The sequence below is a fragment of the Lathyrus oleraceus genome, chromosome 3 (assembly GCF_024323335.1).
Source record: "Lathyrus oleraceus cultivar Zhongwan6 chromosome 3, CAAS_Psat_ZW6_1.0, whole genome shotgun sequence".
Classification (NCBI taxonomy): Eukaryota; Viridiplantae; Streptophyta; class Magnoliopsida; order Fabales; family Fabaceae; genus Lathyrus; species Lathyrus oleraceus.
In genome coordinates, this window is record NC_066581.1 from 240,590,146 (window position 1) to 240,662,234 (window position 72,089).

Consider the following 72,089-nt stretch of genomic DNA (forward strand, 5'->3'; position numbering starts at 1 on the left):
TGAAAACAAGTGTTAAATGTTTGCACAAAAGTTTTGGCTTGGGTTAGACTGGAGGGAAGAAGAAGAATGGCTAAAGTCCTAAACATACAAGAGATGAGGGATAAGAAACAAGACCACAAATCGAGTTCCTCTCTTGAGATCATATTGATGATCCAAGTAGCTCCCATCCTTTGGAATATGCAAGCAAAAATAGGTGTAAGCTCAAGCAATCAACATAACCAAACAAGCTTCTTAGAAGATTCCCAATGCCTCTTGTATCTTTCACTTTGGATGAACATGGCAATGATTCTTCAAGTTGAGTTCTCATAGGATCCCCTAGCACACAAGCACACACACATCAAAGAGTCTTATGAAGTAAATCAAGAATGGACAAGAGTGAGTTTAGAGGTTTGATCCTTCTAGTCCATCTTCAACATTAAGGTCCTTTTACTCCAATTTTGCATAAGGAATGTCCTATAAACTAAGTCCATTTGTCCATTTCTTTGCATTTGGTCCATAACAATCACACCAAAACACAAGCATAATGATATATACACAATTATTGCTCAAGTGAGCAAAAGGCAAATTGCATTAACATAAACATGTGCTCAAATGAGCAAAGGAAAAAGCAAATGAATAATATGTACAAGAATAGTAAATTGCATAAATGTAAAGTGCAAGAAGTAAATGTTAATGGTTAATGGTTAATGTTAGTAGTTAGTGTGCCATAAGGCAAATTTAGCGCTATGTTAAGCAATCGTAATTGGACTTATGTAGAAGTCACAACTATCTGAGGCCGGTCAATAATAATGTAGGCAACAACACAAGTTAGAGGTCTTGATTAGTGAACCAAACTCCAACAACTTGCCATGCCAAAAAGAAGATGAGAAATGATCTTGTATTGATTTAGGTCCTTTGTATGATTTAGGAAGCAATCTATCCTTAATGCAAAGCCATTCACTTGATCCATGATCAAGATGAATTAGATTTGAATCAAGGAAGATTAAACCTCCATGTATCAATGCTAACCACCAATCTTTAACTCATTGATCAAAAAGAAAAAAGAAGAAGGAGAAGAAGAATAAGAAGAATTAAAGTGCAATAAATGAAATAGTATGTATTAATCAACAAGCAATGACCAAATATAGAGAAGATCAAGGTCAAATAATAGAAAACAGAAGCATAATGAGAATTAGAAGTCAACATTTTTAAAAGGCAGAAACTATTTTGATTCAATTAAAAATACATAAAAATAACCTAATTGAATTAAAAAATCTCAAATAAATCTCAAATCAATTAATAAATTGATGAGAATATTTTTCATAGATCTATCATCATTCAAAGAGGTTGGAAAAATATTTTTGTATTTTTTGAATATAAAAAACTATTTAAAATGAATTAAAAATAACCAGAAAAGAGAAAATTCATGAAAAATATCAAATGATAAAATAAAAAATATTAAAAATCATTTTTAAAAAGTAGAAATTAAAAGGAGAAGAATGAAATTGGTCCCATATTTTTTGGGCCAATAATGAGTGAGATATGAATTTTTGAAATGAAATGGAATTAATGAAATAAAAAGAAAATTAAAATTAGAATTTAAAATAGCAAAAAAGGAGAAGCGTTGGATGAAGCTCATTAAATGAGCTGGCAGATCACACGGATCACACATGCGCGCCTACCAAACGCTTCGGTCAATGCAATCACACCCAGCCATTAATTAGGTCATAACATTGAAGGGCCTAGATCAAATCTGGAAATGGAAATACACGATTATGATTCAATATGGAGACCAGACAGTGGCCAGCGCCACCGTCTTCTCCGGCCAGCTCCGGCGAAGTCCAAAAATTACAGAGAAATAAATGTGCACGAAAAGCCACGATCCAGGTATCAAACGAAAGGTGGGGTGATGTATATCACCCATGTACCAACCAAATCCACTCTAGATTCCTATTGAGAGAGAAATCAGAGGTTGAATTTCATGGAGTTCAACTGAAACTTATTGGATTTTGAAAAATCAAAGCATGAAATGATTGCCTCTATGAAGAGGACTTCAGACAACACAACAACAAGAAACAATCAATATATGAGTTGATTCGAAGAAATTAAAATCAGAAGTAAACCTCTGATTTGCAGAGCTTGGATTCACAATTCCTTGGTGCTAAAGCTTGCAGCACACTCTATGAATCAAGGTGATGAGGTTTAGGAACTTTTAGATCTAAGAAAACAGTCGAGGCAACTGAATTCTAGATCTGAAAATTGAGAGAAAAAGAGAGAGTTCCTTTGGTGTGAGGGTGAGGTTTCAATTGCACAGCATTTGGGGCGCCTTCAGGTTAGTGAAATGAAGCTCATATGCAATGTATTTATAGGCAAGGCGTGGCTGAAGTGCATGAAAAATTCCTTGCATGAATGGAAAGGGCCTCCATGCATGGGCCTGTACAGGCGCATGGAGGGCCCAATTCCACTTGGATTTGGTAGATGATGCATGATAGAAGCAATTTGGACGTGCAGATTGTGTATTAATGGATCATGCAATGCAAATTTAAATGATTTTCCAAAATGTGCCATAATGTTCAAGCCTTCAAAAATACCATGTCCAAAATAGAAACACTACCTCATGAGTAATGGTTGGAAAGCTTTTTGCATAAGGATCATTTGTTATGTTGGTCAAAACTCCATTTGAGCCTTAGAAATTGATGAAAAGTGGTCATGAAGTGTGAGGTGCAAAACATGTACATGTAAGATTTTCAAAATTGGCCAAAGTTCAAGCCCTTCGTTCTCAATGATGAAGGCTCCAAATGAAAAAAATCTTCAACATTAAAGTTGTATATCGTCTCAAGATAATCAATTTGGACTTAAATTTTGCATCATTTGGATTTTTGATTAAGAAGTCATGGGCACTTGAAGTTGAACTTTTTCACATTTCAATGCATTTGGTTCAAAGTGACCTATAATGTTTTGCATTATCACATGTATTTCTTTTTAGATTTTGCAATTTTTATCAACATAACATTTGAATTAGACATCTTAAGCTTTCCAATGCATTAAGTATAACCTCAAAATCATGAAAAATGAAAGAGGTATGTCCTTGGGAAGTTGACCAAAAATTAGGGTTTCAATCAAAATGACCTATAATATCTTGGAATGGATGATGACCTTCCAAGCTTCAAATAAAATTTTGATGAACATGAAAGTTGTTCATATGGTTCTTAAGAACATTTTTGATCTTGGGGTCATCTCCATTTGACCAACACATAAAAAGTTAGGTCTCAGTGCATTTCAAAATAGGTAAATGAATTGACTGATCAACTTCTCAAGTCTAAACTCATATCTTGATGAATGGATGATTAAGGACATTCAAATAAGTTCAGATATGAATGAAATTATGAATTAAATAACTTTCCTTGATTGTATTTGACCATGGGTTGAGGTGGCTTCATGAGTAAGGCACAGTTGAAGAACAGATGGATTAGGGTTTCCTTGGGGAACAAGCCTCAAACCCTTTGATTTGCTTTGATGAGATACTTGGGAGGCATATTTGATGAATGAGAGATTTGGGAACCATTTCCATGCTTGCTTTCATCTTCTCTTGGCCATATCAATGCACATAGGATCTCCTAGAAGCTTTTAGACCTTGTGACTGCTCAAGCTACAAATAAGAGATGTTAGTGACATATTTTTGTGCTTTTGGTTAGTAAATAAAATGAGAAAATCAATAATATATAATTTAAGTATGCTTGGTGATCTCAAACCAATCACAAGAGACCCCACCCCAAAGGTAAGGAGCCAAGATGCTTATGATCCTTGAGGCAATGTAAATGCAATGTTATGATGCCATGAGGGATCCTAGGGTCAAAATTAGGGTCTTACAGATACCCCTATTTGAGGTCATTCTAGCCGGAGAAGTGATGGTTAAAATCTTCATCTCGACGGGGTAGAATGGGCTTAAATAATAACAAAGAGACGAATTTTGGTCCCTAAGAGACCTCATGATGCAAATGTATGCATGCAAAAGGTAATACTCTGTGGAGATATGTGTCCACAAAGGGGAAAAGAAATCAGAAGAGACTGAAAAATCCATATGAGTAATACGCTCAATGGGACAGAGACTCTGGGGATTCTAATGGGGATAAGAAAGGGAATAAATTGCGTGAGCAGGTCACAACTTGAAACTTGGTGAGAGACACGAGCAGAATTCCATGAAAATAAACCAATGGAAAGACTCGAGCTGACTCAAGGATGCATGTATTGGGGAATATGCCAATACAACAAAACTATCCATAAAGGATACCTCGAATGAAATCCGGACTCAGATGGGGGATATCCACTAAGGGACTCACTGGGAAATGTCCAAAATAGGACTCATCTGAGGAAACAACAAAATGAGGTATTACCGGTTACTGGGTAATAAGCTCAGGGAGACATGTGATCTAAACACCGGTATAAGGGTGAGAGAACAACACAGTCGAGGAGAATGAATATCTAAGACCGGTATGAGGGTGAGAGATATCAAACATCCAAAATCATCTGAGGAAGACCTAGAAGGTATATTTCAACTCAGGAAAATCTGACTCCACAGGGGACAAAAAGTCATAATAGGGAGCAATAGGGAAGGAACACCAGGGATACCGGTTACTGGGCATATAATAGGTGACCAACCAAGGCGTGAATCGGGGAATATTTCCAAGACACTTATCATCCAAAAGGGGGCTAAAAAAACAAACTCTGTTTCAGGATGGACATTCGACTCCACAAAAAGGGAATACGAATCTTACTCGACTGGGGAAGAGCAAAAAACTTCGACCAAAGAGCGCATGAGATATATTATCTATTACCGTCATAATGTAGATAACATACTCACATGGAAGATTATCCACAATCGGTCATTGGGTTAATGAAGGATAAATCAACTGAAAAGAAAGGACATCAGGATACCGGTTACTGGGTATAAAAATGATGACCGAATCAAAGGGAGAAACAAATCATTACCGTCAAACGGTAAATGAAAGATGACCCGATGGGGATACATTGACAAAAGCAATGATCCGGGAGATATATCACCGGTTACTGGGAGATATACTCAAAAGGTGAAGGGCTATCAATACCGAATATTGGATAAAGATAACTGCCAAAGAGGGAATTACATCTACCGGATACTGGGTAGAAAACCACGGAAGAGTAACCATCATCGGTTAGGATGAACAAAAACAAGGTTAACTCTGCAAGGGGATAGAAATAGGGTTTACAACTACCGATATGAAGGTAGAAAACCAAAGACTTCGTCGAGAAAAAGATCGGATGATTACTGGTTACTGAGCAATCATTCATCTAGACTACGGGGAAGCACAGGAAAATCACAAACAACCAATCTAGGAACAAACTAGAGAGACACAATGAAACAAGACTCATCCCTATGAGGATATAACTCAGGGGGAATTCCATCCCAATATATATGTTGGGAGGAAACAGGAGTAACAATCCTCCACGAGGACATAACTCAGTGGGGAGTACGGAAGAAAGGATAAACGCTTTCTGCTTATGGAGCTGACTCTACATGGGGAAATCAGTCGCCAACATCTGCTTGGTGAAATATGTATCACCGAATAGTAGGGGACAACAAAACAAAGGTATTTATGGAAAATAATGCGACATGAATATTTGAATGTTGCAATTATATGCATATATGCATGGTTTATGTATGATGAACGCTGACAAAACAGACATATCTAACACAAACAGGTCCAACAAACATCCGGTACTACATATCAAGAGAGAAAGCCAGGCCCACTGGAGAACATCCAATCTGATGGGGGCTAGAGATACCAGGAAACAAAGATCTCTGCAGGGGAATGAGCGTCAGTCATCCCGGTCGGGGACAAGATCAACCTACAGATGAAATCTGCCGCGGAAGCAACTCTACTGGGGAAATTATCAAAGGGGATAATGGAACTCTGTGTGGAACAAACACCAATCAGAAGTCTCTAGGGTCACTACTATATATCGTACTACTGACGAAATCACATCTGCTGAGGAGGAAGGATCATAACTCCGTTGAAGGAAAGAAATACTTCTTCATCCACCACTCTGCTCGGGAGGAAAAACCACAAAGGTTCTGAAGGAAGAAGAGGATACAATCATGTTGGTAATAGGACCAAATGTCTCACCCTGTTGGGAATCATACTATCTTTGGGAGAGCACTGAAGACATCCCAAGTATCCTTTCATCATTGTGAATGTTCACTTTGTTTAAAACTCATTATGAAAAATTTATTCATTTAAAACAATGATATTTCTCAATTAAAACATGTAAAACATTTGTTGAATAGAAACAAATAAGAGTGCAAAATAATTGGATAAAGACTCAAATTTATTCGATGGGATGGTAGTATGCAAATGGCGAGACTCCATAGATCTTTACAAATTTGAAATTGGTGATATATATTGGAAAAGGGCTACATTGAACATAATGACTATTTCTCCACCAACTCTGAATCCGATGTATTTGAAGCTTCAGTTGACGATGACTGAGCGAGAATCTCTGACAGATGACAATTTTTAGAACAAAGTCTTGTCAGGATGCAGTTACTTGCCGAATCCCTAATTTTTGCCTAGATTTCTCCAGGGTGAGGTACTCAATCTAGCGGGATACATATTCATTTTTTATATGTCTCTAACTTTTGCCTGGATCGCCCTTTCGGGTTTTCAATCCACCGAGACGCTCATTTTTGCCTAAGCCGCCCTTTCGGGTTTTCAACTTAGCGAGCTATTCTGTTTTTATTTTTAGGCGAAGTATTTCTTGACTGCATCTGAATTCACAGGACGAGTGAAATCCTCCCCATCCATAGTTGTAAGTATCAAAGCACCACCTGAAAAGGCTCTCTTGACAACATATTGACCTTCATAGTTTGGAGTCCACTTGCCCCTGGAATCGGGCACGAAAGATAAAACTTTCTTGAGCACAAGGTCACCTTCTCGAAACACACGAGATTTGACCTTCTTATCAAAGGCTTTCTTCATTATCTGCTGATATAACTGACCATGGCACATGGCAGTTAATCTCTTCTCTTCTATCAAATTCAGCTGGTCATAACGACTCTGAACCCATTCAACATCAGCCAACTTGGCTTCCATCAAGACTCTCATTGATGGGATCTCCACCTCTACTGGGAGCACAACCTCCATGCCGTAAACAAGAGAGAAAGGGGTTGCCCCTGTTGAAGTGCGGACAAATGTACGATAACCATGCAAGGCGAATGGCAGCATCTCATGCCAATCTTTGTACGTGACGACCATCTTCTGGATAGTCTTCTTGATATTCTTATTAGCAGCTTCAACAACCCCATTCATCTTGGGTCTATAAGGAGAAGAATTATGATGTGCTATCTTGAACTCGTTACACAGCTCTTTCATCATCTTGTTGTTCAAGTTAGATTCATTGTCAGTAATGATCTTATCCGGCACACGATAACGACATATGAGTTGATTCTTGATAAACTTCACAACCACCTGCCTGGTCACATTTGCATACGACGCCGCTTCGACCCACTTGGTGAAGTAATCAATTGCGACGAGAATAAATTTGTGACCATTAGACGCTTTTGGTTCTATCATGCCAATCTTGTCAATTCCCCACATGGAGAAAGGCCATGGTGATGAAATCACATTCAGAAGTGTCGGGGGAATATGAATTTTATCCGCATAAATCTGACACTTATGGCATTTCTTCACATATTTGCAGCAGTCAGACTCCATTGTCAGCCAATAATAGCCTGCTCTCAACATCTTTCTAGCCATGGCATGTCCATTGGAATGAGTACCAAATGAACCCTCATGGACCTCAGTCATTAACAGGTCTACTTCGTGTCTATCCACGCATCTGAGCAGAACCATGTCAAAATTCCTCTTATAAAGCACATCACCATTGAGGTATAAATTTCCAGATAATTTCCTCAAAGTCTTTCTATCTTTCACAGATGCCCCAGGCGGGTAAATCTGGTTCTGAAGAAAATGCTTGATATCATAATACCACGACTTATCATCTTGCACCTCTTCTACTACAAATACGTGAGCTGGTCTGTCCAAGCGCATCACGGTGATATTGGGAACTTTATTCCAAAGTCTAACCACAATCATGGAAGCCAGTGTAGCAAGAGCATCTACCATCCGACTCTCATCTCGAGGAATATGATGGAAGTCAACCTCAGTAAAGAATGTTGAAATCCTCCTCGCATAATCTCTATATGGGATGAGGCCAGGCTGATTCGTCTCCCATTCACCCTTTATCTGATTAATAACAAGGGCCGAATCACCATAAACATCAAGATGCTTGATCCTAAGATCAATACACTCTTCCAATCCCATAATACAGGCCTCATACTCAGCCATATTATTCGTGCATTTTAAAGTTAGCCTTGTTGTAAAAGGAAAATGTGTGCCCTGAGGAGTAATAATCACTGCCCTAATACCATTTCTATATTGATTTACAGCGCCATCAAACACCATGCTCCAACGGGAACCCGGTTTTGGCCCTTCATCGAGCGTAGGCTCATCACAATCTTTCATTTTCAAATACAGAATCTCCTCATCTGGGAAGTCATACTGAACTGTCTGATAATCCTCAATCGGTTGGTGTGCCAGGTGGTCAACCAAGATACTACCTTTTATGGCCTTCTGAGCTCGATACTCAATATCATACTCAGACAACAACATCTGCCAACGGGAAATCCTCCCAGTTAAATCAGGCTTCTCGAAGATATACTTGATTGGATCCATTTTGGATATCAACCAATTCGTATGATTCAACATATACTGGCGTAAGCGCTTAGCAACCCAAGCCAAAGAACAACATGTTTTCTCAAGCATCGAGTATCGAGACTCACAATTAGTGAACTTCTTACTCAGGTAGTAGATAGCATATTCTTTCTTCCCTGATTCGTCTTGCTGACCAAGGACACAACCCATTGAGTCTTCAAGAACTGCCAGATACATAATCAACAGTCTCCCTTCCATAGGTGGGGACAAAATCGGAGGCTCAGACAAATACTCTTTAATACTATCAAAGGCTTTCTGGCAATCCTCGGTCCAATCATGAGACTGATCTTTCCGAAGGAGCTTGAATATCGGCACACATGTGGCAGTCATGTGGGATATGAATCTGTAAGTATAATTCAAGCGGCCAAGAAAACCTCAGACTTGCTTCTCAGTTTTTGGCGCAGGCATCTCTTGTATTGCTTTGACCTTTGCAGGATCAACCTCAATACCTCTCTCACTGACAATAAAGCCCAACAACCTGCCGAAACGGACTCCAAATGTACACTTGTTCGGATTCAGACGAAGCTTATACTTCCTCAAATGCTGAAAAAGCTTCAACAAGTGCTCTACATGTTCAACTCCCGTTCTTGACTTCACAATCATATCATACACATATACCTCGATCTCCTTGTGCATCATATCATGAAACAAGGTAGTCATAGCTCGTTAATATGTGGCTCCGGCATTCTTCAAACCGAAGGGCATCACTCGATAACAGAATGTTCCCCAAGGTGTGATGAATGTTGTCTTCTCCATATCCTCGGGTGCCATTTTAATCTGATTATATTCGGAAAATCCGTCCATAAACGAGAAGACATTGAAATTTAGTTGTATTATCTACCAACATATCAATATGTGGTAGAAGAAAATCATCTTTCGCACTAGCTTTATTCAAGTCTCTATAGTCCACACACATTCGGACTTTTCCATCTTTCTTAGGCACAGGCACAATATTGGCCACCAATTGGGGATATGTAGAAGTCACCAAAAACCCCGCATCAACTTGCTTCTAATCTTCTTCTTTGATCTTCACTGCCATATCAGGATGAGTTCTTTTGAGCTTCTGCTTCACAGGTACGCACTCAGGTTTCAAAGGCAGGAAATGTTGCACGATATATGTATCTAGTCCAGGCATATCTTCATACGACCAGGCAAAAACGTCGACGTATTCTCGTAGCAACTCAATCAACCCCTTCTTAACAGATTCTTCCAGGAGTGCCCCAATCTTTACTTCTCGCGCACAATCTTCAGACCCCAAGTTGACTGTTTCTAGATTCTCAAGATGCGGCTGAATGATCTTTTCTTCATGCTCAAGTAGACAGGTAATCTCATCAGGAATCTCTTCAACATCATCTTCTTACGCCTCAAATACAGGGAATTCAAAGTTGGGAGATGGTGTTGGATCATTATGTTCAATGGGTTTGATCAACCTGCAAAATGATTTTGGATATAAAAGAGATTTTAGAATTCAAACAAGGTAAATCATTATGCAAATGAAAAGATTGATTTTATTCTATTTTTAGGGTTTTATGTGATCACCAATTTCATGCAAAAAGCAAAAAGGGAAAATAATTGGAAAAACAAACATTTAACATGCATTTATTGAATGGAAATATCATTGTATTTATGAGCCAACAATGTCATCACTCCTCCTTTTGGCATGGGAGAAGGGTTTTTTAAACACAATGAACATTACTTTGACTTATGGATAACTGTTGGAACATCAACAGCGACCCAATTATTGCAGACCCCTCCAGTGATGACGAAATTTCCAGAATCCTCTGCATCCTCTTCCAAAATAGCAGCAGCCTCTTCATCTTGACCAGTGTGGATGAATCCACCACTCTTGAACAACCCTTGCTTGTTGAAGACGCCAGAAGAATACCCTATGCCAGCCCGGGATTTGTTGTCTTCCAGCTTAATCATTTGCCAAAATCCAGCAGTTGTACCATGCTCAATGGCCAACTTAGCATCTTTATAGGACGCAAATGAAAAAGTTCCCTTCTTACTAGGCTCAGCAATATATAAATCTTGGAACGGCGTTCCAAATTCATCCTCAGCATCTATATAAGAGAAGGAAGACAAATGGCTAACCAGGAGAGCTTTTTCTCCCCCTATCACCACCAACTTCTGGTTTTTGTCAAACTTCAGCTTCTGGTGTAGGGTGGATGTCACGACGCCTGCCTCGTGAATCCATGGTCTACCCAAGAGACAGCTATACGATGGGTGAATGTCCATGACCTGGAAGGTGATATGGAAATCACTTGGTCCAATTTTTACTGGGAGTTCGACCTCTCCAATCACAGTTTTACGAGACCCATCGAAAGCTTTCACTACCACTTCACTCTGCCTCATGGGAGACCCCTGATATGACAATTTTGCAAGAGTGGATTTTGGCAACACATTTAATGATGACCCAGTGTCCACCAGCACATTGGACATGGCATCATCTTTGCAGCTCATACATATGTGTAATGCCAAGTTGTGGTCTCTTCCCTCCTCAGGGAGATCAGCATCACAAAAACTCAAATTGTTACAAGCGGTGATGTTTGCAACAATACTGTCAAATTGTTCTATTATGACGTTATGATCTACATACGCCACATCCAACACCTTCTGCAAAGCTTCTCGGTGTGGTTCTGAATTCATCAGCAAGGATAGTACAGAGATCTTGGATGGCGTCTGCAGAAGCTGATCTACTACATTGTACTCACTTCTCTTGATGAGCCTCAGCATCTCATCACAGTCTTCTTTCGCATTGCCACTTGGGCCAGCAGAAACAGGAGCTTTCAACGTAGAGGCAGGTTTGGCAACAAGTGCCGGATTCAGAGCATTCACAACCATCCCAACCAGGCGTTCAGGGTAATCAGCAACATCGGCCCTTCGAACATCAGCTTGAGGTTTCGGAGGAGCCGAGAAGACACGACCGCTACGGGTCAGGCTGCTGATGTCGGCAATATTAACAACAGATAAAGAGGGTAGGGGCACCTCTTTCCCATCCTCTAATGCTACAACATTGTAGCGATAGGGAACCGCTTTCTCAAAAGAGTATGGCACAGGGCCACCTGGTTTAATGATCAGAGAAGGAGAAGCCTTTTGCTTGCTACCATCATACTTGATAATAACAGCCTCGGGGATCCAAAATACCGGAGAAATTACGTTGACTTCATCAACATCTTCGTCAACATTTCTATTTTGAAGTATCACAATAACTCCTTCATCCAGCATTTCTTGAACATCTTTGTGCACCTGACGACATCCTCTTTGATTGACAATGCAAACTCGGCATCTATCGTGGTCGTGCTTGTAATGACTATAACCACACAGTAGTCTATGCAGCTCGACCAGAGATTGTCGAATATGACTGACATATTTGACTTTGTATTTACCAAGACAACCCTGGACCATGTTGACAGACTTCCCATGCTCGGGCAATGGGTTCTTCTTTACATTAGGACCTACGTCCTCGAAACACAGAATACCACATCTCACAAGGTCTTGAACCTTGGTCTTTAGTGGATAGCAGTTTTCCACGTCATGTCCGGGAGCACCGGAATGATAAACACAATGTAATTCAGGCTTATACCACCACTGAGGGTTGGTAGGTATAGTCGGTGGATCTCGCGGAGTAATCAACTTCCTCTCTATCAAAGAGGGATATAATTCTGCATATGTCATAGGAATAGGATCGAAAGTGACCCTCTTCCTCTTGTAGCTTGTACTGGATGGATTACTGTTTCGAGGCTGGTAGGTCTGCTGTTGAGGACGATACTGTTGTTGTTGATATTGCGGATGTGATGGTTGTTGATTATTATTGTGATGCTGATATTGCTGACTATCTCTGAAAACAGGTGCTATGTGAGCCACCTGATGCTGATTACCGGCAGGACGTACAGTCTTCCTCCTTACGGAGGGTCTTCTTGGTTTAATATGGGAGGTCATAGCATGTGCCTCGCCATATTTCTTCTTTCCAAACGTCCCATACCGTTTGGCAGAAGAGCCTTCTTCTCTGGTCAGGCACCCTTCCCTGACTCCCTCTTCCAGACGCATCCCCATATTCACCATCTCGGTGAAGTCAGAAGGAGCGTTGGCAATCATCCGCTCGTAATAAAAAGAACTCAAGGTCTTCAGAAAGATCTTGGTCATCTCTTTCTCCTCCAGCAGGGGCACAATCTGTGTTGCTACCTCTCGCCACCTCTGGGCGTATTCTTTGAAAGTTTCCTTGTCCTTCTAGGACATGGCTCTCAATTGATCCCTATTGGGAGCCATATCCACGTTATATTTGTATTGCTTGACGAAGGCCTCACCAAGGTCATTGAAGGATCGGATGTTCGCACTGTCCAAGCCCATGTACCAATATAGGGCAGCACCGGATAAACTGTCCTGGAAGTAGTGGATGAGAAGCTGGTCGTTGTCGGTCTGAGTCGACATTTTCCTAGCATACATGACCAAGTGGCTGAGAGGGCAAGTATTTCCCTTGTACTTTTCAAAGTCAGGAACCTTGAAATTTACAGGGATCTTCACATTTGGGACCAAGCAGAGTTCAGCAGCAGACTTGCCGAAAAGGTCTTTTCCTCGAAGAGTTTTCAATTCCTTGTGGAGCTCAAGAAACTGATCATTCATAACATCCGTCTTTTCATAGACATCTGGGCCCTCAGACGGCTCAGAATGATAGATGGTGTCATCTACTCTAGGCATAGTATGCACGATAGGAGGAGGAACGACTAGGACCGGGCTAGATGCCGGCAGAGAAGCAAAGGTGGGTGCAAGACCCTCAGGCATGAAGTTGGGAGGCATCCCCCACGGAAACCCGGCTGACATAGCTATTGGTGCGAAGTGGGCGCTGGCCGCAGACACAGTTGAAGAGACAATCTCAGAGATGACTGTCCTCTAGGGAGGAGTTGAAGGTGTCGGAGATGACTGGCTTTGGGCAGCCATGAATGACTCCATCAGGGCAGTCAATCTGGCTACTTCCTCCTTAAACTCACGGTTCTCTTGTTCCAAATGATCCATTAGTCTTGATGCGTTTGCTCGGGTGTAGTACCGGTGAGTCAGCCTGTCTTCAAAATAAATGAAGAACACAGAGTTAGACCATAGAACAAGAAGCCTGGAGCAAAACCTGCTTATGCATATGATGCATGCAATGCTTGTGCATATGATTTGTTTTTTATTTATCAGAGGAACTTTAAAGTTCTATTTGCAAATATTGGAACATTTATCACATATGGAAATATTATATCAATAACATTTGAAATATTTTTACACCAAAGAAGTACAGTCTTGGTAACCAAATACAATACAAGAGAAAAGGGAAATGAACATCCTATGGAATCCTAGAAGCAATCATCTAAAGCTTTGGAGACTGGAAGATAAGATGCACGAAGCCTCTTCACCTCCCTCTCATAGGCTGCCTCCATGTCTGCCTTCTTCTTGGCGAGTCGATTGTACTTCCTCTTCCAAAATTTGGAAGACCGAGGAAGTAGAGAAGTCCATGCGTCATCAGGATCATCAATAACCTGGTGCTCAAGGAACTCTATCAAAGCATCCTTCTCTCTGATCTGCTGAAGCAACTCCTCCCGTTCACGAATCCAAGCACGCGAACGATCTTCGTCTCTCGTCTCCTCTACTCCTTGGTCAGGGAGGGTTGAAGGCCCAGTCACAACCAAAGGTGTAGGTCTTGGATACTCATAAGGCATGAGGTACTCGGAAGCTCTCCTCCTCACCTAAGAAGTATAAGGCTCCAAAGCGATACAGTTCTTCGGACCTAGCTCCTTCCTTCCTTTCCTATGGATCTTGCGCCAAGCGCGGACCATCCTGCCCTTCAAGCCTTGGGGATCTTTACCCTCCTGAAAGAACACACCCTCTAACAAAATGTTATTGGGTTTATCCTTTAGGGGGAACCCAAGCTGACGACGTGCCAAAATAGGGTTGTAGTTAATCCCACCACATGTACCAAGAAGAGGCACATTGGAGAAATTACCACAAGAGTCGATAATCTGCACACCATCATATACACGGTTGTACCAAGAGATATCATCATTGGTGAGAGACCTGAGTCTCGTAGACCAACGTAGACATCCTTTGTTCTCCTTGAAGGCGACCGTCTGTGGCAAGTGCGAAATAAACCACTTGTACAACAAAGGCAAACAGCACATAATGGTACCACCACCCTTTGCATTCCTCATATGCAAAGAAAAGTAAGTGTCACCCAACAAAGTCGGAACGGGATTAAGAGTAGAGAAAATCCTAATAGCGTTCACATCCACAAACTTGTCGATGTTGGGGAATGACACTAGCCCATAAAAGAGAAGTACAAATATGGCCTCAAAGGCATCCTCACTCATGACCTTCCCATAAATTAGGTCACACGGATCACACATGCGCGCCTACCAAACGCTTCGATCAATGCAATCACACCCATCCATTAATTAGGTCATAACATTGAAGGGCCTAGATCAAATCTGGAAATGGAAATACACGATCATGATTCAATCTGGAGACCAGATGGTGGCCAGCGCCATCGTCTTCTCCGGCCAGCTCCGACGAAGTCCAAAATTTACAGAGAAATGAATGTGCACGAAAAGCCACGATCCAGGTACCAAACAAAAGGTGGGGTGATGTACATCACCCTTGTACCAACCAAATCCACTCTAGATTCCTATTGAGAGAGAAATCAGAGGTTGAATTTCATGGAGTTCAATTGAAACTTGTTGGATTTTGAAAAATCAAAGCATGAAATGATTGCCTCTATGAAGAGGACTTCAGACAACACAACAACAACAAGAAACAAGCAATATATGAGTTGATTCGAAGAAATTAAAATCAGAAGTAAACCTCTGATTTGTAGAGCTTGGATTCACAATTCTTTGGTGCTAAAGCTTGCAGTACACTCTATGAATCAAGGTGATGAGGTTTAGGAACTTTTAGATCTAAGAAAACAGTCGAGGCAACTGAATTCTAGATCTGAAAATTGAGAGAAAAAGAGAGAGTTCCTTTGGTGTGAGGGTGAGGTTTCAATTGCACAGCATTTGGGGCGCCTTCAGGTTAGTGAAATGAAGCTCATATGCAATGTATTTATAGGCAAGGCGTGGCTGAAGTGCATGAAAAATTCCTTGCATGAATGGAAAGGGCCTCCATGCATGGGCCTGTACAGGCGCATGGAGGGCTCAATTCCACTTGGATTTGGTAGCTGATGCATGATAGAAGCAATTTGGACGTGCAGATTGTGTATTAATGGATCATGCAATGCAAATTTAAATGATTTTCCAAAATGTGCCATAATGTTCAAGCCTTCGAAAATACCATGTCCAAAATAGAAACACTACCTCATGAGTAATGGTTGGAAAGCTTTTTGCATAATGATCATTTGTTATGTTGGTAAAAACTCCATTTGAGCCTTGGAAATTGATGAAAAGTGGTCATGAAGTGTGAGGTGCAAAACATGTACATGTGAGATTTTCAAAATTGGCCAAAGTTCAAGCCCTTTTGTCTCAATGATTCAGGCTCCAAATGACAAAATCTTCAACATCAAAGTTGTATATCTTCTTAAGAAAATAAATTTGGACTTAAATTTTGCATCATTTGGATTTTTGATGAAGAAGTTATGGGCACTTGAAGTTGAACTGTTTCACATTTCAATGCATTTGGTCCAAAGTGACCTATAATGTTTTGCATTATCACATGTATTTCTTTTTAGATTTTGCAATTTTTCTCAACATAACATTTGAATTAGACATATTAAGCTTTCCAATGCATTAAGTATCACCTCAAAATCATGAAAAATGAAGGAGGTATGTCCTTGGGAAGTTGACCCAAAATTAGGGTTTCAGTCAAAATGACCTATAATGTCTTGGAATGGATGATGACCTTCCAAGCTTCAAATAAAATTTTGATGAACATGAAAGTTGTTCATATGGTTCTTAAGAACATATTTTATCTTGGGGTCATCTCTATTTGACCAACACATAAAAAGTTAGGTCTCAGTGCACTTCAAAATAGTTAGATGAATTGACTGATCAACTTCTCAAGTCTAAAACTCATATCTTGATGAATGTATGATTAAGGACATTCAAATAAGTTCAAATATGCATGAAATGATGAATTAAATAACTTCCCTTGATTGTATTTGACCATGGGTTGAGGTTGCTTCATGAGCAAGGCACAGTTGAAGAATAGATGGATTATGGTTTCCTTGGGGAACAAGCCTCAAACCCTTTAATTTACTTTGATGAGATACTTGGGAGGCATATTTGATGGATGAGAGATTTGGGAATCATTTCCATGCTTGCTTTCATCTTCTCTTGGCCATATCAATGCACATAGGATCTCCTAGAAGCTTTTAGACCTTGTGACTGCTCAAGCTACAAATAAGAGATGTTAGTGACATATATATGTGCTTTTGGTTAGTAAATAAAATGAGAAAAGCAATAATATATAATTTAAGTATGCTTGGTGATCTCAAACCAATCACAAGAGACCCCACCCCAAAGGTAAGAAGCCAAGATGCTTATGATCCTTGAGGCAATATAAATGCAATGTTATGATGCCATGAGGGATCTTAGGGTCAAAATTAGGGTCTTACAACCGCACATATCACTCCCAAGGACTTTGATACTTCTACCTAATTGATTTTCTACTTTTGCTTTATAAATTTTAAAGGCACTAAAGGCATCATCGTTATGATTTAAAATATATACATGTGTGAAACTAGAGCAATCATAGATAAAGGTAATGAAATACATATTTCACCCACGGGTTAGCATGCCATTAAATTCACACAAATCACAATCACAAGATAAAGCAAGTTGGTCTCTCTTTCTATCCTTTTGAAAGGTTTCTTAACCATCTTTAATTTAACACATATTTTACATTTTGAAATCATTAACATCACATGAGATCAAACCAAATTTAATTAGTCTCTTCATAGTACTAAAACCAAAAAGTGTTAATCTAGTATGCCATAAAGAAACATATTCAAGCATATAAGCATAATTATAATTTTTTTTGTATAAAATTGTCAGGAGTACAAAGTTTGATCATTCCCTCAGAGGATTTTTCTTTTCCTACAAATACATCATTATGGGTCAATATTAGTTTTTCTGATTCATATACAGATTTAATGCCCGATTTTCCCAAAAGGCCATCACTAACAAGGTTCACATTGATGTGGGCGACAAGAAATTCATTGACAAGAGTAAATTTATTTTCAAAAGTGAAGTTGAGTTTGACGGATCCCATTCCAACGACCCTAGACCTCCCTTCATTTTCCATTTGTACTTTTTCTTCATCACTTACTTCTGAATAGGTTTTGAATATTGCTTTGTCATAAGAGACAAGGACAATAACACATGTATCATACCACCATCCTTATACATTGCCTTTGATTGTCTTAATTTTGCTCATCATAACGATTATGTCACCATTAGTATGAACAACATTGGTCTCGTTTTTGGTTTTATTGTGCTTGCAATCTCATGAATTATGGCCCATTTTTCCGTACACATAGCACCCGCCTTTGGTTCCTTTTGGTCCGCTAGAATCCTTAAACATATTATGTTCCTTCTTGGTCCAAGTTGGTTCTCCATGCCATCATATTTCTTATTTCCTTTTACAACTTTTAATTTGTTTACGAGTACCTATAACTCGTGTACTTGTGAAAGAATGGGTTTTGAATCCAACATTTTAAAGTTAAAATATTTTGAAATTAATTTTTTTTTCATACCTTCCTCTTCAACCTTGAATTTGAATTTGAGTGATTTACATATTTTTTTTTCCAGATTGGGTATTAGTGTAGAGATCATAGAGACGATTAGACAATATATACTGAATATGTCCACGACATTGAAACTCATCTTCCTTTTGTTTCTTATGTTCCTTCTTGATTCATCAGAGCCTTCTTCTTTTGGTTTTGGAATTGGTGTCAAATAAGGATCTAATACATAATGAATCTTCAAGATAATCAGAAGAAATATCATCTTGTCTTGCTAGCAGGTGAATTTTGGTCCATCGAAATGATCCAACTTGACAAGGTCATGGTTCATTGCTTTTATGCTTGAAATAGAAGCCTCGATAGCCATAATTTGAGATACTAGAAGATTGTAGGATAATGCTTCTAACTTGAATGGATCCAAGCTTGAATCATGAACGAATAATTATACTTATAGTTTTTGAAGCACTCTTAAATGTCTTAGAGTCAACGCACAAGAATACCTAGGATAATTCAGCCTACTTCGAGTTTTCACAAGATCGATGAAAACTCAAATGTAAGAACGACGAAATATGAAGTTTTATTGAAGATGGCGTTCTTTTGTATAATGTGATTTTTGGAATCCGGAATGATCAATTTATAGGTCTAGTTAGTGTTGTTTCACAAGGTTGCGACCCTTGAAGAAACACACCCTTTCAATAATACTTTTACTAAATGTTGTAATGTTTTGCCCACAATAATATTTTTCAAGTGTTGTCTATTTTAATTATGCAACACTTCATGAAGTGTTGCCTATTTCCAAATTCATTACTCAAACATAAGCAACGACCATAAAAAATAGGAGAAACGACTATTGTAACACCCTAAACCCCAAATCTTAATTTAAAAGAATAAAATCATCATTTTAGGATGCTACTCAAATATAGGATGCGTACTTTCCAATTAACTTCAAAACTCGTAGTGGAACTCAAAATAAATAACGTAACTTCAACTGTCTCTTCAGATGAGGTACTTAATGAAATTAACAACATTCAAACATTAACTCAATAAAATTAAATGTCTCGTTCTCCAATGTTACATATCAGAGCATTAAACTAACTAAATAACAATAAACGATAAAATAAACTAAGAAAGCTCCAAGGCCATCTTCTAACTCACAACATCACTTACTCCTCCCGAGTATTTGTACAAAAATATACATAGCATCTTTAAACAAACAAGAAAGAGGTGAGAATATGCTCAAATATATTAACGGTGTAAAGGAATGAAAGAGTAGCTTAAATCATACCTTCAACAACACCCATTCAATCTATACAACAACACAACAATTCAATTCACATAGTCTTTATGTGACTTAAAACTTGACTCTATGCATGTGATGCCAATTTCTACATCAAAGGTTTGTTACTGATCTCGTCCACTCAATAATGATTCCTCATTCAAACCGGGTCCCCACTTCTGAACCCCGAATGATCACTGATTCCCACTTCTGAAATCGTGACTCGCTTATTTCAACACACTGACACAAAATGATGCATGACATACAAAATAAGTAAAAATAACAGTTATGGTTCCACTTCTAACCATAAACAACATGCAATACAACATTCATAGTAGTCCCCACTTATGAACTACACACCTCAAAATAGATGGTGAAATGGTTTTGTATGATTTGAGTTCGTGGATATTGAAGTGGTTGGTGTTAAACAAATAATATTTTAGTCATGTGTTAATTTATAAGGAAAGTTTTATTGCAATTTGAGGAACACATTATTATTTTGAATTTTTTCTAAGAAATTTGTAAGAATGATAGGATTTTAATATTTTTATTTTAGTTTGTGATGATGGAGGGAATTTTAGTGTACAACAAGATCATATGTTATGTTGAAATGATTATCAAGACACCATTGAAGTAGTGTTTCATTAAACTCAGCCATTAATATGTTTAAACAGCACAGAAAAATGGTTATATATATATATATATATATATATATATATATATATATATATGAACAAGAATTCAATCATGTTACATGCTATCATACAAATGGTAAATCACGCGGAAGAATATATACAATTAATGCACATAATAATGACATTTTTGACAAGCATCTTCTTCTGCACAAGGATTTATATTTTATACAACTGGTGGAACTGCAACATCATCTCAGACATTAACAGCATGTTTGGATGCTTTCTTGCGTCCCAAGACTAAAACGACTTGCGTCCCAAGACTAAACCGACTACGAACTTTCTATACAGATTAAGCAACATAGTTTCTCCGAGTTTGATAGGTTTGGTCCACTTGACTTGCTGGCACATAAATTGCATCTTTTAGAGAGCTATGAGTTCGGCCGTAAAACACATAGATTACAAGTCCTGTTACCAACCATATAGAAACGCGCAACCATGTTTCCAATCTGAAAAACAAACACATAAAGAATTAGAGAAACCATTCAATAATAGGAAAAGTGTAGCTTGCTTAACCATATGCACATTTATTTGACGAAGTGGTAATAACCACTAGAAACTCACGTATAGTCATGAAACTCACACATAGTCATGAGTACCAGGGTTTAAACCCTGGTGATAGTGTCCAATCTAGTAATATCAGTTTCTGCCAATTGAATAGGATTTGCGGACAACCATATGCATATTTAACATGTGAAAGTTAAGTATTTATGGTTACCCGAGATTAATTAGCAGATAGGAATTGATGAGAATGCAAGCTATAGGCAGCAATGGCACAAATGGGCATATGAAACCTGAAAAATGATTAATCATAGTTATTATCAACAGATTAATGTGTGCAGTCCAGCCTAATTTATGATGGTAAGTAAGGCATACCTCCAGAGTGACCAAAGTTGTGCCTCGCTTCATCTTGATCTATTAAGGATAGGAAGACAAATCCAAACACAAGAAGAATGCCTCCAGCTCCACACAATGCGAAGCGAACATAACTGCAATAGCATAAAACAATGCCGAAAAGACTTCAAACACTAGGACCGATCCTTAATTAAATGGCATGATGACATACACTAATGAAGTGCATAAGTTATCACTTATGAGACTAACCTAAGAAAAGTTAAACATGAAGCTGCAAATGTGAGGACGAACGCCCCCAAGCATATGAGTGCTATGGTCCGTCGAACAAGTCTTCTTCTATTACCCTCATTTATATCTGCGCACCCAAAACAACAAAACAAAAAATATAAGGAAAAAAATAACAGATGCCTATGGGATAGACATTGATAAAGGAGAAGGAAAGTCATAACTCACAGTTGCCTATTATGACAAGGTGATTAGAAATAAGAGGATGATCAATGGGAAAATCTTGCGTAACATCTGAAGGTTTTGTGTCTTCAGAAGTACCGACACTTTCGTCTTCATTTACGACTTCGACCACTTCGATTGAATCCTGGAGAGAAGGAGGCACTGGGACTTTATTTGGAGGAATATATCTTAGGATCAGCACAGATATCGCCACCATGGTGAATGCTAAAAGAGTTCCCACACTAACCTGCAGTAGAAAAGGAAAATAAAAATCGGTACTATACTAATATAAACTATAGATACATTTTTGTCGAATAGTTATGGTTCCATTATCTATCGATCGATCTATATATATAGTGGACTTACCATCCCTGCAAGTTCAGAGACTTCCATAAAAAATGCTAAGACTGCAGCAGCAAGGCCGGTAATTATTGTGCCCTTCACAGGAACTTGAGTATGCTTATTTATGTCACCAAAAAATGGTGGCAGTAGTCCATCTCTTGCCATTGCCATCAAAATCCGTGGCTGCGGAACATCGACCAATATTTAGTTTTTTTGTTTGGCAAATTGAAATAAGGAAGAATTTTTTTGGCCATATCAGAGATATCCGATAGTTTACCTGTGGAAGTATCCCACCCATCAATGCTGAGATGAGAGCTGTGCAAGCTCCGGCATTTATAATGTAACTGCAATCAAAGATAGTAAACTTATCTTAGGAAACTATCTCTATCGAGCCACAAAAAAACAATAAATTTAGCGAAAACTATAAACTTACCCGGTCCATTGCATCCCATGGACAGCAAATGCAGATGATATCGGTGTATCAGGATCAATTGCATAATAAGGTACTAAACCAACGACAACAATGGCGACCAGCATATATATTCCACAACATAGAAACAATGAAGCACCGATGCCTAGTGGCAAATCTCGCTGAGGATTTCTCACCTGTTGATTAAGTGAAACATTATCAGCCAGTTTAAACCATTGGATGCGAAAGAGCCACGCACATAAATTACGGTAAGAAGGAAACAGAACTGCATTCATGGAAGTTATCGGTGTGTGGCAACGTGACAATGCACTATACCTCTTCGGCAGTACTGGCAACTGCATCAAAACCTACGTATGCAAAGAAGACTGTTGCGGAACCCGCAAGCATCCCATCAACCCCAAATGGAAAATATCTATTAAACCAAAAGAGAGAAGTTTCAATAACAGGAGACAAAAACCAAACGTATACGAGGAAATGAAAAACAAAAAGTTTAACTTACCCTGTAGGAAGTTCATATCCAGCCCATCCAGACTTGAATCCTATGTAACCACCAGCTATAACCACAAAAAGCAATGCACATACATTCACCGACGTTACTATGCCTTGTACCACTGTGCTCTGCATGTATAAGGGATTCGTGTAATAAGTTTCACCGATCAAGAAGAGAAAATTCTAGCTCATGTGGTTAAGAAATAAATGGAAAAAGAATCAAATAAGAGATGAATAAAAAATATTATAATTGTAACTACCTCCTTGATCCCCAAACATAGTAGTCCTGTAACAAGCAATACCAAAATTGCTGCACACGGGTCCACAATAATATCGATCCCAGGAATATGCTGGCGCGACAAAAAGAACGGTAGATTGTCCAGACCACCAAAAATTGGAGCCTAAAAGAACGTATCTATATCAGATGTCAATATTCGCTATTTGAGACCTTAAGGGGAGCACACTCTCAGGTCCCAAGCCTTCACCAACAGGCGATTCTCAATGGGTTGTCTATGTTGGACTTTTGATAGAATAAACTAATAGAAATAGTCTAATATAAACATACTCCAAAATAAGCAAAAATTAACGGAAAAGTTAAAAGAACAGCGTACAAGATTAGGGGTTACGCCACGAGCAACAGTTGCGGCACCAATTGTATATTCCAGTATCAAGGCCCAGCCAATCAACCAAGCAACACTGAAAACAAAGTAATCAATTTCTTTAATAAGATCATGTTAAATAAATTCACACAGACCTCAAAATCAATTTCACATAATCTAATCCAAACACACACCAAATGAAAAGGACTAAGAAAAACAAACCCTTCTCCAAGACATATGTATGAATAGTGATACGCGCTTCCGGCAGAAGGACATCGACAAGCCAACTCGGCATAGCAAAAAGCAGAAAGACCAGCTGCAAACCCAGCAATCAGAAAAGAAATAGCCAAAGCTGGTCCAGAATGCTCTCTAGCTACTGTTCCAACCAAAACATACACTCCAGCACCAATTGTTGAACCAACACCTAGTTATTTTATTATCATAAAAAAAAAAACATCAAATTCAATTTCCAAAGCACAGTTAGTATAATAAACGAAATCATGTGCATGCAAATTAACAAGGAAAAGGCGGGAAAAGCTTGAAGTCAGACAAGACCACATCGTATGATCAGAACAGAAACAGAAAACACCAGTTTCGTGTTAACAATATGAAAACATAAACCAGACAATTTTCCTACGTGCCAAAACTGACTATCAAGAAACCCAGATGAAAAAAAAAGATAAAAATTAAAACTGTTTTAGTTGAATTGAATGAATTACCAATCGCAACAAGATGAGAAATAGTTAACTCCTTTGCAAGCAGAGGTTTAGTGTTTTTACTTGCAGAATCAACCTGCTTCTTTCTAGTGAAAAATCTCCATGAACCCTTTTGTGATGGTGAATCAACCGAAACACCCATCAAATAAAAGGGAAATTGAAGCAATGATTGTTCCACAAAATTAGATTTTTGAGCACTATTGAAACCAATCAATGAAGTGGGAGAAAAAGTGATGTAAAGGTGATGAATTTATAAGGTGGAATTCAAATAGAACTTGTTTAAAATTGTGGGCAGGTTCAGAAACAACGAAGAATTAATTAATCCTATTTATTGATGGTAGAGTTGTTGTTGTTGTTGTTATGGACATGGAAAGTGATTAAAAAATGATTTTTATAAGAAACGAAAAAGGAAATAGTGAAATTTTCTAATTGGGTATGTGAAATTTTATAATATTTAATGATGAGAATGAGAAATGATTGGGAAAATATGAAGAAGATGATGAAATGATTCTTAAAAAGAGTACCTTTTACGTTATCTTCTTGTGCTACGTTCGCTGATGCAGACAACAGATTATAGTATACACGAAACTATTGCGAATATAATTGGGACATTTTTATTTATTTATAGAATAATGCTACAATTGTAATTTTTCTATATTATTAACCTATAAAGAGTTTATACATTTTGTAACACCCTTCTCCAATGTTATGGGATATGCATCCTTACCTTTGTTTAATTAGACTCATGTTGGAATTGAATTTTGAAGGATTTTTAAGGGAAAAGTTTCGAAAGGATACATTTTAAAACATTTTTAAAATATCACGATATAATCCTCCAAAATCTTTCCATCAAAATTCTCCAAAAATCAATTCACAAACGAATTTTTAAATTACCTGTTTTTTTTATACAGAGACGAGGTAATAATATTAACTATGATGCCAACATTTAAATAGTGCTCGAAGATATAGTTTTGTGGAATTTAGTTTCAACTTAGTTTCACACTTTTATTTTTCTAATCAATTTTGTAATAAGTTCAGTTTTATATTTTGTTGTTATTTTTGTAGATATTAGTGAATAGTTTTTATTCTATTCTTTTTTCTTCTTGCTTCTGTCTAGATGAAATTTTATAATATAAAATAATAAAATTTTATCTCATTCTTTTATGTAGGTTTAATATTTTTTGTTCCCTCATCTTTATCTCGATGTTTATTTTGGTCTTTCAATTTTAAAAAAGATTCGTTTCATCCCTTATTTCTCCAAACGCGCCACGTTAGTCCCTTCTGTTGGACTCGTTAGTCAAAGTCAAAAAAGGGGACACGTGACATATACCTGTCGCTGATGTAAATTAAACATTATAACAAAATAGTGAAATGCAAAGGTAATGTCTCATTTCAGTTGTAAAACGCAAACTCTAACAGAGAATAGAAGTGGAAAAAGGAATGAAGGCGATCAAAGGCAAAGTGGAGAAGCAAACCAGAGAAAGCAAAATCGAAGGTGAAATCTCAGGCGAAGTCAAAGGAAAGAAGTTTGCATGTCATTGTTGACAACAGTTAGTAATTAGGTTTAGGATTTTGTCTCGTAACTGTTAGCTGGGTTTATAGGGTTTGAAATGTTATTTGTATTTGATGTTAGATTTTTATGCATGCAATTGTTAAATGTTTATGTATTCAAATGTAAGGGTTTATTATTTGGTATTTTATAAGTTAACATGATATATTAAAATTAGCCCTCATTATAATTTGTATTTTCTCAAAAATATGTAGAAATTGATGAATATTTATATATGGTAATTCATCATGCTGGTGAATTTATTGATAAAGATTTAACTGAGTGCAAAGGAGAAAAAATTCAGGATTTAAAAATAGAAGTTGACAAGTGGAGTTATTTTTGAGTTAGTAGCTGTACACAAGGAATTAGGTTATATTGAAATAGATACAATATATTTCAAAGACCCTACAACATGATGCATGTTTTGGTTGATGACAAAGGTGCATTAGATATTTATGATTTTTGTATGGTGTATTTAAGTGTTGATATCTATATCCAACTCCCATTCTCTCAGCCTGAATATTATGAGGGTCACATTGATGATGAAGACGATGTTAATGATGAAGATATTGTAAATCTTGAAGAAGAAGATATGATAGCTAAACTTTATGAAGAAGTGATTATTGAGGATTCTGAGTTGAAGGATGCAGAAGTGAATGTTTATATTGGCGAGGATCCACATGTGAATGTGAATGCAGGTGATGTTAATGTTGGTGAGGGTCAACAAGTGAATATGAATGCAGGTGATGTTGAGGTTCAATATGGGAATGTGAATGCAGGTGATGTTAATGTTAGTGAGGTGCATAGTGAAAATGCAAGTTATGATTCTAGTGAGGATGAGAGCTTCAATTATGATAGTGCTTTAGAAGTAGCATTTGACGATGAATCTGATGAGAATGATGATTTTGTGGAAGAGGAAGTTGGAATCTCATTGACTATGACCATGATTAAGATGGAACAAGAAAAAAAAAGTGGGAAGAATACAAATGAGCATCTAAAGCGAGTGAAAATGAGAGTGAATAGTTGGAAAATATATGTGATAGTGATGTTAGTAGTGGAGCAACCTAGAAGAAGTACCCAATGTTCAAGTTGCAAAAGGCATGGAAAATTTCAAATGAGAGATAGGAACTTTTTGTAGCACCAAAGGTGACTTTAAGGAAGCGATAACAACATATGATATCCAATCTGGTAGGAAACTTAAGTTTACTAAAAATGATAACGAAAGGGTTAGGGTTAGATGTAAGAAAGGTTGTGAGACAGAAGCATATTGTGGCAAGTTTCCAAAGGAGGAATCTTGGCAGACTAGAGAAGTAATTGACATTCATAGTTGTAGTAGAGAGTATAATGTCAAGATGATGACAACAAAGTGGTTGAGTAAGAGGATTCAAAATTCATTAAAAAACAATCCTAGGATGAAGATCAAGGATATAAAAGAAAAGGCACAAAGGAAGTGGAATGTAGGTGTCAACAAGACTAAGGCAATCATGGCTAGGTTTACAACTAGAGACATGGTTAATGGTTCTTTCTAAGGTGGTTACACTAGGATTTATGAGTATTGTCGTGAAATTTTAAGAATAAATCTTAGGTCAACAGTCAAGTTAAATGTTTAACCTGCTCATAAGTAATTAACGATAGAAGACCCCATTTCAGAAACTTTACATATGTTATGAATCATGTAAGGAGGGCTTCAAGTTATGTAGACCATGTTGTAATACCTCAAAATTTGCCCCCCTCATTCATGCATTCATTTTTAGGTCATTTAACATTTCATATTGCATTTCATCATGTCAATCAGAATTAGATCCAAGAAGCTTGAATATCATCCAAGACACTTTGTGGGTCCTATCTGGGTGATCAGTCAACACAAGGGAATGGCTTGAGATACTTCCAACATGTCCAAATGGGATCTATTCATCATGCAAAACGCTAACCTTGAAGGAGCAAAAAGAAGAGCCTGAGCTGTCATGCTCGCTAGGCGAGCAGCATGGTTCGCTAAGCGAAGCTGAATTGTCATGCTCGCTAGGCGAGCAGATCCTTCGCTAGGCGAAGTGCACGCGTTTGAAATATAACAGAAAAGTTTAGGGCTTGAGTTGCCTTCATTTTGAGCCCACAAAGTCACAAAAATCAGGTTATAAATAGAAGTTCAGTGAAAAAACCCTAGGGGGAGCTGGAGGGAAAGAGAAAAGAAGAGCTGACAGAATTCAGAGCAGTTTCCACAGACACTGAAGAACTCAACCGGGCAAGTCAATCTCCTTCGATCTCTCCAATCAGGTTTGCCCTATTTCCATTACTTCATGCTTTCAGTTCTAAATTTCTAAAATGTGTACCATAAGGTTTGGGGTTACCGAGATCGGACTGTTATCAATGAAGAACCCAAAACCCGCAGGCATTCGCTAGCCGCTTCGCTAGGCGAGCTTGCAGCGAAGCTTCGCTAAGCCTTCGCTAGGCGAAGCAGCAGCGATCGCGACAGCAGTTGCTTTTTTGTTTGCTCTAATCCGTTTTGTGTTTGTCATGGCACTGTTTTCTCCCGATTCCATCCTGTTACTCTAACCTGGTTGTTGAGTTTTTGTGAGGGCTCACATACTCTTGCAGGGATAGCATGCTCGGTATCCCACTTTATTTGCGGGATACACTTGGAGGTTTATTCCGATTACCTGTGCTGACTTGCTTTCCTTGATGGTGCCAGCTTGAGAGATCTCCGGGTTTCTTGTCTTTTTAGTTGCTGTTACTTCGGATCTTTATCCGTGTGGTACTTTTACATCTTTCCCGCATTTTACCGCTTTCTTAGCTGGAAGACCTCAATAGTGTCATACCCCGATTTTGCTCCTGAATTTTTTATGTTTGTTTGGCATGCTTGGCCTAACCTAACTTTGGTTTTACATGAGGATTGGTTTTGATCCAAAGTCATGGTGTTGTGATTGTGGATACCTCTATGGTCTGGGTCATCTGAACAACCAAGTTTCTTGTGTTTCTAGCCACTTGCTAGTCTTGCTATTGGTTCATGGATACTATGTCAAAACCCTAACCTTATGGTCTCATTTCATGGCCTTGTTCATGTGCATTATCAGTCAAGTTATTTTTCAAAAGTCAAACATTCAAGTCATAAGACAAAACAATTTGGAAACCAACTTCAAACCATTTGTTAATCCATTTCAATCTATTTCATCCATGTTTAAACCAGTACATATGATTCCATACAAGAAAAATACAAAAAATTGACACTTTTGACCAATTGTTGACTTTGGTCAACAGTTGACTTTTTGGTCAACTTTGACCAAAGTCAACCCAAATTCATTAAACTCTAAATTTTCACCTAACATCAATCTCCACAACCAGTCTCCGAAAGATGAATTTCAACAACGTGAAGATCCCAAAGGTTCCTGGTAGTGGAATCGCCGCTTTGCTTAAAGTTAGCATTATCGGTGGACTTGCTATGTATGGGGCTACAAACACCTTGTATAATGTTGAGGGTGGTCATCGAGCTATTGTCTTTAACCGTCTTGTTGGGGTCAAAGATAAGGTCTATCCTGAATGAACATATATTATGATCCCGTGGTTTGAGAGGCCTGTGATCTATGATGTTCGTGCACGATCTCATTTAGTGGAGAGCACTTCAGGAAGTCGGGATCTCCAAATGGTGAAAATTGGACTTAGAGTTCTTACACGTTCTGTGCCAGACCAATTACCAACAGTTTATCGAACTCTGGGTGAGAATTATAATGAAAGGGTCCTGCCTTCTATTATACATGAAACTCTCAAATCTGTGGTTGCACAGTACAATGCCAGTCAGCTCATTACTCAGAGAGAGGCTGTTAGTCGTGAAATAAAGAAGATATTGACTGAAAGGGCATCACAATTTAACATTGCGTTGGATGATGTGTCAATCACAAGTTTGACATTTGGGGAGGGAATTCACAGCTGCAATTGAAGCCAAGCAGGTTGCTGCTCAAGAAGCTGAGAGAGCTAAATTTGTTGTAGAAAAAGCTGAACAAGACAAAAGAAGTGTTGTTATTAGAGCACAGGGAGAAGCCAAGAGTGCTCAATTGATTGGTCAAGCTATTTCCAACAACCCTGCATTTATAACCTTAAGGAAAATTGAAGCTGCTAGGGAAATCGCTCAAACAATTTCAAATTCTGCCAACAAGGTTTTCTTGAATTCAGATGATCTCTTGCTGAACCTTCAGGATTTTAATTTTGGAGCCCAGTGGGAAGAAATATTTATGTTGCTGAGTTCACTTGTTTCAGTAACTTTTTTCTTGTATTACGATTCATTTTGAACTGTATTCTATTAACTCATCACATGAGATTTAGCTTTGCAAACTGGATCATGGACAAGCTGATTGTCATTCTCTATTGGAAATTCTGCAGAGTTCTTGTATGGTGGTGGAAGGGATGTTGACAAAGCAAACAAAGTTGTTTTGGAATCTGGGGATGTTTTGATCTTCGGTGGCAAAGCTAGAAATGTCTTTCACGGCGTTAGTGCTATTAAGCCAGACAGTGCCCCTATCAGCTTGATTACAGAAACTAATCTCCGGAATCCTGGACGATTGAATCTTACTTTCAGGCAGTATTAAGTTAAAATGCCTCTGCTTTTTCACCATCAGATTAGTCTGATGCCTATTTCGCCTGTTTCCTGGGGCAGGGCTTGTAATGTAATGCTATGACATGCTAATTTTGTATCCGTTTTGGGTTCTCTGTCTGTATAATCTCTCAGTTGTTTCAAAAGCTAGAAATGCATTTTCAGATTAATGTTGGATTGTGCTGCAAAAGCTTGCTTTCCTTGCACTTCTCTTGGAAGGCCCTAGGAAATCCAGTATCCTATGTCTTTTCCAGTTACTTAAAAAAACCATAATGCAACCTGCAGCAAATCCTGCAATGACCAATCATTAGCCATGTGACAGAACCAAAACAATATACCAAGCCATGGAAATGCATGAATCCATTCCATATCCTGTCACTAGAATTCTGCATCAAATAAGTCATCACATAAGAAAGAAGAAAACAAAAATATGTGATAGTTCCAAGAAAGAAACAGACAGGAAGTAAAAAGTAGGCAACCACCTTATATGCTTTCTTTGCAACTGAATATGACCACTTGAATTTTGCAAATATTCTTGCTGCAGCCAATTTTATAGGCAAAGATGCTGCGGGTGAATTCGTAATGTTAAACAGCATCTCCAACGTAATACACGCAAAATCATCGGATATTTCACAAAAAGCATCCGGCAGCAAACAATGATGCCTTTACCTGCAAAAACCCAATGCAATATATCATATGCATTGATGCAGATAATCAATCAAAATATAGCATCTGCAAAGAAGTTCGGCATCTCTATATGATGATGTTGACATTCCTCGATTTTGTTATCGCAGCAGGCTTTCGATTGCTGGAAAAAACCGAGTGTGTCTCCTGAACTGTTGGAAGCTATCAGAATTGAATGGGGATTGCAGTAACAGACAGAACATTGCAACTATTTACTGATCAAGTATCCACAAACAAATTGCCATAATTTTTTCTGTAACACTGTTTGTGGCAGCAACAGGTACACTCTGCCCAGCTCTGACCGAGTGACCAGGTACATTATCATCAGCTTCTGCTTCCATTTTGCTTTCAGCGTCAAGAAGATACTCGAACATGTTTTGCAATGCTTGAATCTTAAGCCGAGCATCAGCGTGAAAAGACAGTGTTTCCTCCAGTATCTTTCCAATGTCATGTTCTAACATAAATTCAGGCCTTGCAATTAGAACATATCCTAGTGCCTGCAATGATCTAACCTTAAGAGAATAATCGTCCACGGCAAGATACTTCATAAACAAGCTGAGGCTCCTTCTGACATCAACAAGTTTATTACCAGAGCTTGCTAGCCAACAGTTGCCATAACGAATAAGTAAGCCGATACAGAAGAGAGATCGCCCAACTTGCTGTTTGTTTACAATTGCCTGGGTATCCAAACATTTGAAGAAGACCTGGATAAGATGCTCAATTACATCTGCCCCCTTTCCAGCAATCTTACTCATACTGCGAAGGCATTTGATACAAGCATGGACAACTGTCAAGAAAGAGCGTCGAAGAATCATCTGCTTCAAATCTTGTTCAAGTTCATCCACAATACTGAGAGGTAACTTACGCAGCAATGGCAACACATCATCAATTATAAATGTTATACTCTCAAGTAGCTGTGCGACCATGCTATTGTCAACCTGAGTCTTCAGATATGGCTGCAAAGTAATGACATACTGGGAAGGGTTAGAAGCTGGTGCACAGAGAGTTGGGTCCACAAGACAAAATGCATGCAAGACTAGCACATATGATTGCGGTAAAAAAAAAATCAAGAGTCAAGTTGCGCTTTATTATAGTTACAAGAAGCTGATTATTTGGCAATCTCTTCAGCATTTCAACGATTTGCTCAGTTTTCTTAGCCACCTCTAGTGGAACAGTACTACCATTTTCAAAGACCTGAGTTTGTGAAGCAGAAGGCTCCTCAAACCAGAACTCATGAAATGTTTTGCAAGCATCATCCTGCAGTACTCCTGCTCATCATCAAGCCAAGGTAGTAGCTGCATTGAAGTTCCTGTCAGCTGAAGCAAATTAAAAGAAAACAAGGAAATGAATACAACAGTGAGAGTTAAACCTATGAAACATTGATCCACACACTGCAAGAACCATCAACCTTTTGAGCCCTCATTCACAAACCAACTGAGTTTAGTGGCAATAGAAATTCACTGCAGTAAAATCACAACAACTCGGTAAGATGGTAAAAATTCACAAGCAACAAAAATGAAACATTTTCACAGAAGAAGTACAAGGTACATGTTACCTTTTTCAGAGCAAACACCAAAATGGGATAGACAACAGAGCAGCACAAAAAAAAAAGCACTTCCAATTCCATACTCTTTTGATCTCATCCAAACCCTAGCAATGGGATTATAAAAGGAAGAAATCAGTAAGAGAGGCAGGCACAAAAAAGGACCTGGAGGCGGAAAAATCCCAAACAAAAACCCTAAAACCTCAAAACCGATTACCTGGAGGCCAGTTTTCTTCGCATCCATCACCACCACCGCAGCGACGCCCTGTAAGAACTTTTCTTTCCTACTCTTTTTCTTTCTATTCATGCTTGTTGTTTGATTGTTTTTGTGAGAGCTGAGAGTGTTTGAAAGGGGTTTCGTTGAGAGCAAGAGTGAGATTGAGTGAAATGTGAAGTCTGGGGTGCGTGAGATTGCCATTGTTGGGGAAGGTTGAGTTCGCAAGGTGAGAGAGATGAGAAGAAGACGAGCTTCTGTTTTGCTTCTTTTTTTCGTTTCCATTTTTCTGTTTCCTTTTTTTTAATTTTTTAATTCTATTTTTAAATTTGTTTTTTTTAACAGAGATAAAAAACATAAAAATGTTTATATGTTATCTTTTTATTTATTTATTTATTTTTGCCCGGTTCATATATTTAACGTAGTATCTCAGTAGCAGATAATGATGAGTGGCCTGGTGGAGAAGGGCAGTGTTCATATTCTTGAGTGGGGTGGGTTTAATACTCATGTGTGGCATTTTTTGGCATTTTATTTTTTTAGCTATATTATTTTTTCTTTTAGCATTTTAGTTTCTTTTTATGTTTATGCCTTTATTACACTCATATGTTCATTTTGTTAATAATGTAAAGTTGTTGTATTTTAATTTAATTCAAAGCCATTTTAAAACTATAAAAATCATACTTTCTCGATTTAATATCGAGCCCATTTTTTACACCCTTGTAAGTCGATTGCTTTTTAAGCATCGCCATCAATCTCACATAGCTTACTCTTGGGCTTTCTTACAATGAGCCGGTTCCCTTACACTTACACCCATACGTTGTTTAATGCTCATTCATTTCATTTCTTTGATTATTTGATTTGATCATATACTTGTTTATATCTTAATTGTTTGATTAACTGTGGCCTACTTGTATGGTGTATGAGGCATATATTTATATTGTTCGATTGCCATGACAACCCCCATTCACAACAAATGTATCCCTCTCCCATGAAATGTATAATATTTATTCTTTCATTCTTTATTCACCTGTTAATACAAGAATTAAAATGAATATTCGATAACCATTTCAAAACAAGATCAAAACCTCGATCCAACGTCGAGTAATCATTTTTCAAAACCTAACAGAACCAGCACGTATTCATCCACCCTTTTGTAAGTCGATTGCTTTATGCATCGCCATCAACCTTGTAAGTCGATTGCTTCATGCATCGCTATCAACCTTGTAAGTCGATTGCTTCATGCATCGCCATCTACCCTTATCCCTAACCCTTCTCCTTGCTCCATTCGTCGATTCTTGTTCCGATTAGGTAGCACCCATTAGATAGAACCCTTTGTATGATAACATAGGTAGGATCCCCATATCCTTTTGTATGATAACATAGGTAGGATTCCCATATTCTTTGCATGCCAACATTAGGTAGATATTCCCATTTGTAAATCCTAAACATTTAAGCACACATTGCATGACAACTCTAGGGCAGAGCTTCCCCCACTTCTAGACCTTTCTGAGCGTCTCCGATCTTGTGGCATGTAGTCCGTTCCATTGCAAAGAGGTAACTGCCTAAGACTCGATTCAGCGAGCTGCGACACCTACTGCTAGGGCGTGAACACATTGCCCACTCTCTTTTGACACAACTGGTGTCCTCCTTCTCTAAGTCCATATTCAGATGGCAACCCCTATGAAGGGGAACTACGTCGCCCTGATTCTCATACCAGATGAGGTACGTAGGCAGGAGATCGTGCGAGATCTCTCCGGGCACCTTTTTTTCTTTTTCACCCTTTTCCTTTTTTTTTGTGTGTGTTTGCTTGACAGTTGCTAGGCTCGAGTTCCCGACTCCTTAGTAACTTATTGCTTGTTTCTTCTTGTGTGTGTTAGGATATGGATGTAAGCCCAGCGATTGGCATTCCGTATCCTATTGTTGAGTGCTTGGAGTACGGTATAAGTCCATCAAGTGGCATCTGGTTTCCAGTGTGGGTTTGTTTGGTTCGGAAGCTGATGTAAGCCCAGCGATTGGCGTTCGGGTTCCATGTTTGCCTTTTTGTGCGTGTGTTTTGTTTCGGCGTGCGTGAGCCGAACTACGGTAACTCTGATTCTCATGTTCAGATGAGATACGTAGGCACAAGATGCGACGTCTTGCCGAGTTTGACTAACAACTAACAACTAATCCTTGTTTCCTCTCGCCCTTGTTGCGATCCTTTCTCTTGCCCTAGTTGCAATCGAGACCCTTATTCCCGTAGTTAGCTGAACTACGTTTTGCTCTGATTCTCATTCCCGATGAGATACGTAGGCATAAGACGCGACGTCTTAGCGAGCACACTTATCCTTAACCCATAGGTAGCCGAGCTACGAAGACTCTGATTCTCATATTCAGATGAGATACGTATGCAGTGGATGCGACATTCGTGCGAGTCATTTTCTTTGACCCTTTCTTTTAGTAAATAGTACATTAGATAAACACACACCCTTTAGACAAGAAACAACAAGAGTGGATCCCGTAGAGTACTACGGATGCGTAGGGGTGCTAATACCTTCCCTTCGCATAATCGACTCCCGAACCCAAGATTTGGTTGCGAGACCTTGTCTTTTCCTTTCCTTTCTCCAGGTTTACTTCGAGCGTTTCCTTTCCCTCCTTTGGGATAAATAACGCACGGTGGCGACTCTTCTGTCATTTCTTTTCTCGCCGGTTGTTTTTTTCGCATACCGTATTTTTCGGGTTGCGACAGCTGGCGACTCTGCTGGGGATATAGTTTCCCTAAGCGAGTCCCTCCTAGCTTTTGTAGATTTCTTGTTTGTTGGGTGTTTATGCTTTTGTACAGTCGTTTACTTTCCGTATTTACCTGCTCTACCTTATTGCATTCATGTACATATGTTTGCTGTATCTGCTGCCGTTTATCTGTTTGTTGGGGTGGGGTGTTCTATGAGAGGTAAGCCCATTACCCAGGCTTGAGTGTACACACAGATTTTAGAGTGGATGTTCATGAGGCTTGCGTGGCATGTTGCTATGTTAAGTCGTTCGTGAAGAACCACACCCAGACGAGGTTTCTCTTGGATATATTATGTCCTACGGATGTTCCGTAACGACATGATGTTCCTCTAGAAATTGTCGACTCTGGTGACCATTTTCCGAGAACTCAGTCGAGGCCTCTCCTCCGAGACGTGATTATGTTAGCTCTGGTGGGCGCATTCTCGCTAATCAATCCGAGGACCCCGAGACTGGGAACTTGCTTTAGGATGTCCTGTTGAGGGGAGTCAGCAGAGGTTTTTTATCCCGTAATAATGCCAAACCTTCAGTGGTAAACGTATTATTCTCGACTGAAGGGCCGAAGCTGACAAACTTCTGTTCTTAGAACCTACCTGTGAGGGGAGGGTTTGATCTCTACAGGTACGGTTTCTGCTAGTGGTGCTGTGATGGTGACTTTGGTTCAGCCAAATTTATGGACGTTTATTTCTGGGACGCCGGAGTTCTGTCCGTGGTTTATCAGCGGGTTCCGTTTATTTCGGATCCCTGGGCTGAATCTGTGGGTGCTCACTCAGATGGTGACTCAGTTCTCCAGACATGGGTTCAGATGCCAGTTGATCAGATTGACTTTGGGTTTCAGATGGTTGTGATCAGAGTTCAAGCCGAAGCTTCGGATCCTGTGTGCCGAGATGCACAGCCTGCCAGTCTTGGCTCCATCATTTGCATCATAGCATGTTTATTTTCCAAAAAAATAATAATGCATGAAAAAAGTTAACTCGCATGTGCATATCCTTTTCAGGATCATTCATGATAAAATAGCATCCGCATCATATGCATATCATGCACATATCATCCTTGCATTGCAGACATGCTTGGGAGAGACTTCTCACTCTGGGTTTTGACTGAGACTGGATTGTTGATCATCGTCCGCACCGCAACCAGATTGAATCATCAGAGGAGTATGGATCAAGTCCAAGCTGAGTTGGCTGAGATGAGGGCAAACATGGCCCAGTTCATGACCATGATGCAAGGAGTTGTTCAGGGGCAAGAGGAGCTGCGTGCCTTAGCCCAAAGACAGGACATGGCTCAGTTCATGAGCATGATGCAAGGGGTTGTTCAGGGGCAAGAGGAGCTGCGTGCCTTAGCCCAGAGACAGGAAGCTGTGACTCTGCCGCCCAGTCGTGCTTCACCAGAGGGGGTCCTTGTCAATGATCAAATTACTGCTGTCACTATTCCCGTCAACAACTATGCCGTGGGTGAAGATTTGAGGGGTATTATAATCAGTGGACAGCCCCTTGCTACAGAGACTATTAATGTCAGAGCAACTCTTGCTCCGGTTCGCCATCCTGGCTCTTCAAATCCTTCAAGTTCTAAAAAGCCATCCTCTGGGGCACCCAGAAGGGGAGAGGGTGAAACAAACGTTGTGCACCGTCGGAGGAGTGTGAACAAAGGACAGTATCGGCAAGTTGCTACTGTGACTATTCCAGCCACTCAAACTCAACAACAACAGAGAAGACCAACTCAGCAATATCAGCATCAACAACATCGTCCTCAGCAGCAGGCTTACCGGCCTCCCAATGGTAATCAAGCCAGTACGAGTAATGAGAGGAAGAAGATCATTTTTGATCCGATCCCTATGTCCTATGCAGAGCTGTATCCCTCTTTGATAGAGCGGAACTTGATTACTCCCAGAGACCCGCCGGCTATACCCGTCAACCCGCGGTGGCGGTATAGGCCTGAACAGCATTGTGTGTATCATTCGGGTGCTCCTGGTCATGATGTGGATAGTTGTTTCCAGCTGAAGATGAAGGTTCAAGACCTTGTGAGGTCAGGGATTCTGAGCTTTGAAGACTTAGGTCCCCGTGTTAATCAAGCTTGAAGACGGCAAGTCCCGGGTTGGCGATGGTTGTTCTTCTGAGGTCTTCAACAAAGAGGTTTGTTCAAAAGCAGAAGTTGCTGATGCAAAGGATACTGACAGTTGTTATCCCTGGTGGGATCTATCGCAATTGGGTCACTGTGGGCGTTCCTACGGTCGTTCATAAGTCAGAGTAATAATCACTTTGTTTAAAAACCCTTCTCCCATGCCAAAAGGAGAAGTGATGACATTGTTGGCAACATTTTGTGCAATGATATTTTCATTCAAATAAATTCATGTTAAAACATTTGTTTTTCCATTTGTTTTCCCTTTTCGCTTTTTGCATGAAATTGGTGATCACAAAAAACCTTAAAAACAAGAATAAAAGCAATCTTTTCATCTGCATAACGATTGTCTTGTTTGTTTTTCAAAAAGCTTTTCATCTCTAAATCATTATGCAGGTTGTTTCTTAAACCCATTGAACCTAATGATCAGACGTTATCTCCCAATTTTGAATTCCCTGTATTTGAAGCGGAAGAAGATGATGTTGAAAGGATTCCTGACGAGATTTCTCGGCTTCTTGAGCAAGAAAAGAAGATCACTCAGCTGCATCTCGAGAACAGCCAACTGGGGCACATATAAAAAAAAAAAAGAGGAGGGTGCAAAATCAAAAGAAATCCAAATCAAAAGAAAGAAAAAGAAAGAAAGAAACAAAAGAGAAATAGCACCCTCAAAGTCCCAAGTTGACTGATGCTGAATTCGATCGAAAAGAAGAGATTAACTGCCATGTGTCATGGTTAGTTATATCAGCGGAGAGTGACGAAAGCACGCTATAAGAAGGTCAAGCCTCGTGTGTTCCGAGGGACCCTGTGCTCAAGAAAGTCTTGTCTTTCGTACCCGATTCCAGGGGCAAGTGAACCCTAAGCTATGAACGCCCATAGGTTGTCAAGAGAGTCTTTTCAGGCGGTGCTCTGAGACTTACAGCAATGGATGAAGAAGTTCACTCGTCCTGTGAATTCCCGATGCAGTCAAGAAATACTTCGCAAAAAACAAAAAACAAAAAGAACAAAAAAGCTCGCTAAGTCGAGCACCCCAAAGGGCAACTTAGGCAAAAAGGAGCGTCTCGGTGGATTGAAAACCCGAAAGGGCGATCCAGGCAAAAGTTAGAGACATTAAAAAAAAAAAAAAAATTCGCATCCCGCTAGATTGAGCACCTCACACTGGGGCAATCTAGGCAAAAATTAGGGATTTGGCAAGTAACTGCATCTTGACAAGACCGTGTTCTATATCTGTCATCCGTCAGGAATCCTCGATGCGTCGTCGACTGAAGCTCTGAATACATCGAAATTCAGAATGGTAGAGTAAGGGTCATTATGTTCAATGTAGCCCTCTCCAATATATATCACCGATTTCAAACTTGTACAGATCTATGGAGTCTCGCCCTTTGCAGACTACCATTCCATCACATCAATTTGAGCTTTTATCCAATTATTTGCACTCTTATTTGTTTCAACTCAACAAACGTTTTGCATATTTTAATTGATAAAGTATCATTGTTTTTCAAAATAAATAAATTTTTCAAAATTGTTCTCAAACTAAGTGAATATTCACAATGATGGAAGGATACTTAGGAGACCCACAGTGCTCTCCCAAGGGCGGTATGATTACCAACAGGTAAGACAATTGTTCGTATCTCGAGCATGACTGTATCTTTTCCCTGTAGAACCTCTCATGGTTTCTCCTCAGCGAGATTGCCCAGTGTAGTGTTGGTTGAAGTTGTTCATCTTCATGTCCCCGGCAATGCAGTTTTTTTTTTTTTTTTTTTTTTTTTTTCAAGTCCCTATTAGCACCTATAGTGGGGCATCCCCAATAGAGTGCTGTTTGAGCCCTATTGTGGGGCATCCCTAGCAAGTTTGCTGTTTGGACGCTTTTTGTGGGGCAGTCCTAGGCAGAGCATTTATTGAAGACTTCAACTTTCCTCTCTCCAGCAGAGCAGTCTTCCTCCCTCCCCCAGCATGGGTGCTCTTCTTGGAAGATTCAGTATTTGGTGGATTGACATCCAGTACTCCATCATGTCCTCAGATAGATCCCCAGCGGAGTTGTTAGCATGAGGAGCTTTATTAATGCCTATCTATCTTCATCAGAGATCTGGTTGCTTCTGAGTATCTCTGATTTCCAGCACGAGTTGTTGTGGCGCGTCCGTCAGTATGTTGAACTCTTTTCTCCGGTTATGACTGACGATCCCTCCGGAAACCTCTGGTGGCCTTCCTCCCCAGCAGGATGGTGTTGCTTCCTGATATCCCAGTCTCCAGTGGATTTTCTTGGCTCTCTGGTGACTTTGGTTTTCCCTCTGAAAGAGTGGTGCCGGATGGTTGATTCCCGGACCTGTGTGTTGAGCATGTCTGTTTGTCAGCATTCATCATACATTTTTTTAGATATAATGCATGCATGCATAATCATAGCATTCGGATACTCATGATGCAGTTGTTGCCGTGTATCTGTTGATGGTTGTCTCCTGCTATTTGTTGATACAGATCTCTCCAGTAGATCCTCCTCTAGCAGATGTGGGTGTGTCTGATCTCTCCATGTAGATCCAACCCCTTAAGCAGAAAGTGTCTATCCTTTACTGCCATTTCCCCACTGAGATACATCCTCGTGGATGATGGTTGTTTCCGTTCCCTCCCTAATGGGATGGGTTTTCCCTATTGAGTTCTTTCCTCATTAGGATGAGTCCTGATTCAGTCTGCCTTTTTGGATCGATCCTAAACTGGCTTCCTGTTGGCTGTCTCCCGTGCTTCCCTGGGGCATAAATGAATAGTCGCTCACTAACCGGCACTCATTCATCTCATCCTCAGCGGAATTTGTGGCTTCTACCTACAAACCGGTAGTTGTAAGTCCTATCTTTGTGGTTTTCTACCTATTAACTGGTAGTTGTAAAATCCCACTTTCATCCCCTAGCAGAGTTAACCCTTTGTGCTCATCCTGGTCGATGACTGGTTACTTTTCTGTGGTTTTCTGCCTACAAACCGGTAGATGTAATCCCCTCTTTGTGGTATTGATAGTCTTGTCCCCTTTGGATACTTGCCCTGATCAAGCAGTATTGTCCCCAGTGGGTCTTCCCCTTTCTTTTGGGTATTTGCTCCAAGTTAGCAACTTTATCCTCTTTTGATTGGTCATCTTTTGCATGCCTAGTCCTGGTACCCTGATACCTTTCTTTTCGGTCGATTATTCATTTAACAACCTGCAACCCGGTTATGGATAATCTTCCATGCGAGTGTATTATCTACGTTTTGACGGCCATAGATGATATATCTCATGCACTCTTTGGTCAAATCTTTCGATTGTTATCCCCAGCATGGGTCTTTGGCATGCGTGCCGGCTCACGTATCACTGTTTTGTTATCTTCGCCGATGCTGATAGACATGAAGAGTTTTCCGGTGTTCAGACCGAGGCGGTATCCAGACCGAAGTGGCGTTCAGGCCAGTTTCCGATTTTCAGATCGAAGAAGTTCTCAACAATCAGGACGAAGAACTTATGGTATTCAGACCAGCTTTCCGGTATTCAGACCGAGGTGGTATTCAGACCAGTATTCCGGTATTCAGACCGAGGTGGTATTCAGACCAGTTTTCCGGTGTTCAGACCGAGGCGGTGTTCAGACCGAGGCGGTATTCAGACCGAAGTGGCATTCAGGCCAATTTTCCGGTATCCAGACCGAAGTGGCATTCAGGCCAGTTTCCGATTTCCAGATCGAAGAAGTTCTCAACAATCAGGACGAAGAACTTATGGTATTCAGACCAGCTTTCCGGTATTCAGACCGAGGTGGTATTCAGACCAGTATTCCGGTATTCAGACCGAGGTGGTATTCAGACCAGTTTTCCGGTGTTCAGACCGAGGCGGTGTTCAGACCGAGGCGGTAGTCAGACCAATGCGGCATTCCGGCCAGTTTCCGATTTTCAGATCGAAGAAGTTTTCGACAATCAGGTTGAAGAACTTATGGTATTCAGACCAGTATTCCGGTGTTCAGACCGAGGTGGTATTCAGACCAGTATTCCGGTGTTCAGACCGAGGCGGTATTCAGACCGAAGGGGCATTCAGGCCAATTTTCCGGTATTCAGACCAAAGTGGCGTTCAGGCCAGTTTCCGATTTTCAGATCGAAGAAGTTTCCGACGATCAGGTCGAAGTACTTATGGCATTCAGGCCAGTCTTTTTTTCCGATTTCCAGATCGAAGTGGTGTTCAGACCAGATTTCCAGTGATCAGACCAACATTGATACTGTCATATTCCGATGCTTAGTGCGGCGTTCAGGCCACGGATATTCCTGTGTTACCATTTATTTTGGTATTCAGGTCAACTTTCTGTTTCGGTACTCAGGCCGATTTTCACCGTACCAGACGGATTCTTCTTTCGGGATTGCTTCTTTGCCGATTCTGACAGGCATTGTTAATTATTTCATAGGGATTCAGGATCAAAATCCGGGTCTTCTTAGTATTTAACCATCTCCCACAATGATCATACGAAGAACATCCTGCTTCATATTCTCTAGTTGAAGACGCTTAAATAGGGGCAACTGTCATACCCCGATTTTGCTCCTGAATTTTTTATGTTTGTTTGGCATGCTTGGCCTAACCTAACTTTGGTTTTACATGAGGATTGGTTTTGATCCAAAGTCATGGTGTTGTGATTGTGGATACCTCTATGGTCTGGGTCATCTGAACAACCAAGTTTCTTGTGTTTCTAGCCACTTGCTAGTCTTGCTATTGGTTCATGGATACTATGTCAAAACCCTAACCTTATGGTCTCATTTCATGGCCTTGTTCATGTGCATTATCAGTCAAGTTATTTTTCAAAAGTCAAACATTCAAGTCATAAGACAAAACAATTTGGAAACCAACTTCAAACCATTTGTTAATCCATTTCAATCTATTTCATCCATGTTTAAACCAGTACATATGATTCCATACAAGAAAAATACAAAAAATTGACACTTTTGACCAATTGTTGACTTTGGTCAACAGTTGACTTTTTGGTCAACTTTGACCAAAGTCAACCCAAATTCATTAAACTCTAAATTTTCACCTAACATCAATCTCCACAACCAGTCTCCGAAAGATGAATTTCAACAACGTGAAGATCCCAAAGGTTCCTGGTAGTGGAATCGCCGCTTTGCTTAAAGTTAGCATTATCGGTGGACTTGCTGTGTATGGGGCTACAAACACCTTGTATAATGTTGAGGGTGGTCATCGAGCTATTGTCTTTAACCGTCTTGTTGGGGTCAAAGATAAGGTCTATCCTGAATGAACATATATTATGATCCCGTGGTTTGAGAGGCCTGTGATCTATGATGTTCGTGCACGATCTCATTTAGTGGAGAGCACTTCAGGAAGTCGGGATCTCCAAATGGTGAAAATTGGACTTAGAGTTCTTACACGTTCTGTGCCAGACCAATTACCAACAGTTTATCGAACTCTGGGTGAGAATTATAATGAAAGGGTCCTGCCTTCTATTATACATGAAACTCTCAAATCTGTGGTTGCACAGTACAATGCCAGTCAGCTCATTACTCAGAGAGAGGCTGTTAGTCGTGAAATAAAGAAGATATTGACTGAAAGGGCATCACAATTTAACATTGCGTTGGATGATGTGTCAATCACAAGTTTGACATTTGGGGAGGGAATTCACAGCTGCAATTGAAGCCAAGCAGGTTGCTGCTCAAGAAGCTGAGAGAGCTAAATTTGTTGTAGAAAAAGCTGAACAAGACAAAAGAAGTGTTGTTATTAGAGCACAGGGAGAAGCCAAGAGTGCTCAATTGATTGGTCAAGCTATTTCCAACAACCCTGCATTTATAACCTTAAGGAAAATTGAAGCTGCTAGGGAAATCGCTCAAACAATTTCAAATTCTGCCAACAAGGTTTTCTTGAATTCAGATGATCTCTTGCTGAACCTTCAGGATTTTAATTTTGGAGCCCAGTGGGAAGAAATATTTATGTTGCTGAGTTCACTTGTTTCAGTAACTTTTTTCTTGTATTACGATTCATTTTGAACTGTATTCTATTAACTCATCACATGAGATTTAGCTTTGCAAACTGGATCATGGACAAGCTGATTGTCATTCTCTATTGGAAATTCTGCAGAGTTCTTGTATGGTGGTGGAAGGGATGTTGACAAAGCAAACAAAGTTGTTTTGGAATCTGGGGATGTTTTGATCTTCGGTGGCAAAGCTAGAAATGTCTTTCACGGCGTTAGTGCTATTAAGCCAGACAGTGCCCCTATCAGCTTGATTACAGAAACTAATCTCCGGAATCCTGGACGATTGAATCTTACTTTCAGGCAGTATTAAGTTAAAATGCCTCTGCTTTTTCACCATCAGATTAGTCTGATGCCTATTTCGCCTGTTTCCTGGGGCAGGGCTTGTAATGTAATGCTATGACATGCTAATTTTGTATCCGTTTTGGGTTCTCTGTCTGTATAATCTCTCAGTTGTTTCAAAAGCTAGAAATGCATTTTCAGATTAATGTTGGATTGTGCTGCAAAAGCTTGCTTTCCTTGCACTTCTCTTGGAAGGCCCTAGGAAATCCAGTATCCTATGTCTTTTCCAGTTACTTAAAAAAACCATAATGCAACCTGCAGCAAATCCTGCAATGACCAATCATTAGCCATGTGACAGAACCAAAACAATATACCAAGCCATGGAAATGCATGAATCCATTCCATATCCTGTCACTAGAATTCTGCATCAAATAAGTCATCACATAAGAAAGAAGAAAACAAAAATATGTGATAGTTCCAAGAAAGAAACAGACAGGAAGTAAAAAGTAGGCAACCACCTTATATGCTTTCTTTGCAACTGAATATGACCACTTGAATTTTGCAAATATTCTTGCTGCAGCCAATTTTATAGGCAAAGATGCTGCGGGTGAATTCGTAATGTTAAACAGCATCTCCAACGTAATACACGCAAAATCATCGGATATTTCACAAAAAGCATCCGGCAGCAAACAATGATGCCTTTACCTGCAAAAACCCAATGCAATATATCATATGCATTGATGCAGATAATCAATCAAAATATAGCATCTGCAAAGAAGTTCGGCATCTCTATATGATGATGTTGACATTCCTCGATTTTGTTATCGCAGCAGGCTTTCGATTGCTGGAAAAAACCGAGTGTGTCTCCTGAACTGTTGGAAGCTATCAGAATTGAATGGGGATTGCAGTAACAGACAGAACATTGCAACTATTTACTGATCAAGTATCCACAAACAAATTGCCATAATTTTTTCTGTAACACTGTTTGTGGCAGCAACAGGTACACTCTGCCCAGCTCTGACCGAGTGACCAGGTACATTATCATCAGCTTCTGCTTCCATTTTGCTTTCAGCGTCAAGAAGATACTCGAACATGTTTTGCAATGCTTGAATCTTAAGCCGAGCATCAGCGTGAAAAGACAGTGTTTCCTCCAGTATCTTTCCAATGTCATGTTCTAACATAAATTCAGGCCTTGCAATTAGAACATATCCTAGTGCCTGCAATGATCTAACCTTAAGAGAATAATCGTCCACGGCAAGATACTTCATAAACAAGCTGAGGCTCCTTCTGACATCAACAAGTTTATTACCAGAGCTTGCTAGCCAACAGTTGCCATAACGAATAAGTAAGCCGATACAGAAGAGAGATCGCCCAACTTGCTGTTTGTTTACAATTGTCTGGGTATCCAAACATTTGAAGAAGACCTGGATAAGATGCTCAATTACATCTGCCCCCTTTCCAGCAATCTTACTCATACTGCGAAGGCATTTGATACAAGCATGGACAACTGTCAAGAAAGAGCGTCGAAGAATCATCTGCTTCAAATCTTGTTCAAGTTCATCCACAATACTGAGAGGTAACTTACACAGCAATGGCAACACATCATCAATTATAAATGTTATACTCTCAAGTAGCTGTGCGACCATGCTATTGTCAACCTGAGTCTTCAGATATGGCTGCAAAGTAATGACATACTGGGAAGGGTTAGAAGCTGGTGCACAGAGAGTTGGGTCCACAAGACAAAATGCATGCAAGACTAGCACATATGATTGCGGTAAAAAAAAATCAAGAGTCAAGTTGCGCTTTATTATAGTTACAAGAAGCTGATTATTTGGCAATCTCTTCAGCATTTCAACGATTTGCTCAGTTTTCTTAGCCACCTCTAGTGGAACAGTACTACCATTTTCAAAGACCTGAGTTTGTGAAGCAGAAGGCTCCTCAAACCAGAACTCATGAAATGTTTTGCAAGCATCATCCTGCAGTACTCCTGCTCATCATCAAGCCAAGGTAGTAGCTGCATTGAAGTTCCTGTCAGCTGAAGCAAATTAAAAGAAAACAAGGAAATGAATACAACAGTGAGAGTTAAACCTATGAAACATTGATCCACACACTGCAAGAACCATCAACCTTTTGAGTCCTCATTCACAAACCAACTGAGTTTAGTGGCAATAGAAATTCACTGCAGTAAAATCACAACAACTCGGTAAGATGGTAAAAATTCACAAGCAACAAAAATGAAACATTTTCACAGAAGAAGTACAAGGTACATGTTACCTTTTTCAGAGCAAACACCAAAATGGGATAGACAACAGAGCAGCACAAAAAAAAAAGCACTTCCAATTCCATACTCTTTTGATCTCATCCAAACCCTAGCAATGGGATTATAAAAGGAAGAAATCAGTAAGAGAGGCAGGCACAAAAAAGGACCTGGAGGCGGAAAAATCCCAAACAAAAACCCTAAAACCTCAAAACCGATTACCTGGAGGCCAGTTTTCTTCGCATCCATCACCACCACCGCAGCGACGCCCTGTAAGAACTTTTCTTTCCTACTCTTTTTCTTTCTATTCATGCTTGTTGTTTGATTGTTTTTGTGAGAGCTGAGAGTGTTTGAAAGGGGTTTCGTTGAGAGCAAGAGTGAGATTGAGTGAAATGTGAAGTCTGGGGTGCGTGAGATTGCCATTGTTGGGGAAGGTTGAGTTCGCAAGGTGAGAGAGATGAGAAGAAGACGAGCTTCTGTTTTGCTTCTTTTTTTCGTTTCCACTTTTCTGTTTCCTTTTTTTTAATTTTTTAATTCTATTTTTAAATTTGTTTTTTTTAACAGAGATAAAAAACATAAAAATGTTTATATGTTATCTTTTTATTTATTTATTTATTTTTGCCCGGTTCATATATTTAACGTAGTATCTCAGTAGCAGATAATGATGAGTGGCCTGGTGGAGAAGGGCAGTGTTCATATTCTTGAGTGGGGTGGGTTTAATACTCATGTGTGGCATTTTTTGGCATTTTATTTCTTTTAGCTATATTATTTTTTCTTTTAGCATTTTAGTTTCTTTTATGTTTATGCCTTTATTACACTCATATGTTCATTTTGTTAATAATGTAAAGTTGTTGTATTTTAATTTAATTCAAAGCCATTTTAAAACTATAAAAATCATACTTTCTCGATTTAATATCGAGCCCATTTTTTACACCCTTGTAAGTCGATTGCTTTTTAAGCATCGCCATCAACCTCACATAGCTTACTCTTGGGCTTTCTTACAATGAGCCGGTTCCCTTACACTTACACCCATACGTTGTTTAATGCTCATTCATTTCATTTCTTTGATTATTTGATTTGATCATATACTTGTTTATATCTTAATTGTTTGATTAACTGTGGCCTACTTGTATGGTGTATGAGGCATATATTTATATTGTTCGATTGCCATGACAACCCCCATTCATAACAAATGTATCCCTCTCCCATGAAATGTATAATATTTATTCTTTCATTCTTTATTCACCTGTTAATACAAGAATTAAAATGAATATTCGATAACCATTTCAAAACAAGATCAAAACCTTGATCCAACGTCGAGTAATCATTTTTCAAAACCTAACAGAACCAGCACGTATTCATCCACCCTTTTGTAAGTCGATTGCTTTATGCATCGCCATCAACCTTGTAAGTCGATTGCTTCATGCATCGCTATCAACCTTGTAAGTCGATTGCTTCATGCATCGCCATCTACCCTTATCCCTAACCCTTCTCCTTGCTCCATTCGTCGATTCTTGTTCCGATTAGGTAGCACCCATTAGATAGAACCCTTTGTATGATAACATAGGTAGGATCCCCATATCCTTTTGTATGATAACATAGGTAGGATTCCCATATTCTTTGCATGCCAACATTAGGTAGATATTCCCATTTGTAAATCCTAAACATTTAAGCACACATTGCATGACAACTCTAGGGCAGAGCTTCCCCCACTTCTAGACCTTTCTGAGCGTCTCCGATCTTGTGGCATGTAGTCCGTTCCATTGCAAAGAGGTAACTGCCTAAGACTCGATTCAGCGAGCTGCGACACCTACTGCTAGGGCGTGAACACATTGCCCACTCTCTTTTGACACAACTGGTGTCCTCCTTCTCTAAGTCCATATTCAGATGGCAACCCCTATGAAGGGGAACTACGTCGCCCTGATTCTCATACCAGATGAGGTACGTAGGCAGGAGATCGTGCGAGATCTCTCCGGGCACCTTTTTTTCTTTTTCACCCTTTTCCTTTTTTTTTGTGTGTGTTTGCTTGACAGTTGCTAGGCTCGAGTTCCCGACTCCTTAGTAACTTATTGCTTGTTTCTTCTTGTGTGTGTTAGGATATGGATGTAAGCCCAGCGATTGGCATTCCGTATCCTATTGTTGAGTGCTTGGAGTACGGTATAAGTCCATCAAGTGGCATCTGGTTTCCAGTGTGGGTTTGTTTGGTTCGGAAGCTGATGTAAGCCCAGCGATTGGCGTTCGGGTTCCATGTTTGCCTTTTTGTGCGTGTGTTTTGTTTCGGCGTGCGTGAGCCGAACTACGGTAACTCTGATTCTCATGTTCAGATGAGATACGTAGGCACAAGATGCGACGTCTTGCCGAGTTTGACTAACAACTAACAACTAATCCTTGTTTCCTCTCGCCCTTGTTGCGATCCTTTCTCTTGCCCTAGTTGCAATCGAGACCCTTATTCCCGTAGTTAGCTGAACTACGTTTTGCTCTGATTCTCATTCCCGATGAGATACGTAGGCATAAGACGCGACGTCTTAGCGAGCACACTTATCCTTAACCCATAGGTAGCCGAGCTACGAAGACTCTGATTCTCATATTCAGATGAGATACGTATGCAGTGGATGCGACATTCGTGCGAGTCATTTTCTTTGACCCTTTCTTTTAGTAAATAGTACATTAGATAAACACACACCCTTTAGACAAGAAACAACAAGAGTGGATCCCGTAGAGTACTACGGATGCGTAGGGGTGCTAATACCTTCCCTTCGCATAATCGACTCCCGAACCCAAGATTTGGTTGCGAGACCTTGTCTTTTCCTTTCCTTTCTCCAGGTTTACTTCGAGCGTTTCCTTTCCCTCCTTTGGGATAAATAACGCACGGTGGCGACTCTTCTGTCATTTCTTTTCTCGCCGGTTGTTTTTTTCGCATACCGTATTTTTCGGGTTGCGACAAATAGGAGGCAATGTTTTCTTTTGTTTGTTTACTTTTGTGCCCAAAGACCTCCAAGAAGAGGCATCAGCGCTGAAGACCTCCCTCCGAGGCAATTGACGGATAAAAGGAATTAGTAGTCAATCCCCCGTTATTCAGTGTGTCGTTCTTTAAGATCACACTACGTGTCGATGCTTCAGAACAAAAGCCCAAGATCTTTTGTCCGGTCAGTCAGTGGAGAGGGTTCCACCTTTCTGAATCCCCACTTTTTGTCATGAGCTCACCCTGTCCAGGGTTAAGAGCTATGAGGTCTTATCCTCATTACCCTGTTGATCTGCTCACCCTGACCTTCAATGTCAGTGGTTAAGAGCCCATTTGATTACCCTATTCCATGGCTTGTTTGTCGAGGTTGATATGACCCCTCTTGACTAAAGCCCTACCCATGTATGTTTGAGCCCCCTTGTTGGCATTTTACTTTATGCATGTTTGTTTTGTATGGTGTGATCGTCTCCCCATAGGATTGCTAGGCTTCGTATAGTCTCTCGTTGCATGTCAATTAAGGTAGCACTGTTTCTTCGTCTAGGACTTCCTTTTTGCATGAGCATTCCTAAAACACAAACCAACTCATTGATTTTTCTTCTCCTAAGAACACGTTGACTCCTTCTACTACAGGCGAGTAAGTCTCCAGAGGTCTAGCATCCGGTAGATTGCGTAGTGACGTCGTTCATCCTAAAACACAACCTTTAACCCGTAGGTAGCCGAACTACGGCTTGCTCTGATTCTCATTCCAGATGAGATACGTAGGCATAAGACGCGATGTCTTAGCGAGCACACTCCTCTTTAACCCCTAGGTAGCCGAGCTACGAAGACTCTGATTCTCATATTCAGATGAGATACGTATGCAGTGGATGCGACATCCGTGCGAGTCATTTTCTTTTGACCCCCCTTTTAGTAAATAATACATTAGATAAACCTACACCCTTTAGACAAGAACAACAAAAGTGGATCCCGTAGAGTACTACGGATGTGTAGGGGTGCTAATACCTTCCCTTCGCATAATCGGCTCCCGAACCCAAGATTTGGTTGCGAGACCTTGTCTTTTCCTTTCCTTTCTCCCAGGTTCACTTCGAGCGTTTCCTTTCCCTCCTTTGGGATAAATAACGCATGGTGGCGACTCTTCTATCATTTCTTTCTCGCCGGGTGTTTTTTCGCATACTCTCCTTTTTCAGGTTGCGACAGCTGGCGACTCTGCTAGGGACTATATTTTCCCTAGTGGTCCTCTCCTAGCGTTTGTTTGTTTATTGTCTATTGTGTGTTATTTATTTATTGCTTTGCATACTTATCTGCTTGCATTACATCCTATGTTTTACTGTTTCATGCATATTGTGCTGGCTGTATTTCTGTTTTGTTGTGGGGTGGGAGTCACAAGAGGTAAAAGGCCCAATATACAGGCTATGAGTGAACTTTAGGACACCTAGGAATAGAGTGATTCATGGGAAGCGAGTGGTATGGCGCCACTTAGCGGAACATGGTATCACGAGCAGTTCAGATTCTGATGGAGTATTATCGTTGCATACACCTGGTGTGCATATGATGATATTCTTGAAAGGATTGTTTATCCTGCGTTTCTCTTGACCTTACCCTGGCCTAGATTACACCCGTGAGTGGGGCGGGAATGAATCATTTACAGGTACTGATGGTGACTTGTTCTGATGGTGACCGTGTCCTGTTGGTGACTGTTGTTTGGTTCTTGTTGGTGACTGTTGGTTCTGAAGTATGGGTTCTAAATTGATGACTGTGTTCTATGGTTCCCGGTTCCGAATTCATGTTGAAGTTCTGATCCTACGCCTTGTGATACACAGCCAACCCGTCATTATCACATTATTTTGCATTCACATCATTTTGCATTCATATCATTTAACACATGTTTATCCATTACCAGGGGTTCATATCTTCTTCTTGATTCTAGTCGGGGTTTTCTTCTTACACTATTTATCAAATGTGAGACTGGAATCAAGGGGGTAGAATGCCCTTTGGAATTGATAAACATGTCATTGCATTTGCATATCCATCAGTATGTCTTGCATAACAGGTACTGCCGTAGTGTTCTTAGTTTGTTTGGTATCCAACTAGCAGGATAGCTGACTCAGGCATTCACCGATATGGTACCCGAAGGGATCAACAATGAAGATGGGGACAGTGATTGCGACATCGATAACTGGGTGCGTCCGAGGATCCCGGGTGAAGTCACCAACAATTGGTCTTCTGAGGAGATTGTCCAAGTCACTTTTCTGGAGGAGTAATTTTCTTTGTTTGTTCATGCATATCCAAGTCTTACGTTCCGCCCAAGGCGTAATGACTCATTGTAGGGCTCATCTATGTGGATACTTGCATTTTTTATCATAAATAAAGGACGTCTTTTTGCATTCAAATGTTTTGCTCACTTTCCTTCAATTTTTGCAGTTTTCAAAAATCAAAAAATATTTGGTAATGTTTTGTTTAGTTTTCATTTTTTCACACTCATAAGCACATACCATCACTCATGCAGAGGCACGTCACCGGATCCTATTGATAACGGTTCTGCTATGGCTCGCTTCGACTTTGAAAATCCAATCTTTCAAGCTGAAGAAGAGGGTGATGAAGACTGTGAACTCCCTGAAGAACTTACCAGGTTATTAAAACAGGAGGAAAGGGTCATTCAACCGCATCAAGAGTCTGTTGAAGTGATTAATCTCGGCACCGAGGACGCCAAGAGAGAAATCAAGATAGGGGTTGCTTTGGAAGATAATGTGAAGAAAGGGCTGATTGAATTGCTGCAAGAATATGTTGACATCTTAGCTTGGTCTTATCAGGACATGCCAGGGCTTGACACAAACATCGTGGTACACCGTTTGCCTCTCAAAGAAGGTTGTCCTTCGGTCAAGCAGAAGCTCAGAAGAACAAGACCGGAGATGGCTGTCAAGATAAAGGAAGAAGTGCAAAAACAGTTGGATGCAGGGTTTCTAGCGGTTATAAATTATCCGCCATGGGTTGCAAATATCGTTCCAGTACCTAAGAAGGATGGAAAGGTACGGATGTGTGTTGACTACCGGGATCTGAACAGAGCTAGCCCTAAAGACGATTTCCCATTACCTCACATTGACGTTTTGGTGGATAACACAGCTCAGTTCTCAGTATTCTCCTTCATGGATGGCTTTTCTCGCTATAACCAAATTAAGATGGCGCCAGAGGACATGGAGAAGACAACTTTCATAACCCCATGGGGCACCTTCTGCTACAAGGTGATGCCGTTTGGTCTGAAAAATGCCGGAGCAACATATCAACGAGCGATGGTGACTCTTTTCCATGATATGATTCATCATGAAATCGAGGTTTATGTTGATGATATTATTTCCAAATCTCAGACAAAAGAAGAACATTTGGTGAATCTGCAGAAACTGTTTGAGCGTTTGAGGAAATTCAAGCTGAGGCTTAATCCGAACAAGTGTACTTTCGGAGTGAGATCTGGAAAATTATTGGGTTTTATTGTTAGTGAAAAAGGGATTGAGATGGATCCGACCAAAGTGAAAGCGATACAGGAAATGCCTGAGCCAAGAACAGAGAAACAAGTTCGTGGTTTCTTAGGGAGGTTGAACTATATTGCAAGGTTCATCTCTCACCTAACAGCCACGTGTGAGCCAATATTCAAGTTGTTGAGGAAAGACCAGGCTATCAGGTGGAATGAAGATTGTCAAAAGGCTTTCGAGAAAATAAAAGAGTATTTGCAGAATCCTCCTATCCTTGTGCCTCCGGTCCCAGGGAGACCGCTGATTATGTATTTGACAGTACTAGACAATTCCATGGGTTGTGTTCTCGGTCAACACGACGAGACAGGTAGGAAAGAGCATGCCATCTACTACCTGAGTAAGAAATTCACAGATTGCGAGTCGAGATACTCAATGCTTGAAAAGACATGTTGTGCACTTGCATGGGCTGCTAAGCGATTGAGACAATACATGCTGACTCACACAACCTTATTGATCTCCAAGATGGATCCAGTCAAGTATATATTTGAGAAGCCAGCTCTCACCGGAAGGGTTGCTCGTTGGCAAATGGTACTGATAGAGTACGATATCCAGTACACATCCCAGAAAGCCATCAAAGGGGGTATTCTTTCAGACTATCTTGCTCAGTAGCCGATTGATGATTATGAGCCGATGAAGTTTGATTTTCCAGATGAAGACATCATGTTCCTCAAGATGAAAGACTGTGAAGAGCCAGTTGTTGAGGAGGGACCTGATCCAGACGAAAAGTGGACTTTCATGTTTGATGGGGTTGTCAATGCCAGAGGAAGTGGAATTGGTGCTGTCATTACTACTCCGAAAGGTGCCCACATGCCTTTCACCGCTCGTCTGACTTTTGAGTGCACAAATAATGAAGTTGAGTATGAAGCCTGTATCTTGGGTATTGAGCAAGCCATTGATTTGAGAATCAAGACTCTGGACATCTTCGGAGATTCAGCTCTAGTGATCAATTAAGTGAATGGTGATTGGAACACCCTCCAGCCCAATCTGGTCCCTTACAGAGATTACACGAGAAGACTATTGACTTTCTTCACAACATTAAAGCTGTATCACATACCTCGTGATGAGAACCAAATGGCAGATGCTCTTTCTACTCTATCCTCCATGATCAACGTGATTCGGTGGAACCACGTTCCCGGGATCGATGTGATGCGCCTCGACAGGGCCGCGTATGTGTTTGCTGCTGAACTGGTAGTTGACGACAAGCCCTGGTATCTGTTGAATGTAATTTTAAGTGTCGGGTTTTTGTTATCGTATCCACAGGGATTGTGAGATATCACCGCCTTTCGACAGTTGTTTTAATTCTTAGCTTAAGGTAACAATGGGGTTTTGGTATTTGTCACGGTATCTTGCATAAAAGTGTAATAAAATGCGGTAAAAGTTTTGGTTTGAATATTTGAGAAATATTGCCAAAGTTAGGGTTCGACGATCACTTTGCATGTATATGTTAGATCAATAAAACTTATAAACTCCTTTAGATGATAAACTATTTCACAAAGTCCTCCCAATGTGTTTATCTCTAACACACATTGTGAGTTTTCCCATTTTGATCCATTGTTTATCTCTAACAAAATCTATCAAAATGACAACTTTTTGGTTCAACCTTATGGTGAACAAAATCATTCATTACTATCTCTAGCTAACAAACAAGATTGGATGAAAACCAAGGTTAAGAGTTGGTGAACATCTCTCGATCATAAACCAACACAAAGAGTTTTCAATAAGAACAAAGTTTTCACCATATATTCACCATTAAAGAGTTTACAAATGAAGATCCTTACATTTACACACAAAGCTAATGATCATCTACATCTAACCTTGACAAAATGAAGGACTTAGCTACTCATTTTCATGGTAGCTTGGTCAACAAGTTTCGGAAGAAGGTTGATCAACATCCGAGTCGAATAATCGAGATTGGATGGGAATCCACCTTCTTTTTGTGAAAGATGGTTAAGAGATGAAGAAAAATGGTTTCTAGGTCACAAAAGATCCTTAGAACAATGCTGTAAAATATCTAGAAAAAGTACAAAAGTATGGAAAAATAAGGTATGGCTCCAAAAAGTAGCCCTTGCTACTTATAGAGCTGCTACTGGGCTGTCATGCTTGCTAGGCGAGCAGAATGGCTCGCCTAGCGAGCCCCTAAATGAGGCACCTGAGGCACCTGCGCCCAGAGAAACAACCATAGCCAGACTGTCATGTTCGCTGAGCGAACAAATCCTTCGCCTAGCGAATGCCACGCTTCAACCTTCGCTCCAGCGAGGTTGAGAGGTTTTGCTACTGGAATGCTCGCTGGGAGCTCGCTAAAGGCTCGCCTAGCGAGTGAGTGCTGGCTGCGCTTTTCACCAAGTCTGGACGTGTTCGCCACACACCTCGCTGGAAGCTCGCCTAGCGAATGTGGTCATGTTTGCCACTGTAAAATACTGGAGCTTTTCGCTGGGCTCTTGCTGGACGCTCGCCTAGCGAGTCCTTCGCCACAGCCCTCGCCTAGCGAGCAAGCTGATGAATGCTTGTTTTATTTGATCCCTTTGCCAAATTTCTTGTGTCTTCACTTTCTATTATTTCATGCCTACTTCCTGCACAATAACACACAAATCAAAGGTACCAAGATCGTTTATCATTGAATTGCATTTCATCCAAAACAAAGGTGGTTTCGAACACTTTAGCAAGAAAATGGAGTGAAAGATGCCCACATTTGATAGCTCAAATAAGCACTTTTGAGCATCTAACAACTCTCCCCAACTAGATTCTTGCTTGTCCTCAAGCAAAGTATGCCCCTTGAAGGACAAGAGGATTTGCTTTAAGAAAAAGGGTTTCTTCGAAGTCGGATAAAACGGCTCAAACACAAGCGAATCAGCAGATACAAATTTCCAACGGTTCGAATAAAATAATACACAAGAACTAAAACTTAGTAGCAATGCGAAATATGTATCTATCTACAACAATATTATCTTGAATGAATCACCCTATCTCTCCTCTTCGAATAAGGATTGAAGAATTTACGCGTTTGCAACCGCGGGAATAATCTCACTGTCTAACAAATAATGAAGAAATCAATTCGATTCATACAATGTCTAACAATTATAAATGGTAACGTGGAAGCACGAAGATCACTAAGGACTTTTCGGTTGAAGCTTGGTTAGGTTAACAAACAAGGGTCATTTCTAAGGCCATTGAAAACGAAATTGCCGATGCAAAAGAGACATTCACTGTACATTATTCACACATCTCAACTTCGTTCCATTTGTTTCTCATTTGAAACCTTCACAACTCTTATTTCACAACTCAATTTTTGTTTTTCACTATTTTTCTTCCAAGCAAGCATTCATTTTTATTTTCTCTATATTATAATTTTTTTTTCTCTTTTCTTTCACATCATATTTACAAAACAGATGTTTTTCTTTTCTAATTTTTATTTTCAATGCTTACTTGGTTTTTCAAGAGTTGTGGCACTTACTGATTCTCATTTTCGTTCTCCCCAACTTATTTCTTACTCACCCTAAGTGAATGCTCTTAACTTTTTACGGCAAAAGAACAATAATCAAGATTTTCCGGGTTAAAAAAAAGATTTTTGAAATCTCTCTTTATTTCAAGCTGAGATTCAACTGTTTAAGCTCAAAGGGGTTAACGAATACTCTCTCTGCTCACAGGTAAGTTGTATTTGGAACTGGTTGTGCTCGATAGAAAACAAGTGCCTTGATCATTTCTAATTGCTTCCACATATTCACAATAATAAAAGACAAAGCATGAATCAAATGAATCAACAAAACTTATTAGAATCCAGCATTTAAGTGTACAATGGAGGTTTCCTCATAATTTGTGGTTTTAAGTCCTAGATGAAACATTCATTCAATTATGTTGCAAAAAGATAATACTCAATTACAAAAAAGAGTAAAGTTCTTAGTGCATTCTAAAATTCTAGCCGGAGGTAACCATGTACCTTAGCCTTATTCACTTGTTTATTCTTATCATTGCCATCCAAGCTCGGATGCACCTTCATTGGATACTTCTTTAAGGAGCAACCAATCTAGAAGGTTTGCCACTCAACCAACCAAAAATTTATTAAAACACACAAAATTTAAAACATAAATAATAACATTAACTCAAAATTTAAATTTGTTCATGGGGGACAAAACACCCAAAAAGTACAAAGCCAAAATCAAAATACAGAATTCTGGAAATAGAGTAGAAATAAAACATAAAATAAAAAATAAAAAACTTAGCCCTCCAAGGACTCAGAACCCTCCTCACTACCGGCTTCAGAACCGGTAGCCTCATCATCATCATCACCATCAGCAGCACCAGCACCCGCCCCCTCTCCAAACACAGGCCTGTCCGCAGGCCAGTTAGCGTTAAGCAGAAACTGCTCACGCGTTATCAATGAGTGATCACCGGTGGGGTCACTTCCCTGCAGCTGTAACCGCTGCATAGAATCGTGCATATCGAGCATGGCACACTGAGTTGCCGCCATCCAGTCCCAGTTGTAACTGCAGACAGCCTGCAGGTAAGGATCGGGTCCGAGAGTAGAAGTACCAGGACCATCAAAATCCCGGGTACCCTCAGCAGCTGCACTACCTCTAACATTCTTCGCCCTGCAATACTTGGCCACGTAACGGTCATCGATGGGTGGCGGGATCCTTACTTGACCCCTAGAAGGTAGTCTCACCCTCGCTTGCATGCACAAACTCATGATTAGGCAAGGGAAAGCAAGGGGACAATTCACTCGTGCCCCCGCCTTCAGCCCGCTTTCAATCACGGACTTTAATTCCAAAGCAATAATCCTCGCCACATCGATCTGGACGTTAGTGAGGATACAGTGTACCAAGTGTGCCACTTGGATCGGCACTGTAGAAGTGTGGGACTTAGGTTTGATGTTTGTAAGCACCAACAGCAGGATCAGTTGAGCCAAGGGAGTCATGTCCTCCCTGTGGTATCTCATGGGAACCCCAGATGGATTCAGCTCAACTGATTTCCCTCTTAAAAGCAGGGCAGCAGAAATGGCCTCCATATCCCGGTGAAGCCTTAATTCTGTGTGGTAGGTGTCTCTCTCCTCGGCTCCCATTTGGAGCGGTTCACCAAGGACGCGGTTAATAGCATCCCGATCAAAAGCAACAGGACGACCGGCCACTCTAGATGTCCATGTAAATGGCTCGTCATCATCTGGAAGTGCGTTCGCATAGAACTCACGCACCGTTGCAATATCATAATGCTCCAGGGGGTTAATTAACCGATCCCACTTTTTCGTGTCAATCAACCCGGCGAATGTTCGGTTCGTGCCTTCAGGGTTGATGATGAATCTCTTCTCCGGTAGAATTTTCCGCTTCTCCAAAGCAATGTATCTTGCCGCTTGCTTCGGCCCGACAAATTTGTTGGTGTCAAATTGGATTGGTACAGGACGGGAAGTTCTCCCGCCCTTTCTCTTCTTTGAAGCTCCTGATCTGGATTCCATCTGCAAAACATAGAGAGGAAACCAACACAACACACAAACAGATTAGAAAGCAACACATAATTCAAACTACTGCCATGCTCGCTGCTGCTTCGCCTAGCGAAGTGGCAGCGAAATCTCGCTTCTGGTTCGCCTAGCGAGTTGCTAGTGAACCTTACGGGTTTTTGGGTTCTGCAGTATTTTCAGTGAAATTTTCCAAAAACCCAAGTCTCTCATGGTGTCAATTTCAGAACAAAAGGATCTATCAAGAAAAGAATCGTTCTATGCTATCTGTAATTACAAATCCACATGCAAAACCTAAAATTCCCACATTCAAAACCTAAAGTTCCCTACATGCAAAACTTAAAGTTTCCCACACCAACAACTTCATCCTAAATGTCTCATGTTCTGAAATTACAAGCAATTTTTGGAAATAGAAAGAAACAGAAAGTAATGAAGAAGAGGCAAACCTGATTTGAAATCTGTAGAATTTGAAATGCACAGGAGGTTAGGGATGCAATGTTAGGGTTTACAGTTTGAGTGAGATGAAAAAGTGATAGAGTGATTGAGTGTTCGTGAGAGCAGAGCTGCTAAAAAGAAATTTTGTTTGGGCTCAAAATAAATGGCCTGCTGAGATTTAATTAGTGCTGTCACGCAGCGCTCGCTGCTGTTTCGCCTAGCGAGCAGCTAGTGAATTTACTCGCTACTGCTTCGCCTAGCGAGCATCAAGCGAGCATGACAACATTTGGCTTTTCAAAGACAGCATTCCAGGTACATTTCAGCAAGGGCATAACAATTGGAATCCCACTACAACAGAACAGAAAAACTGTAAATACTTACAATGTTGGGGTGCCTCCCAACAAGCGCTTGTTTAACGTCGGCTAAGCTCGACGGTGTGATGCTCACAGAGGAGCATCCAACGGAATAGCACAGCTCTCGCGATCCACATGACCGTCAAGATAAACCTTCAAACGTTGGCCATTAACGGTCCAACTGTCCTTCTTTTCCAGGTCCTCAATGACAATAGCTCCGTACTCCTTAACTTCTTTGACCCGAAATGGCCCTGACCATTTTGATTTCAACTTTCCGGGGAATAACTTCAACCTGGAATTGAACAAGAGGACCAACTGTCCCGGCATAAATTCTTTCTTTCGGAGCTTTTTGTCATGGTATTTTTTTACCTTCTCTTTGTACAACCAGCTTGAGTGGTATGCGGCATTGCGCATCTCCTCCAACTCAAGCAGTTGCACCTTCCTTTTCTCACCGGCCAAATCATTTTCAAAATTTAAAAATTTCAGAGCCCACAAGGCTTTGTTCTCCAATTCAACCGGCAAATGGCAAGTTTTACCAAACACCAATTGAAAAGGAGTTAGGCCAATTGGAGCTTTAAAGGCGGTACGGTATGCCCATAACGCTTCATCCAATTTTTGTGACCACTCTTTTTTCGAATTTGACACAGTTTTTTCGAGGATTCTCTTAATCTCACGATTAGAGACCTCAGCTTGCCCATTAGCCAGTGGGTGATACGGAGTTGCCATTCTGTGTGATACACCATAATGTTTTAAAATGCTTTCCAACGGTGCATTACAAAAGTGTGACCCTCCGTCACTTATCAACACTCGGGGGGTTCCGAAACGGGAAAATATGTTTTTCTTCAAAAAATTTATCACCGTTTTCGCATCCGCCCGAGGTGAGGCAATCGCCTCAACCCACTTAGAAACGTAATCAACTGCGACAAGCATATACTCGTTACCATAAGAGGGTGGGAATGGTCCTACAAAATCAATGCCCCAACAATCAAATACTTCGACCTCTTGGATGTTTTGGAGAGGCATCTCGTCTCTCTTACCAATCCCACCGCTTCTCTGGCAACTATCACAACTTTGCGCATGGGTATGTGCGTCTTTGAAAATAGTGGGCCAATAAAATCCCGACTGAAGGATTTTAGTGGCCGTTCTCACCCCATTATAGTGTCCGCCGTAAGGCGAGTTGTGATAATGCCAAAGGATGCTCTGCGCTTCATCGCCAGTAACGCATCTCCTTAAAAGGTTATCACTACCCAACTTAAACAAGTACGGGTCATCCCATACGTAATACTTGGCATCCGAAAGAAACTTCCTTTTTTGGTTCGAAGTTAGGTCGGGAGGCACAAAACCACTAGCCTTGTGGTTCGCAAAGTCTGCAAACCACAGCCTAACCTGAACTTTGAACAGTTTTTCATCAGGAAATTCTTCCCGGATTTCCGTCTCTGACGCGGTAACCTCCACATTCACCAAGCGGGATAAATGATCCGCCACCAAATTTTCCGATCCTTTCTTGTCTTTGATTTCAACATCAAATTCTTGCAACAAGAGGATCCAACGGATGAGCCTTTGCTTCGAATCCGATTTGGTGAGCAAATATTTAATCGCCGCGTGGTCGGTATACACTACGACTTTAGACCCTATAAGATAAGATCTAAACTTTTCAAGCGCATACACTATCGCAAGTAATTCTTTTTCAGTTGTGGCGTAGTTAATTTGAGCCTCATTAAGAACTTTACTTGCGTAATGTATCGCATGAATTTTTTTTTCTTTTCTTTGGCCAAGTACCGCTCCAATTGCATAGTCGCTAGCATCACACATTAGCTCAAAATTTAAATTCCAATTTGGAGCGACTATAATCGGAGCGGTAACCAATTTTTCTTTTAAAGTTTCAAAAGCTTGCAAACATTCATCGGTTAAGAGAAATACCTGGTCCTTAGCTAGCAAATTTCTCAAAGGCTTAGCCACCTTTGAGAAGTCCTTGATAAAGCGCCGATAGAACCCGGCGTGCCCCAAAAAGCTTCGGATTCCCTTCACATTCACCGGAGGAGGTAACTTTTCAATCACTTCAACCTTAGCTCGATCAACTTCAAGCCCCCTTGAAGAGACTTTATGGCCAAGCACGATCCCATCGGTCACCATGAAGTGACACTTCTCCCAATTAAGAACAAGATTGGTCTTTACACATCGTTCAAGCACCGTTTTCAAGTTTTCCAAGCATAGACTAAAGGATCCACCAAATACCGAGAAGTCATCCATGAAGACTTCCATTGTTTTCTCAATAAGGTCGGCAAAAATGGCTTGCACACATCGTTGGAAAGTCGCCGGTGCATTGCACAACCCAAAGGGCATTTTTCGGTATGCGAACACTCCAAACGGACATGTGAAAGCCGTATTTTCATGATCGGCCGGGTCAACCGCAATTTGGTTATACCCGGAATAGCCATCCAAGAAACAATAGTATTTTTGGCCCGAGAGTCTTTCGAGCATTTGATCCATGAACGGGAGTGGAAAATGGTCCTTTCTAGTTGCGGTATTCAACCGCCTATAATCAATACACATTCGCCACCCCGTTGCAACTTTGGTAGGGATCAATTCATCCTTGTCATTCCGGATCACGGTAATTCCACCTTTCTTCGGAACCACATGCACGAGACTAACCCATGGACTATCCGAGATCGGGTAAATCATTCCCGCATCCAACAACTTTACAACTTCCTTTCGAACAACCTCCTTCATGGTAGGATTTAAGCGGCATTGTGGTTGAGCTACCGGCTTAAAATCCTCTTCCATCAAGATCTTGTGCATGCAATAGGAAGGGCTAATTCCTTTTAGATCGGAAAGAGTCCAACCCATGGCTTCTTGATTTTTTTTAGCACATGGATCAAGTGGGCTTCTTCATCATTTGTCAAAAGGTTGCTTATGATGACCGACTTTGCTTCGGTCTCATCTAGGAATACATACTTCAAAGTAGAAGGTAGTATTTTCAATTCAATAGGTGATTTTTCGTCAGTAACCTCCTTCTTCAAGTCTTCTTCCTCAACTTCCCACGGTTGTAGTTCGTCTAAACTATCAAGTTCCTTTAAGCATTCCTCAAGAGCTTGCTCTTCTTCAACGGTGAAAACCTCCAATGAGTCGTCAAGAGCAAACTCCATAGGAGATATCTCATGAAGATGCTTAGAAACCTCCAAAACTGCTTCTTCGATCACATCGATGCGAAAGCTATCATTTCTATCTTTTGAATGCTTCATTGCTTCGAATAAATCGAATGTTACTTCCTCATTTTGGACTCTCACCTTCATTAAACCGTCATCAACGTCTATCATCATTCGCGCGGTTTTCATGAACGGTCGGCCCAAGATGAGCGGAGCATCATCATCTTCTTCCATATCAATAACAATAAAATCGACCGGGAAAAAGAATTTGTCGACTTTAACCAAAACATCTTGGGCTACGCCATGAGGATGGGTTGTCGACTTATCCGCCAATTGCAACGTCATTCGGATGGACTTAATTTCAATGTTGCCAAGCCTCTTTATAATTGACAAAGGTATAAGATTAATGCTTGACCCCAAGTCAATTAGTCCCTTCCCGACATAGATATCACCAATTTTAACTGGCAAGGTAACTCTTCCCGGATCAACCTCTTTTTTTGGAAGCGTCCTTTGAATAATGGCACTACAGCTCGCATCTAGGACGATGGTCTCCGGTTCCGTATACCTCCGCTTTTTTGTAAGTATGTCCTTCATGAATTTGGCATACTTGGGCATTTGCTCCAAGGCTTCGGCAAACGGAATGTTGATTTGCAGTTGTTTAAAAATATCCATGAACCGGGCGTAATGCCGTTCATTCTCCCTTTTGGACGGGGCATAAGGATAAGGAAGGTTTTGGATTGGAGTAGTGCTCACTACCTCCTTTCCCTTTGCAACTCTAGAACTCCTCCATCTAGGCTTTTTCACTTCCTCCCCCTTTATTTCATCACTTTTATTTTTCTCAATTTCCACATTTTTTTTCTTTTCAACTTCACCATTCTTTTCGTTCTTTTCAACTTCTTCCTCCTCACTCCACTCCCCCACTTCACCATCAATATTTTCCTCCACTATTTCCTCCTCATTTTCTTTCTTTTTCTCTCTTTGTTCACTCTCAACTCTTTTGTTATTCTCACTCATCAACTCCTTCCCACTTCTCGTTGTGATCGCCTTACAATGCTCCTTAGGATTTGTTTGCGTGTTTGCCGAAAAGGAAGGACCGGTTTGTTGTTCCGCGAGTTGCTTAGCAAGTTGCCCAACTTGAGTCTCGAGATTTTTTATAGCCGCGTCGTTACTTTTTTGATTTGCCATTGACATTTGCATGAATTGCGTCAATGTCTCTTCCAACTTAGAAGTTACGACCGGCGGTTGTTGAGATTGATAAGGATTCTGGGGAGGGTTTTGACGGCTAGAAGAACCACCTCCATAACCTTGGTTATGGTAATAGTTACTCCTAGGTTGGAACCCTTGGTTCCCTTGGAAATGTGGTTGTTGATTTTGAGGGTTTGGTTGATAAGGTTGTTGTTGTTGTTGTCTCGGTTGGTAGTCCCTTTGGTTTGCCATGTAGTTTACATCTTCCAACCCCGGAGGTGGACAGAATCCGGTGTCATGCTCACCTTTGCAAAGCTCACAACAAGCTATTTGTTTAGCTTTAGAAGGTTCCCTAAACTCTTTTATTTGCTGCGTTAAGAGTTCCACTTGTTGTGAGATGAGCTTGTTTTGGGCAAGGATGGCATCGTTCGTCCCTAGTTCAAGTACTCCCGGCTTTTTCAAAGAGTTGCCTCGACTTTGACTATGAAGATCATTTAGAGCCATTCGATTTATGATATTTGTAGCTTCTTCGGCACTTTTAGACAATAAAGAGCCACCCGAGGTAGCATCCAACAACGTCTTGCAATTTGGTTGAAGTCCATTTTTGAAAATATGGATTTGAGTCATCTCATCAAATCCATGCCCTTTACACTTCTGAAGCATGGATTTGAATCTTTCCCACGCTTCATTTAAGGATTCATTGATTCCTTGTGCAAACACTGAGATGGCCGTCTTGGATTCCATGAATCGGTTATGGGAGAAGAATCTTTCGATGAACTTCTCTTCTAACACGTTCCAGTCTGTCATGACGGCTGGTGTTTGATCTAAGTACCAATCTTTTGCTTTGCCGAGCAAAACGTGGGGAAATAATCTTCTGAATAACGGTAGCTCCTGAGCCTGATCCACTCCGGCCGCCAATGCTATCTCATAAAATTTCGTGAGAAAAGCAAAGGGATCTTCATGGTCCATTCCGGTGAATGGACTTCCATATAATAAATTGAGAGTTCCCGTTTTCATCTCAGCTTGCCTTCCCGTGTGGTTGGCAAACTGAGCAGTGTTTCTTGGACTGTTTATGCATGGAGTAGAAATAGGTGGTGGTGGTGGTGGCTCCATGTTAGGTATGAATGGTGGTGGATTTGTGGTAGAAGAACTTTCTCCTTGTTCTTGTCGATGTCTCGCTTGTTGCCTCCTTCGTCTCGTTTTGCTATTAAGCCTCCTTGCGGTTCTCTCGATCTCAGGATCAAAAAGAAGTTCGTCCACAGGGATTTGCCCTCGCATAAAACGTAAGCTGCACACTAAACCAAACAAATTACAAGCACAAGTCAAAAATTCGAAAGCTAAAACTTAAACAACTATTGCGATGCTCGCAATATCAATTCACAATCCCCGGAAACAGTGCCATTTTGTTGAATGTAATTTTAAGTGTCGGGTTTTTGTTATCGTATCCACAGGGATTGTGAGATATCACCGCCTTTCGACAGTTGTTTTAATTCTTAGCTTAAGGTAACAATGGGGTTTTGGTATTTGTCACGGTATCTTGCATAAAAGTGTAATAAAATGCGGTAAAATTTTTGGTTTGAATATTTGAGAAATATTGCCAAAGTTAGGGTTCGACGATCACTTTGCATGTATATGTTAGATCAACAAAACTTATAAACTCCTTTAGATGATAAACTATTTCACAAAGTCCTCCCAACGTGTTTATCTCTAACACACATTGTGAGTTTTCCCATTTTGATCCATTGTTTATCTCTAACACAATCTATCAAAATGACAACTTTTTGGTTCAACCTTATGGTGAACAAAATCATTCATTACTATCTCTAGCTAACAAACAAGATTGGATGAAAACCTAGGTTAAGAGTTGGTGAACATCTCTCGATCATAAACCAACACAAAGAGTTTTCAATAAGAACAAAGTTTTCACCATATATTCACCATTAAAGAGTTTACAAATGAAGATCCTTACATTTACACACAAAGCTAATGATCATCTACATCTAACCTTGACAAAATGAAGGACTTAGCTACTCATTTTCATGGTAGCTTGGTCAACAAGTTTCGGAAGAAGGTTTATCAACATCCGAGTCGAATAATCGAGATTGGATGGGAATCCACCTTCTTTTTGTGAAAGATGGTTAAGAGATGAAGAAAAATGGTTTCTAGGTCACAAAAGATCCTTAGAACAATGCTGTAAAATATCTAGAAAAAGTACAAAAGTATGGAAAAATAAGGTATGGCTCCAAAAAGTAGCCCTCGCTACTTATAGAGCTGCTACTGGGCTGTCATGCTTGCTAGGCGAGCAGAATGGCTCGCCTAGCGAGCCCCTAAATGAGGCACCTGAGCCCAGAGAAACAACCATAGCCAGACTGTCATGTTCGCTGAGCGAACAAATCCTTCGCCTAGCAAATGCCACGCTTCAACCTTCGCTCCAGCGAGGTTGAGAGGTTTTGCTACTGGAATGCTCGCTGGGAGCTCGCTAAAGGCTCGCCTAGCGAGTGAGTGCTGGCTGCGCCTTTCACCAAGTCTGGACGTGTTCGCCACACACCTCGCTGGAAGCTCGCCTAGCGAATGTGGTCATGTTTGCCACTGTAAAATACTGGAGCTTTTCGCTGGGCTCTCGCTGGACGCTCGCCTAGCGAGTCCTTCGCCACAGCCCTCGCCTAGCGAGCAAGCTGATGAATGCTTGTTTTATTTGATCCCTTTGCCAAATTTCTTGTGTCTTCACTTTCTATTATTTCATGCCTACTTCCTGCATAATAACACACAAATCAAAGGTACCAAGATCGTTTATCATTGAATTGCATTTCATCCAAAACAAAGGTGGTTTCGAACACTTTAGCAAGGAAATGGAGTGAAAGATGCCCACATTTGATAGCTCAAATAAGCACTTTTGGGCATCTAACAGTATCACGACATCAAGCGCTTTCTGAAGAATCAAGAGTACCCTGCAGGGGCATCCAACAATGATAGAAAGACTTTGAAAAGATTGGCAGGAAGTTTCTTCTTGAACAAAGATGATGTGCTGTATAAGAGGAACTTCGACATGGTTCTGCTTAGATGCGTGGATAGACACGAAGCAGACATGTTAATGCAGGAAGTTCATGAAGGCTCCTTCGGTACTCATGCCGGCGGACATGCAATGACTAAGAAATTGTTGAGAGCGGGATATTACTGGATGACCATGGAATCTGATTATTTTAAATATGCTCGGAAGTGTCATAAATGCCAGATTTATGCTAATAAGGTGCATGTGCCGATGAATCCTTTGAACGTGATGTCTTCGTCGTGGCCATTTGCTATGTGGGACATTGATATGATTGGAAATATTGAGCCGACTGCCTCCAATGGGCATCACTTCATCCTTGTTGCCATCGACTATTTCACCAAGTGGGTCGAAGCAGCATCGTTTGCGAATGTCACCAGACATGTGGTTGCCTGTTTCATCAAGAAAGAAATCATTTGTCGCTATGGGATTCCCGAAAGAATCATTACTGATAATGGTTCTAATCTCAACAACAAAATGATGAAGGAGTTGTGCCAGAACTTCAACATTCAGCATCACAATTCTTCCCCTTACCGTCCTAAGATGAACGGTGCTGTTGAGGAGGCAAATAAGAACATAAAGAAGATTGTGCAGAAGATGGTCGTTACGTACAGAGATTGGCATGAGATGCTACCCTTCGCCTTGCATGGGTACCGTACTTCAGTACGTACATCGACCGGGGCAACCCCTTACTCCCTTGTGTATGGTATGGAAGCAGTCCTACATGTTGAAGTGGAGATTCCTTCTCTAAGAGTCCTGTTGGATGTCAAGTTGGACGAAGCTGAATGGATTAGGACAAGGTTCAATGCGTTGAGCCTTATCAAAGAGAAGCGAATGGCAGCCATTTGTCATGGGCAGTTTGTAGCACCTCAAATTTTCACCCCCCATTCGTGCATTCATTTTCATTTTTTAGGTCATTAACATTACATTAACACTGCATAGTGCATTGCATCACATCAACAAGAATTGGCATCAAGAGAATTCCTCAGTGCAAAAGGGAAAGTTTTTCCTTGAGATGAAGGCCACATGACTATTCTAGAGAGCTTATATGAGCCAAGGTTCATTTTGAAGCAACTTTGCCAAGTGGTAGAGGTCCAAAGTCCACAGTGCATTTTCAGGTCATCTGAGGCCCATAAAAGTCAACTGAAAGTCAACTGAGAGCTATGAGGTGGAGAAATGGTTTGAGACACTTCATTCATGTCCAAAAGAGGTTCATTCATCATGTCAAACATCTATCTTGAAGGATTTGAAGCCAGATCAAGGGTTTCCCAAAATGGAAAGTGACCTGTAATTTCAAGTTTCCAAAAATGGCAAGTTTTTGGACCATATTCAACTTAACTTTCCAACATCAAAGAAGCTTCAAATGAATTTTTGTCCAACATGAAAGTTGAATATCTTTTCCTCCCATTTCCAAAAAGTCCAAGATCATGAGTATCTGATGAATGGTTAAGAAGTTATGAGCAAATGATCACCAAGTGTACATGAAACTTCAAAGTGCCATAACTTTTGATTCAAAACTCCAATTTAAGCCACTCTTTTTGCATATTGCTTCTCATGACCTATATTTTCCAAATCCATCATTGCATTGCATGAAATAATATCACTTGATCATTTGGCCATGCATGTGCTTTTTGGAGGGAAAATACCAAATTCAAATTTGGTGCATCATATGAAAAAAAATTCCAATTCCAACATGTGCATGAGATGATTTTAAGTGATTTTGAGCATGCACATGGTATTGTTCACGTTCATTCACCATGCATAGGGTGCATTTTACCATTTATGCACTACACCTTATATCTTGCTAATTTCCATTAACCTTAGCCTAAGTATCATTAGCAAAGTAATTAGCATGTGGTATAAAGGCTTAATCATAACAGAAATTTCATTCTAACAAGTTCTAGATCTAGAATCATTTTTCCCTCCAAATTTTCTCTCAATTGAAACTTCAAATTTTTGCACACAACTCATTGATTTTATTGCATATTCTGGTTTATTGAGTGTGATTGATGAAGAATCAAGCATTGATTTGAAGATTTTGGCCAAGAATCAAGCACATCAAGATCAAGAACATGAACATGGAAACTTCCATTTGAGCTAGATCTAGATCGTGTCAAGCTTCAATTCATGTACCAGACTTTATAACAAGAGTAGAGGAGCAGATCTGAACACTTGCAAGGCCTTGAATCTGTTGTTTCCATTGACTGTTCTCCAAGAAGGTTGGAATTCGAAACTCTTAATTCTTCTTTTTATGTACATAATCTTGTAGAGTGTTTCATGCTGAGAATTCTGATATAAGATTTAGTAAAAATGGTGAAGTATTGAGTGAGTTATGAGAGATTAAAGTTTGGTTGTTAAATTTTCTTTCCTTCGATCCGTGCTTATTGTTGAGAATTAAGCCAAATAGATGTTAGATTCATGATGTACGCACTGAGACCTTTCCAACGGTGTGCCTTACGCGTAATTCTGCAAAAAAAAATTAGGAGCGTGCACTGTAGCACCACCGTCTCATTGAAGAAGACGGTGGAAACCACCGCTGGTGAGTAGTACAACCGCCGTCTGTTATAAATGCTAGGGCTTACCTGTGCGCTGCCACGTGTGCATCCACGCATGCGTCCGTTGGCGTGTTCATTGGTCAGAGCTCGTTTGACTCGTCCACGCACGCCTTGGACTGCTGACTAGGCTGCCACTTCAATTAGTGAAGTGCAGCGTTTTGACTTGTACCTCGCTTCGATTCCCAGCGGTGACATTTTAATTTCCTTCTGATTTCCTTAGTCCAAACGACTGCGTCTTGGTGTGCCCTTGGTTTGATCCCTGTAGGTGGCATTGTCCATTTTAATTCATCTTATCATTTTCACTTTTTTTTTTATTCACATTATTTCATTTTTTTTCATCAAATTCAAAAAATCATAACAAATTGAAAACAAGTCCAATTTAATCCAAATTGTTTCCTACATGTTCATCTTGATGTCTATTATTTTGTGGTTGTGATTTCCTGATTTTATCATTTCTGGAATTTTGATTGTGGATTGTTATTTGAACATGTGTGCAAATGTGACATGTGTTGCTAAATGATTTGTGAAATGTTCATACTTTGGCCAATTGCTTTGAAATTTGGTATGCTGATTCCTAACACGTTGCATGATTTTTGAGGCTTGGTTGTGTATTTTTATCATTTTTCATCTCTGTTTGGGACACATGAATGCATGGTGTGACAATGTGTGTCACACATTTTGATGTTGATCTTGTTCATTTTCATATCCATGTCAATTGAGATCCTCTGATTCTAGATTTTTGCATGATGATTATGTTTAACATGTTGATATCACACAAAAAGTTTCATGATTATTGGATGTGTTTCTGTTTTAATATGGAATTTCTACTCTTAATGTCCAATTGTGTGCTTTGTAATTGCCTTTGCCTTATCATGCTCCTTAGATGGATTGGCCTTAGGATTTGAGTTTGGTCCTTTTTAGGACATGTTCTTACTTGAATAAATATGCTTCATGTTGAATATTGGCTGCTGTTTTGACTTTTTGCTTTGCCTTTGAGGTTTGTACTCATATTTTGAGCTTTGTATTTCAGGTTCAAGCTTAGCTCTAGTGGTTGATGCAATCTTATGACTTGAGATGCAAATTTGCTTTGCTACACTAACCTTTGTTGTGTTGTAGGTCCCTTGGTGATGAACTCACTTGAGTTGTTGACTTGCCTTGTGTGTATATTGGTTGTAACACTGTTGACTGTCTGTCTGATTTGTCAGAATGTGAATATTGACTTGTTTGACTTTCTTACAGGTGCTTTAGTAGCTTTAGCTCATTGCTTGAGCTTTTCTTTGCTTGTGGTTGGCATACCACCTAGGTAATCATCCTCTAACTCCATGTAGTCTGGAAGCCCTGTCATTTTTTTTGGCAGACATTTGGCTGAAGTCCTCCTTAAGAGGCAATGACTGTGATTGTTTATATTTGTGCCATGTACTTCAAGTCCTTCTAAGTGAAGAGGCAATTGGAAGATAGAAGGGATTAGCAATCAATCCCCTGCTAATCATTTGAGTCATTCATTATACCCGCACTACGTGCTGAGGCTCTTGAACCTAACCCAAGATCCTTGTATATAAAGTCAGTCAAGTGGAGTAGGGTCCCACATTCTGGACCCCCACGTTTTCATTGATTTGAAGCTCACCTAGGCCCGGGTTAAGAGCTATGAGGTCTTATCCTCATTACCTTTTCATCTGCTCACCCTGACGGTCAATGTCAGTGGTTAAGAGCCTCAGACACCCCTTCCAGTGTTGGCTTGTTTGTCGAGGTTGATATGACCCCTTGACTAAAGCCCAGCCTTGAATGAGCCTCTTGTTTGCATATAGCGTGTGTTGCTTGTTTGCTTGTTTGCTTGTTTGAGGAGTCGGATGTAAGACCGGCGATTGGCTTTCTGTTTCCCATCTATTTTTGGAGTTGGATGTAAGCCCAGCAATTGGCATTCCATTTCCAGTTTTTGTTCTCTCTTGAGACTAGCTTGTTGTATCCCTATAGGTTTGCTAGACTTCGTATAGTCTTTCGTTTGCATGTCAACTAAGGTAGCACGGTTCCTTCGTCTAGGACTTCCTTTCTTGCATGAGCATTCCTAAAACACAAACAAACGTTATCTTCTCTTAAGGACACGTTGACTCCTTCTACTACATGTGAGTAAGTCTCCCAAGGTCGAGCATCCGGTAGATTGCGTAGTAATGTTGTTCACCTAAAAAATACAAAACAAATAGAAATAGTTTAGCCAAACTACGACAACTCTGATTCTCATGTTCAGGTGAGATACGTAGGCCCAGGATGCGATATCCTGCCGAGTCCGCTTCCGTCTTCTTCCATCTGTGTTTTATCCCGGTTTTGTGCAGTTTTTGAGAAGTTATTCAGCAACCTTATTCTATTCTTCTGAGCGTGGATCCCGTCGAGTACGATGGACGTGAGGGGGTGCTAATACCTTCCCCTTGCGTAACCGACTCCCGATCCTAGCAATCTCTGGTCGTAAGACCATTCCTTTCCAGGTTTACTTCGAGCGTTTCCTTTCCCTCCTTTGGGATAAATAACGCACGGTGGCGGCTCTGTGTCTTTTCCCGCCGGTTGTTTTTCGCGTATGCGACAGCTGGCGACTCTGCTGGGGATATAACGAGAAGTTGACCTCTTACTGGTCCATCTTCCCTAAGCGAATCAATCCTAGCGCTCTTTAGGATAGTTTTGGTTGCGTTTCCTGCTTTATTTATTGCATTTATGATTATGCTGTGATTGTATATACTTGCATATATGTTTGCATGTATCATATCATTGTGCTGGTTGTGTATCTGTTTCTCTGTTGGGTGGGAGTTACAAGAGGTAAAAGGCCCAATACCCAGGCTATGAGTGAACTTTATGACACCTAGGAATAGAGTGATTCATGGGAAGCGGGTGGTATGGCGCCACTTAGCGGCACATGATATCACGAGCAGTTCAGATTCTGATGGAGTATTATCGTTGCATACACCTGGTGTGCATATGATGATATTCTTGAAAGGGTTGTTTATCCTGCGTTTCCCTTGACCTTACCCTGGCCTAGATGACACCCGTGAGTGGGGCGGGATTGAATCATTTGCAGGTACTGACGGTGACTATGGATCAGTTGGATGTATGGAAGTTCATTTCTGAGACGCCGGAGTTCTGTCCGTGGTACTTATCAACGAG

At 40.3% G+C, this 72,089-nt stretch overlaps 3 protein-coding genes and 2 pseudogenes across 4 annotated transcripts; 2 read left to right on the forward strand and 3 right to left on the reverse strand.

Moving 5' to 3' along the window:
• Positions 1-20,537: 20,537 nt before the first annotated feature.
• LOC127126603 (cationic amino acid transporter 2, vacuolar) lies at positions 20,538-24,820 on the reverse strand. Of its 2 annotated transcripts, none has more exons than XM_051055554.1 (14): positions 24,348-24,820; positions 23,851-24,052; positions 23,641-23,725; positions 23,290-23,430; positions 23,040-23,158; positions 22,856-22,952; positions 22,544-22,716; positions 22,388-22,454; positions 22,135-22,293; positions 21,775-22,015; positions 21,571-21,676; positions 21,343-21,455; positions 21,185-21,260; positions 20,538-20,915 (listed from the first exon to the last, which is right to left on the reverse strand). In XM_051055554.1, the coding sequence occupies exons 1-14, from the start codon at positions 24,484-24,486 to the stop codon at positions 20,759-20,761; spliced, it is 1,875 nt and encodes a 624-aa protein (XP_050911511.1). In that variant the 5' UTR covers positions 24,487-24,820; the 3' UTR covers positions 20,538-20,758. The 2 variants fall into 2 exon arrangements, 1 of the variants encoding a protein (XP_050911511.1); XR_007805029.1 differs by having other exon boundaries at positions 20,800-20,915; positions 21,050-21,260.
• A 4,386-nt stretch (positions 24,821-29,206) lies between these two features.
• Positions 29,207-30,187, forward strand: LOC127126604 (prohibitin-1, mitochondrial-like; annotated as a pseudogene).
• A 543-nt stretch (positions 30,188-30,730) lies between these two features.
• Positions 30,731-32,198, reverse strand: LOC127130644 (sister chromatid cohesion protein SCC2-like). Its single transcript, XM_051059616.1, has 3 exons — positions 31,474-32,198; positions 30,811-30,858; positions 30,731-30,763 (listed from the first exon to the last, which is right to left on the reverse strand). Exons 1-3 carry the CDS (start codon positions 32,080-32,082, stop codon positions 30,731-30,733), a joined length of 690 nt encoding a protein of 229 aa, XP_050915573.1. The 5' UTR covers positions 32,083-32,198.
• Positions 32,199-42,806: 10,608 nt separating this feature from the next.
• Positions 42,807-43,787, forward strand: LOC127126605 (prohibitin-1, mitochondrial-like; annotated as a pseudogene).
• Positions 43,788-44,330: 543 nt separating this feature from the next.
• Positions 44,331-57,463, reverse strand: LOC127130645 (sister chromatid cohesion protein SCC2). The gene is made up of 5 exons (XM_051059618.1): positions 57,231-57,463; positions 46,187-46,215; positions 45,074-46,023; positions 44,411-44,458; positions 44,331-44,363 (listed from the first exon to the last, which is right to left on the reverse strand). The coding sequence occupies exons 1-5, from the start codon at positions 57,461-57,463 to the stop codon at positions 44,331-44,333; spliced, it is 1,293 nt and encodes a 430-aa protein (XP_050915575.1).
• Positions 57,464-72,089: the final 14,626 nt, after the last annotated feature.

Bases quoted from the DNA above. Each gene is read 5' to 3' on its own strand.
- LOC127126603 (XM_051055554.1), bottom strand. From the start codon at position 24,486: ATGGGTGTTTCGGTTGATTCACCATCACAAAAGGGTTCATGGAGATTT. The intron at 23,726-23,850 runs GTTTGTTTTTCT...CTTTGTTTTCAG, and splicing joins TACATATGTCTTGGAGAAGG to TGTTGCTTGGTTGATTGGCT. The intron at 20,916-21,184 runs GTAACCATAAAT...TTTGTTTTTCAG, and splicing joins TATCTGCTAATTAATCTCGG to ATTGGAAACATGGTTGCGCG.
- LOC127130644 (XM_051059616.1), bottom strand. From the start codon at position 32,082: ATGGTCGCACAGCTACTTGAGAGTATAACATTTATAATTGATGATGTG. The intron at 30,859-31,473 runs GTACCTGGTCAC...TATTTGATGCAG, and splicing joins AAGCAGAAGCTGATGATAAT to AATTCTAGTGACAGGATATG. The intron at 30,764-30,810 runs GTATATTGTTTT...TGGTCATTGCAG, and splicing joins TCATGCATTTCCATGGCTTG to GATTTGCTGCAGGTTGCATT.
- LOC127130645 (XM_051059618.1), bottom strand. From the start codon at position 57,463: ATGAGTTTGTGCATGCAAGCGAGGGTGAGACTACCTTCTAGGGGTCAA. The intron at 46,216-57,230 runs GTGTGCCATGCT...ATTTTACTGCAG, and splicing joins GACTGGATGGCGGCAACTCA to TGAATTTCTATTGCCACTAA. The intron at 44,459-45,073 runs GTACCTGGTCAC...TATTTGATGCAG, and splicing joins AAGCAGAAGCTGATGATAAT to AATTCTAGTGACAGGATATG.